This window comes from Thalia democratica, chromosome 2 (assembly GCF_965202585.1).
Source record: "Thalia democratica chromosome 2, ktThaDemo2.hap1.1, whole genome shotgun sequence".
NCBI lineage: Eukaryota > Metazoa > Chordata > Thaliacea > Salpida > Salpidae > Thalia > Thalia democratica.
This window is the reverse complement of record NC_139166.1, coordinates 54,143,399-54,204,346: the sequence shown is the minus strand read 5'-3', so window position 1 is coordinate 54,204,346 and position 60,948 is coordinate 54,143,399. Positions and strand designations below refer to the sequence as shown.

The following is a 60,948-nucleotide window of genomic DNA, read 5'->3' as shown; positions in this document are numbered from 1 at the left end:
ATTGTTTTTGCTTTTTCTACACGCCAATAAAAATTTAAAAGGTTACTATCGGATTTATCATTACATTAGTTTTCGGTACTTAGACTAAACTTTTAATTCCATACTACAATTTTTTCTTGAAATAGTAGCTTTAAAAACTTTAGAATACCTTTGTAAATTGTATTTTTAAATAAAAGTTATTCAACCTTTATATCAAAAAGTTTAACAAATCGTACATTTTTAAAATTTATAATTAAATTTGAAGTGGTTTTATTTTGGACTACTAAGGTGTTTTAAACTTTGACTCATTATTAAATTAAAATGTATTACGTTTTGTGTTGTCACTTTCCTTGTATATTAAAATTACCTCATATGCAAAATAAAAGTATTAGTAAGTTTAAATAAACAAAAATGTTGTTAAAAATCATTATTGATTAACAAATAAAGGTGGCATAAAAATTTTAAAAAGTTATATTTTACATTAAATAAATATATGAAAACTAAAATGCTTTAAACTTGGCATTTTTTAGTACTATAAAAATTGAAATTATAAAATGTGTACACTAGTTTATTTTTATATACTTATATCGCGAAACACTTCTCACTTAAAATACTTTTCAAATTAGTTATTACAATTCCAGATATTTAATAAAAAAGTAAAACATGGAACAACATTTGAATACGTCAAACCGTCTTATAACTATAAACTAGTTTGAAAAAGTTTCTAAAAATATTAGTCTAAATTAACAAAAAATAAAATAAAATAAACTATGTTATACTTATTTTTAAACTTTAAACAAATATGTTATGTTGTTCATGTCATTTTCAAAAAATGTTATCAAACAGTGGTTATTTCAAATGCACAAAGTTTTTTACAGTTTTTTGTTCTTTTTTTCTTATCACTTACACTCATTTAAAGTACAAAACTATTATTTTAAATACCTTAAAAAATATTTAAATAAATATATTAACTTTAAAACTATACATTATAAATAAGTATTTTGACTTGTATTTAAATAAAGCAACCAGTTTTAAGCGGATTAGATATATAAAAACTGTCTTGCCTATACATCAAATAACTTTTTTTAAATCTTTTTAAAGATAACCATTGAATGAACTACTGTTTTTGATTTATAAAATAATTTTATCGAAATTAAATTTAAACACTAGTTTGTTTTCTATAGAAAACACCTTTTTTTTGCTAAGTATTTATGTTGAATAAATCTACATTTTTGCAATTAAAAATTAAGCCATGTATTCTAAAAAATTGTTATTATTTACTTAAATTAATATTATTAACAAATTTTTCAATTTAGTTTACAGTTATCAGTTGTTTTTACGACTTTAAATATTATCTCATCTTTTATTTTTTCGCAAAATATATGAAATTTCAATAAATAAAGTTTTTCAGTAAGAAACTTTTAAACATGAAGCCTAAGTATATAAACAGATGTACATGACTAGTTTTATAAATTTCATTTTACAAAGTTCATACGACTAAAATAATATTAAGAGTAATTTTGTTTTTTAATAATTTTTTTTAAATATATATTATGCTACTTTTGTTTGTTAATTCATGAAACTAATAAGAATTATTATTGTTTATTTAAATTCACTGAAACTTTTATTTTGCCGATGATGTAATTTAACTGTATACTGAAAGTGACAAGACAAAATGTAACAAGTTTTGACTTATAGTGAGTCAAAGCTTGAAAGACTTTGAAAACTTAATTTTTGATGCATTAATTTGTTTTCACGTTTTAAAAATTAAGCCACATATTTTAATTAGTTGTATTTTAAAACTCAAAATGAAGAGGAAAGTTAAGTTGAGTAAGTATTAAAAAAAATTTACTTAAAGTTTCGCAACATTTTAAATTTTTTTCATCAAATAAAAGTACTTTTTTATGTTGAACACAAATTAAAAACAATTTATGAAAAAATAACACAGTATATCATAACAATTGAAAATATTGTAAAACTTTTCTAATAAGCGTTTTATTTTTAGATACTCTTTGTTTACTTTTTTGTTCTAAAAACAACGAACCTTTTTTGTTCATAACTTTCTTGTTTACAAAAAACCTTCTAAACTTCTACACGGAAAACGTCAAACTAAACTTTTCAAAGTTATATGAAATCTTAAACTTCTTTTTGTAAAAATTATTTTTTGTTCTAATTTCCTTGTTTAAATCACTGTGTAGTGAATCACACAAAGTTAAGGTACAAAAAAAAGTTTATCGCTCCTTTTTGGTAGAAGAAAATTAACACGGTATTGAGAATGAGCCCTAAAAATTCAAGTCGCCCGAATATTACGTCATAATCCGCTAGTCTGGAATACTCGTTTGAAACGTGACCCCGCGAATTAATCATTTTAATTACGTTCAACTGACACTTTTATTCGATTTGGTTAAAACCGCTTTCCATATAAAGGCACATGTTAAAGTTGTTAATTTGCATAAGATTGCTTGCTTTGGTTTTAACTAAGAATTTAGTAGGCTAAATAGTTTTGTTAAATAAAAACACAAAATAGTTAAGTAAAAACATTAGTACACAAACATTATAAAGTTTTTAAAATGTAATAAAACCTAGTTTATTAATATTGTTGTTAATTTGCATGATGGTTGGCTTAACCTGAATTAAGTTTTAAATAGGCTAAATAATTTTTGTTAAGTTGAAAATAAATAGTAAAGTTAGAATATTAATATACAAAACTTAATTATGACAAACTTTTTAACTTGAAATAAAAGTTAATATATAGTACATTACGAAATACTTATTGCATATATGTACTATAGTATTAAAAGATTACCTTATTAAGACATTTTGTTTTGATAATTATATTGCACACTAATATGGCAATTGTCTTTTGTATATAAACAAGTAGTTTTGATTTTTTAGGTATGTAAGTTTGATAACTTAAGATTTTAAAGCAAATAAAAATACCTTTAAAAAAAACTAACAAAAAATAATTTGGGATGTGTAAGTAAAAAGCAGAAAATAGTTTTATCATAAGTTTATTAAAACGTATCATAACAAATTGTTCACATTCTCAAAAGTTGTATATATTTAATTTATTGGATTTAAGATATAATTTAATTCGTTCATATATTGCTTCTCTTCAGGGCTATTTAAAGCAGTAAAGCAAAATTCGTGACTAACTTTTGTGGTATTTTCAATCGCACAAATCGTCAATCGGCAACAGCTTACAAACGAGAGAGCGAGCTGCTCGAGAAACGAGAGAAAAAAGAAGTAGGCAAAAAAAACCTAAAATTTCAATCTTGTGTGCGGTCAAGCGTGTAGAGCGGTGTATATAAACAACGCACGCCAGGATGGACGATTTCATTCAACAAGAACAACTAAACGACGAAGACATGCCGGCCACCGAGAGAGAGTTGGCGGCAGACGCCACATGGAAGAAGATCCAGAAGAACACTTTTACGAGGTGGTGCAACGAGCATTTGAAATGCGTGAACAAGCGCATCGGTTCACTTGAAACCGATTTGGCAGACGGTCTGAGGCTGATCGCCCTGTTGGAGGTTCTGAGCCAGAAGAGATGCGGAAGGTTCAACAAGAGGCCCAACTTCAGGCAGATGAAGATGGAGAACGTGACGGTTGCGCTGGATTTCATTGAAAGTGAAAGAATCAAGCTGGTCAGCATTGGTGAGTTGTTTTGTTACGTCATAATTATTTATTATTAACGTACTTATCATTACGTCTTATTTATTACTAATTAATTAAATTCTTTAATGGTTCAGAAATTAGGATAAAATGCTATTGGAATTTAATGGTCTTTGTAACAAACATTTTTTGATAAAACATAAAAAAGTATGGTAAATGACCTTATAAGGCTTTTTAGTTTGGTAAGGTGAAATGTACAGATTAAGTTTTCAATAACTATTTTCATAAGCAGTTTACGGTGCAGCAAACTAAAACGTTAACTAATTAGCTTCAAAAATTAAATGACAATACGCTTTCAATGTTCATAAGACAAACTTGCACAAATTTGTCTGTTGTTAACTTTTATTCAAAAGTGCGGTCAGAACTATTAACAATGCAAACACTAATCAAGCGTAGTGTGTGTGAAATCACTTTTGTTGCTTCACAATTGAAACACAAAACCAACAACACCGTTCAAACTCGCTCACTCATAATAAGCCTTACCCCAACATTCGCCCAGCAATCGCAATACATTCATTGTTTACAGAAAGGCCCTGCCTTATTGAGAGCCAACGCAAAAAGTTACACGCTAAACTAGCTTTAAATTTGCTAATCTTTGCTAGGTAAATTTTTGTTTTGACATGAATTACAAGTTAATTAGCTTAACTTTCCTCTAAGCTGAAATAATTAGCACACTGTATTTTAAGTAAAATTAAAACAGTTTTTAATTCAAAATTTGTTTAGTTTGCTAATATCTAAAACGTAATTAGAGATTTTATTGTTTTAGTTTAAGCCAAATTTCTAAAGTAAAATAGCAAATTTTAATTCAAAATTAAGCCTAGCTAGTACAATTTTAAATGAAAATCCGATTAAAAAATTAATTTATAAGTCAACGTGAGTTACATCGCCGCAGTATAAACAAAAACAATTAACCTTTGCGTAAAGAGTTTACTCGCTAAATTATTCAGGGCCGCTCTAACCGATCAAGCGTTTACTATGAAGATAAATTTAGTTGCAAAGTTTGTTTGCCTTTCAAACTAAAAAAAAATAATCAGCGTTACTACCGGTGTTTTTCGAAAGGCAGCAAAGAATAGAAACTTTAAACAATTAGGCTGACAAGCAAGAGCACACTTGACTGCTTGTATGATTGTGACGTAATTAAATACCAATGGATTTTTCTTTCAACGAAAATTTTAAATTTGCACTTGTGCAGTGTGTGATTTTCAAGCAAAAGTTTTAAAATAATCTATTTCCTGTGCGCAAACAAACTCTGATAACATTTTGTTTACTGTATTCAAAAGCTGCATGTTTTGACTAATTTGTCGTTTTTCCCAAAGCCAATTTTATGACTACTATTTTTTCTAGTAATTTTCAAATTAAATAACAAACCAGTTTATTATGTACTTTCATAAATTAAAAAAAAACAAGATAAAGTTAGTAGTAATAAGCTTTTAACAACATATTTTAGACTTTAAAACAGTTAACTTAAATTTTAGGTCAATGAAACTTAAATTTAACTTTTATTCAAATAATGTAATTTTTAGAACTAATTACTTTACTTAAAAATAAATAAATAAAAAACAAATAGTGCTTCACATTAAAAACAAATTTAAAAAATACTCAGTGTAAATCATGTTTTGTTTTGCTGAAACAAAATATTTTTATACATGTTTATTGTTTTTGTTAAAATAAACATTTTAAACGAACTTTGATTTCACAAAGTTCAAGTAAAACCTACGTCTTTTTAGACATGTGATTGTTTTTACAAACTTTTCACAAACATTAAACTTTAAACACTACAACCAGCTTCATAGCATTTTATTTAGGATTTTTTAAAATTTCAATGTTTAAAATTGTGCTTTCTTTACTTTCAATTGTTTTAATTACTTTTTTTTGAATCCAAAAAAAGAAATAGCACAAACCACTGGGACTAAATGATACTTTTAAATAAACCATTAATCTAGTGTTATAAATAAATACAATAAGTAATTAGTACTATCCAAATCAATAAAAAATCATTGATTTTGTATTACAACTAAAAAAAATATTTAATACTATCATAAATAACCAACAAACAAGGTATTTTCTCCTGACAGACAGCAAAGCCATAGTCGACGGCAACCTGAAGCTCATCCTGGGATTGATCTGGACCCTCATCCTCCACTACTCCATCTCCATGCCGATGTGGGACGATGAGGAGGAGAGCGAGGAGAAGGTGCAGGCCACTCCCAAGCAACGGTTGCTAGGGTGGATCCAGAACAAGATCCCCGAGATGCCCATCACCAACTTCAAGGGCAACTGGCAGGACGGGATCGCTCTGGGAGCGCTGGTCGACAACTGCGCCCCAGGTGAGCTTTTGTGACGTCATAATGAGTATTTTTGTTTAGTATATATACTCTTTTTCTCATTTTCCTTTAGTTTTTCTTTCTTTTTAGTTGCTGTAGCTTTAATTCTTTTTTATATCTATTTTTACACTTCTTAGATTATTTATTCTTTTTCTCTTAAAAAGTAAATTTCGACTTTTTTCTTTTTTTTCTCACGACGAAAAGGTCTTTGTCCGCAATGGAAGAGCTGGAACCCCGACAACGCCCTGGAAAATACCACAGAAGCCATGGACCTGGCCGACGAACATCTCGGAGTGGCCCAGGTACTTTCCCTACTTCAAAATTCACCCATTTCTCACTTTTCGTTTCCTTTCAAAGTCTTTTACAGCATGTTTTTGTACTTTCACATTTCAAAATAACTTTCTTTTGTGTAATATCTGTATACGTATAGTTGTAATTGTAAACACACTATTATAAATATCAACTTGTTTAAACTTAATACAAACTTATTTTTGAACTTTTAGGTTTGTTTTTTTATATTAAATTTTTATTTAACAAAAACTAATTTGAATTAATTTTTTTCATTGTTACATCATTGTGTGCTGACGTCATCGTGTTTGTCACGTTTTCAACTTGTGCTCACTCATCCGTACAAAACATGACGTGTGCGAACCGAAAAGGCTTGTGCCCCGACTGGGAGGACTGGGACAAGGAAAAGGGAGTGGACAACACCAAGGAGGCGATGAGGCTTGCAGACGAGTTTCTCGGCGTTCCGCAGGTATTGTTGCGTCATAATGCCGCCATTGTTCTGTCGATGCCAACAGCTGCGTATTAGTTAATTTAGGAATTTGTAGGGCGCGCTGCAGCATTTAAGACAATTTTTGTATGAAACGGTTATTACTAGGTTTTGTTCGGATAATAAAGTTGTAATTGTATACATAAGGCTTTGATGTTTTATTTTTAATGAAAAACTCATTTAAAGGTGTTTTAATCTACACATATTTGTTCTAAAATCCTGTAAAAAAATATTTTTAAACTTTTTTAGAGCATGCAATAACACACATAAGATTTTTCACGTTTGTCTTTGTTCGTTTGTGTGTAATTCACAAGTTTTAAAGATACATTTAATAAACTTAAAAAAAAAAGGCTGTGCCTTTTATACCGTTTATAACAATCTAAGGTTATTGCTCCTGAAGAAATCACAGATCCGAATGTTGACGAGCTGTCTGTAATGACATATCTTTCTCAATTTCCCAAGTCACAACTCAAAGCAGGAGCACCACTCCGGCCTAAAACTAACCCCAAAAAAGCAAGAGCATACGGAAAAGGTTTGTACAAATGTTATGAACAATTTTATAAGTGTTATTAAATAAGAAATATACTTAAAAATTTATGAGTCACAAACAACTGTACAGAAACATAATTGATACTAAAAAGTTAAAAATGTTAACTACACTTACTTTTTATATCAAACTACTCGAATATACATGTCAAAAAAAAAATATATAGGTGTCGACCCTAGTGGTTGCAAAGTCGGATTCGATTGCCCGTTCACGGTCGAGACAATTGCCGCGGGCAAGGGTGATATCGGGGTGACCCTGGTCGACCCCGAAGGGAACAGGCAGCCCATACAGCCCGTTGACAACAACGACAAGTTGAAGACCTACTCATGCAATTACGTACCCACTATACCTGGACAATACCAGGTTTGTTGTTTGTGGTCTTTGGGATTTGTTTTAATAACCATATAATAGCTTTTATTATGCTAATTTGTGAAGCAACTCTTAATACACGTGAACATATTTTAAGCGAGATGCTTGTATAAACAACTTATTTGATTTTTAACTGTTCATATCTATTACAGAATTTAAAAAAAGTTTTGTTGGCGTATTACATTATTGAAGGAGTTTTATTTATTTTCTTGAAATTGCTTAAACCCAAAAAAAAACGTTATGACTTAGGATTATTTTTTGAAAGCAATATTTAGCGAGTAAAAAACAAGTTTCTTAATTTTTTACGAACTCTTATTTCAATATTTGGTACGCGGATTAAAGTTTCTAAAAATAAAGAACTTTAAAAAAAATTATAAAATAATTTTTTTTCATAACGTGAAAAAGAATTTGTGTACTTTTATATAAAACACTTAAAATTATAATAAGCCAGGTTTTAGTGAACATAAACAAACAAGTTAGCTATACTTTAAGTTTCATAATACCAAAAAAGGCTTGATATTCAAGTTGTTTAACATGAAATTCTTATCAATACTGCTGTTTGGATTTCAAAGAATGTACAGAAACATTTTATGACGTATGAATGTAAGGTTTTCATGCTTACTTCCTTGTAAATGTTTCTAAACTTCAAAATTTATATTTAATTGTTTAGAAATTTTTTTATGTGACATGTTTCCTTATAAATTAAAAAAAAAACATTTGTTTAAACTTTTATAAAAGTTTTTAAACTGAATGAGTACGAATAACTTTATCGAAAAATAATCATCATTCTTCTGCAATTCGTCATAAAATATCGTCATGATGCATTGAACCATGATCAATCGAAAGTTAAGTGTTTGATCTTGCAGGCTTTGTTGCCACTTATAATGCAGCCCGCTTGTTATTGTTCATGTGTTTACGTGTTTCAAGGTTTTGAGTATTATAAGAAAAAAAAACTGTGTCTGTTTTGATTAGATGATATTATAACAAGCTGGTAGAAATAAGAGAACAAATCTTATAAACTTAAACACTATTTCAGTATACTTGTTCAAATGATATACACAAAACAATTAATCTAATTATTGGTTAAATTTGGGCTACTCTTTTCAAAAACTAAAAAGCAAATAATAAGATTAAAGTTAACAATTTATTTATTTTATTACAGTTCTTGAAAAGAATAAACAAAATATATTCAATAACTAATTTGAACAATACTGTGCACACTATTTAACAAACACATTACTTTGTTCTAAAATTATAATATGTGGTGAAGAAAAAAATAAAATTACACGAGCCAGAGCTTGTGAAGCAAACTCACACAAACAACCATAACGAATCGTTTTACAAAACCGTTTTAATAACGGCGTCTAATTTACTTTCAATTATCCACGTCGACTACAGACTTAAATTTCACGATAGCAAATAGTAATTTCGCAGCGGAGAAAGCGCCAATTGGAACTATTAGCGTGTCCGATAACATGTTATCAGTTGTGTATTAAGCCCGCTTTTAAAAGGTCGTTTTTTTCGCAGGTGGAAATATTTTTCGCCGGCGTAGAGCTGGTCAAGTCACCGTACAAGGTCAACGTCGAGGACTGCCCGGCCGACCCGTCCAAGGTTACCGCCAAGGGTCCAGGACTCCAGCCGGGCAACGTGGTGGGAAAGGAAACCCACTTTGACGTTTTCACTCAAGGTACTTTTTTTTTAAACACTTCACACTTACAAACATATATACAAAAATTTTTTTTTTTATTGTAACAAAGTATAATTAGGTAATTTAGTAATGTATAACTAAGTTTGCACGGTTATTTTAGTTTTTTTTTAAATATTACATTTACATATCTATATGTTTACTTGAATACTTAAGACATTTGTTTGATAACTTTAAAAAACATAGTGTAACAAGAACTAACAAAGCGTGGTTTTTAGTATTTATTTAATACAACAAGGAACTTTTTGCAGATGCCGGGCACGGAGAGCTTCAACTGGCCCTGGTCGACCCAGACGGCAAAGAGGTTCCGTACCAGATTGAAGAGAACGCGCGCGGGGAGTTCAGGGTGACCTACACCCCGGTTGCCAACGGCGAACATAGGGTCTACATCAAGTTTGGCGGGGACAACATCCCCTCCAGCCCCTACGTTGTTACCATTCAATTGCGTTAGTTGAACATTTTTCTTTGAATGTTGTAAAACAAATAAGCTAAGCTTCTTTTTTCTTTGTGAAAAGTAAGTATTGTATAAGTTAGAAATAGCAGTAAAAATTAAACGACATTAGCTTTGTGTTCAGATAGTATAGCTATTTTGAAAATGTTTGCGATTTACTAAAATTATAATGCGATAATAAGCTGTGTAAACCAATTTTGAAATTGATTATTTAAGTATTTCTAAAAGCTTCTTGAAATTTAAGTACTCACGTTTTAGTTATTATATGGTAAGTTAGTATTATTTTTAACTTATTGTTTCATAAAAATGCTTAAAAAAACAGATTTATAAAAAACATTTATGGTTTAATTAAATTAATTTAAACCGTTTCTGTATTTCTACAAACGTTGTTAGTTTTTATTTATTTCAATACTTAACTTTTAATTTTTACATATCTTTCAGCATACAACCCTTCAAAAGTGTACTGCACTGGCCGAGGCGTGGAAAAGGACAGCGGATTGATCACGGGAGAAAAGGCCGAGTTCACGGTCCACACTGAAAATGCGGGAGAAGGAAAAGTGGATGTGAGATGCATCGGACCAAGTTGGTATTTGGTTATAAATGTATTTGGTTATAGGTAAAAAAAAATAAGTTGAACTAACAGAAAAAAAGCTTAAACTCAAGGCAGTAATTGACTTTTGATCTTGAGAATGCAATCAGTTTTTCTATAAAAATATTTACATAAATTTGTAACACAAATAAAATCTGATTGATAAGAAAATAAAAAAAAACAAGTTGACTGATCAAAACTTAAGTCACGTAGCTTCAAGCTTAACACTTGTTTATGACGTCACAGAGGGTGCTAACGAGAGGGTCAGCGTCAATGACAACGGCGACGGAACCTACTCGTGCTACTACACCCCAACGAAACCAGGTGATTACGTCATAGCTGTGACGTACAGTGGTCGCGACGCCGGTGCGAGTCCTTACAGGGTAAGTTGCTTGCATCATAAAAATAAAACAAGACACTTATAAAGTTTTAAATATTTTGTTTCTTGCTACTTTTTGAATATTTTATAACAAATGTTTAAACTAAAAACTCATATTTGACAAATATTTTTATTTGAATACCACTAATTTTGTAATAACTGGATATTTAATGACTAATTTTAATAACACTAGAAAATAGTTTTTAGACTAAAAACTCACACTTGTGACAATCTGCTTTTAAAGTTTTAAATTAAATAGCTGATTACATCATTTAAACAATATAAACAACATCAATTTTTCAGTGTCGTTATATACATTAGTAAAACAAATGTCATCAGACTGCAGCTTTTTATTATATACTAATAAGGTTATGCAAAAGTTTTACAGCTTTTGCTGAGCTGGTTTTGAGAGCCCGCGGCGATTCATCGTAGTTTTCAGACGAAAACACTCGACAAAGTACAAAAAACCACAAAACTTTGCCATAACAATTTTTCTAATTAAAATAAATTTTAGCCCGAGTTTTGTAAACAGCTTGAAATTTTGAGGTACGAGAGTAAATTAAAATTTAAAACCAAATGTTAACAAGTAATAGCCGACAACTAAAAAAATTAAAAAATAAAAATTAATAAATACTAATAATAAAAAATTAATAAAAAATTAATAAATAATAAATACTAAAAAAATTAAAGCAATAAAAATTTATATACTTCTCTGGATACTTTTAATTTTTTATATTTGTTTTATAATAAACTGTTACTAATGATTTTTAGGTAAAAGTTGATCCAGCAGCCGAGCCAGGAAAGGTGACTGCATCAGGACCAGGTCTCGAAGATGGTAACCAAGCAGGAAAAGTAACCCATTTCGATGTCAACACTAAAGGTAAATTAGTACTAATTTTGTCCCGTGAAGCCATAAGTAAATTTTAATGTTTCGAACTTTATATTAAAAAAAGCAGTAACAAATCTAGCGACTTTTCTAACATTTTAATTAACTTTTTATCTTGTTTTAAGCTCGAAATGCAGTTTATACTGATTTTTAAAATGTTTTAGTAATCTTTAATTTTTTCAAACTGCATTAAATTTAAAAAGCGTTTAAATTGACAAAAATATATAATGTTGAAAGTACTATTATGCATGTTCTTATTATCAAAATGTTATTTTAAGCTTTCTTAACTCAAAAGTATAAAATATTAGTATTTAAATTAAGAACTTTTTGTAAAGTTTATAATTTACACTAACCAAATATTTACTTCAATTAAAACAACAATAAAATGTAAACAGATGCCGGCAAGGGAGTGCTGAAGGTTCAGGTGGCGAAGGCGGTCACCAGGAAGGGAGAGAAGAGACAGGAGGTAGGTTTGAAGCAGGAGGAACAGAGCAAGGGAGTGACGAGGTATTACTACAACCCGCAGGAGGCAGGCAAGTACGAAATAGAAATCACTTTCGCCGGAACCCAAATCAAAGAGAGCCCGTTCTTTGTCACTGTTATTCCAGGTTGGCGTTTAAGATCTAGAACAACTACTTTAAGTTTTACATATTGTGCTAATACGTTTTTATTGCTAGTTAAACCTTTTCTAATTAAAGTTCAGGAAAGTATAAGCTTTTATTTACACTCATCGTCGACTATCTACGCAAAACAAATTGCTTGTTTATGTAAAATTTAGCGATTATATGAGTTATTAACTTAAAGTTTTAAATTACTTTTACAATATTTTCTAAATGACCTTTGAAAGTTTAAATTTAATTTTTTGTAATACTATAGTGATTAGTTTGTTATAAGTTCTAGAATGTACTAACCTTATCAAAAAACCACTAACCTAGCTCGTAAAGACAAAACCTAAGAAATTTAAGTCTAAAATTTCTCTACAAACCTCAGTAACGCAGCAATTGCTGCTTTTTTACTTTAGATTAACACCAAAATAATGCAACTATTGGTGTACCTGAGAACACTTTTACCTCAATTTGAGCACCACTCATACAGACAAATATTTTTACGCTCATGTGTAACATTCTGTCGCTCGAGTAGTCTCCTTCAAAGAACTCGATTAAACCAAGATAAAAATGTTTTTGTTAGTCACGCTATGAAGCGGATTAAGCCCGTAATCTCTGACTTGGTTTAACGGCAGCCGCTTATTGAATTAAACCAGCCACAATGTCATATGCCTTAGATATTTCTTTAAACTTTGCCGTTTGAGTTCAAGTCCAGAAGGCTCTAAAAATACTTATTTAACCACTATTAAGTAATTGTTAGTGATTTTTATTTACATACTAACTACTCAATCTAGATTAAAGGCAAACTGATTGATACAGTGTATAAACATTTTCAGAATTTTAAGCAAAATGAATAACATTTTTACCCAACGAAACAGCATACAACGCGAGGAATGTGCAAGTCAGAGGCAGGGGAGTTCAAGCGAGAGGATTGAGGGTCGGAGAGGATGCCGATTTCACCGTGTTGACCGAAAACGCAGGAGAGGCAGAACTCGAAGTTAAAGTGACGGGACCTGGTTAGTCAATATGTGAGCTAAAAATAAACTACTATTTTGTAGTTTGTGTGTATGGTATAATTGAGATATTTTCTTTTTTTGTTGTTTTGAATGCAAAAATCTAACTTAAAATACGATTTTTTTATTAAACGCTTTACCTATCAAGACAGGTAATAAATGTTTAAGTGCCATTTGCAGTTAGGCTTTTTTTTTCAAAGTTTACTGGAAAAGTAGAAATTGTGTACAATTCAGCACTCATTAACTTTTACTACGCGCATTGCAACGAGAAAGTACTAGCCGTTTGCAATCAAACGTCATAAAGATAAAACAAACATTTTTGTACTTGGTAAATATTTACACAATACACATAATTTAACTCATTTTCGTAGCCCACCTTTTTGCTAAATATTTGAACTTGAAATGTCGAAAGTAACAGGCTAATTTTACGTGCTTGTCAGTTTTAAAATTAAAATTAATTTTCAAATGGTATTTTTAAGAATTTTTACATTTTTCCTTTAATCAATTTTAAACTTTACATACCTAATAAGTTTTAACTTATATAGGAAACAAGGAAATTCCAGTAAAACTCAAGAAGGTAGCAGACAACAAGTACGAGGGAAGTTACAAGCCGAAAGCAGCCGGAAACTACAAAGTTGAAGTCAAATGGGGCGGTGACCACGCTCAGAAATCTCCATTCAATGTAAATCTTAAACAAAAACAAACATGTACAACTTAGAAAAAAAACAACTTTATGTTTTTGATTGTTTCAAATGACGTGTGAAAAGGATTGACAAATTATAACTTTCAGGTGAGTGTAGCAAAGAAAGCGGGTAAGCAAAAGATCAGGGCTTACGGTCCGGGACTTGAAGGCGGAATTGTCAAGAGACCCGCTGCTTTTGTGGTGGAAACTATCGGAGAGGAAATTGGACAACTCGGTAGGAAATTGTTTTAACAACTTTTGTTTGCATGCAATGAACTCGAAACACGTTTTGATTTGTCTATATATTCAAGCGATAATAATAAATATGGTAACATTGAACAAATTCAAGTAGGTTTAAAGCTTATAATATTTTTATAATGGTTTATAATATTTAACTTTATTTACATCATGTATGTAAGTAAAAAAATTTGTAACTTAAAAAATGTAATAATTAATTTTAAAAGAGTCTTAAAAGTGTTACTGTCAAACATAAAAATATAAACCTTGATTCACTAAAATGTAAATACCTTTAGACAAATATTTACAAATAATGTAAATATTAACACTCGGTTTCCGCAGGTTTTTCGATCGAGGGCCCGTCGAAGGCGGAGATCAAATGCGAGGACAAGGCGGACGGCAGTTGTGACGTCACATACGTGCCCACTCAAGTGGGAGAATACGCCGTCCACGTGCTCTGCGACGACGAAGACATCGAGGGATCGCCGTTCATGGCACAGATCAGACCCGACCTCGGAAACACTTTCCCCGACAAGGTTCGTTTGTTTTTGTGTTTTTTTTTAGTTTTGTGTGTGAATAGCATATTTGAAATAGGTTTAATTTTTTATAAACTAAAATTAATATTTTTATAGGTTCAGTGTTTTAGTTATTTTTAGATAAATGAAGTTTGTATGTATATATAATATTTTGTTTCGCATAAAGTTTTTAGTCTTAAGAAGTTTATTTGTTATGCACCTTTGGCACAATGAAATAGTAGTGATTTGTTCATAAATGTATGGTAAAAACAAACTTTCTCCCAGACAATACACACTGTAGGCAGTATAACATAAATCATGTTTAAAGCCGCAATTTTTGCGAGAAATTATCTCCTTATTTGGCTAATTTGAAAAATACTAAACCTTACCACTGAGACAATTGCTTTTGTTTTAAATGTTGTTATGTGAACTTTAGTTTTACATGAACAAATAAACAATTTTCTAAAAATAAACAGTTTTAAAATAACAAAATACCTAAAATACTTTTAAACAAATACAATGTTTTAAAGTTTAAATTAAGTGTTGCATTTTTAATAACACTTTATAAACTACTTATTTTTGTTAGCAACCTATACAACACATACTAAATTCAAAACCAAAAAAGGATACTTTAGTTTTGTTTTCCGGTTCATAGCTTTATCAAATCATTAAACAACAAGCATTCCAATTTAAAATTTATTGAATACTTTCAACCAAGACTTATCAAAGTAGTATATTAGCAAGAAAAACTGAGCTAAAATACCAATTTACCTCCCGCAGTTTACCTTTTTGTTCTTTCAATTTATTAGCAACCCGTGTAATGCATACTTAAATCAAAATCAAAAAAATAAATGATAATAATCTTCAACTTACCCTCCTTCAGGTGAAAGCGTACGGCGAAGGACTCGAAAGCGGCAAACCCATCGCCGGCCATCCGGTCGAGTTCACGGTTGACTGCAGGGATGCGGGGGACGAGGCCCCGTTGGAAATCGTGTGTCAGTCCGCGGACGGGGAGGAGGTGCCGGTGGACGTCAAGGACAACGGCGACGGAACTTACACGGTGCAGTACACTCCCAGGGAGCCGATCAAGCACACGATAATTCCGCATTACGACGGAGTGGCTATAAAGGATGCCCCGTTCAGAGTAAACCGATTTGAATATATTAGTTTAAAAAAATCAAAATTTAATTAAGTGTTCAAAAAAAAAAATCCTACTTTAAAAAATAAAGTAAGAAAACGTTTTATTATACACAAATATTCAAAGTTATTTATCCCTTCAGAGTAAGACAATTTGAAACTTTAATCTGATTAAAAAACAGTTCAAGCAATAAAGATAATGTTTTTTTTTTGACAATTCAATGTTATTGCATAAAGAAACAAGAGTATAAAAAATCAATTTAAATATATTATTGTGTTAAACTTTTTTCTTCCCACAGATCGCCATTCAGGAAGACTCTTTCCCCGAAAACGTCCGCGTCTACGGACCGGGTGTGGAGGAGGGTCTCATCAGGGGAAAACCCACCACGTTCACGGTCGACTGCAGCGAGGCCGGGCAAGGAAACGTGAGCGTTGGAATCAAGTGCAGCACGGACGCCCTCGAGACGGACGTCAAGTTCCTGATAAACAAGAACGAGGGCAAGGACACCTTCACCGTCGACTACACCCCCGAAATTGCTGGTGAGCTCTTGCTTGTGTTTCGTGATAACAATAAATTTTACACATAAATAAACTGATGTCGTGTTAACATACTACACCATATAACAAAATTATTTTTGAGGTGTTTTCATCATGTTCTGTAAACTATTTTAAATTTTTAAACTTAATTTTTCTGGCCTTGGGAACCAGTACTTTTTTTTGGTCGTATGGTTAAGCTCATTATTTATTGTTTTTTTAAGTAAAAATATAAATATGTTTAATCTGTTACGGTGTGCTAATTTTTAAAGTTTCTGACAAAGAAAAATAGTTAATCTTCACAGGTTATTACACCATAATGGTGCTGTTCAACGACGAGGAAGTACCTCAATCTCCGATCAGCATCAAGGTGCTACCTTCCCACGACGCATCTAAATGCAAGGTGTACGGACCCGGACTCAAAGGTGAGCGTTTAATTCAAAAGTTGCTAAACTAGTAATCTAAATTAAATGCAAGCTGTGCATGTTAAGATGAATATTTCGTTGAACAGACGCGCAAGCAGGAGAGACTTCCACATTCACGATCGACGCGAGGGACGCTGGAGACGCTGAACCCACTGTCGAGTTCAAACCAGCTGGAGAGAGCTTCAGGGCTCCGTGCAGAGCTCCGGAAATCACCGACAACAAGGTTTTTTGTTAATACATTAATACTATTTGTTAGCAAAGTTTTTGTTAATTCTACAGTTTGTATATGGCCAGTTTGTGTATTGAGGTTTTAACCGAAACCGGTATGCTAGTTCTTTTCCTTAAAAACTTTGCTAAACTAATGTTTAAAAAAAAATAGCAAAAACCATTTTGACCACAAGCAAACTAAAGTTTACGTTTTCGTCACACAGCGGCTTAAGCACTAAATCCCTGGCGTGCGAACTTTTCGCGGCAAAGTCACGGGCAGTTTCAGGCAGCAAACTTGCAACGGTGCAAATACGCGTGTGCACTGAGGCGTGACATTCCATATTAAGCCGTGTAGCAGGCTAGCCGATGATGATAGTCAATGAGAAAGGCGAATGCAAACACGGTTCGCAACGCCGCCGCCCGCTTTTTTGCTGTGAATTCAAAGAAAATTTTTTATAGCTCGAAGCCTCGGTGATATTTGAGTTTGTAGCTATTTTAAGTGGTCGCTTTAAGTTAAGCTGAACCGCAATTTTTCTTGTTTAACTTCTTAATGGGTACGTTTGATTAAACAGTAATACTAAGTAATAAACTGTAAAGGTTTCTCTGCTCAATTAAAATATTTAAACTTAAAAAGTTAAAAAAATTATATAAAACCATAATAAAAAACAACTTCAATAAAATAAAAATAAAAAAACAAGATTATTGAAAGTAAAATAATTTTAGGATGGAACGTACACTGTTGAGTACACTCCACACAGGAAGGGTGAAATGGACATTGAAGTCAAGTTCGGCGGCGATGAAGTTCCGAAGTCACCGTTCTACGTGAATGTGTACCCGGCACTTAAGCTGGATAAAGTAAAAGTAAAGGGACTGGAAGGAAGTTAGTTTTTTGTCGATTTTAACAGTTAAACTTTGTTATATTTAAAGTAACAATATGTTTACTATTTTTTTTTTCAGCTCTGACAGTTGGAAAACCGAAAGAGTTCGAGGTTGACGTGGGAGATGCGGGTGGCAAGAGCGACTTGAAGGTGACAGTGACCTCACCGAGCGGTAAAAAGGTGCCTTTGGAGGAAGACGGGGTTCTGCCCAAGTGCAGGAAACTCAAATTCACTCCGGAAGAAGAAGGTTTTTAATGAGTTTTTACATATTTTTTGTGAAAAGTGTACGCCAAATATAAGCTAATAAACTCGAGAAAAAGAAGGTTTATAATGAGTTCTAAGATATTTTCGAAAAAATAAGTATATTCAAGTAAAGGTTTTAAATCAAGAGCTTATATAAACATTTTACTTTTCATGAACTTTTACAAACTAATTTTCAAAAAAAGCAAAGGCTTTATTATTTTTGTTACTTTACTTTTCTAAACTTCAAAGGACCTTACACGATCGACGCTACTTATGACGACGAGCAAGTGCCAGATTGCCCAATCACCTGCGAGGCCCTGCTGCCAGCAGACCCCACCAAAGTCAGGGCTTACGGTCCAGGACTGAGCGAAGGTGTGGTCGATCAACCCGCCCCATTCAGCATAGAAACTAAGGGAGCAGGTTCGTACTTTACATAGTTTTTTTTCGTAAGTTTTGTCTTTTACCATTTTCAAAGAGATATTAACTTTTACAGTTTTATGTTTAAAATTTGCAGAATTTTTTGTTTAGTGTTTGACAAGTAAAAACACCATTAAGCCTGTAATGCGTTGGTCATGGTTAGTTTAAAAAACACTCTAAATGTCTTTGGTTTATTTTTAGTCATATGTATTTTTTACCTAACTTCAAATGCACTTCAGAAAAATAAATCAAAAGTACAAAACATCTATGAAAAACACTTTATAAAACGTATCCTTGCCCAATTTTAGTTTTTACAAAATAAATTGAAAAGTCCAAACTTTCTTTTCAAAATAATATTACTAATTTTCATCGAGGATATTCAGTCACAACGCTACAATAAAACACAAAATATATGTAAAACAAAAATGTAAAACTTAATCAATTAATTTAACACAGGTATATTCATTAAAAGTTGATTTTAAATTAACACAAAACGGTTTTAATTAAACATGGCTATAGTGTAATCAAATACTTTTTATTTAGTTAAAATCATTTTGTGTTAGTTTTAAACTTATTTTTGTTGGTTAGTTAATTAAGTTGTATAAAAGTTTTGTGTTTTTTATTGTATCGTTTCAACTGTATTTTCCTTGAAGAATATTTAAGAAATACATAAAAAAAAAAATTAGTTTTTCATTTGGATATGTATATAGAAGAAAAAATATGATGTTTAAACTATTAACAAATTTTGGTTGTTAGTCCCACTTGTTTTTGTAAAGTTTTTACTCAAAAAACTATTTATTACAGTATAGTTAAGACAGTGTTTTAAAATTCAGTTTGGCTGACAGTTTATAAAAATAAGTGTCAGTAATTACAAAAAATTCACCAACTTGTTAACAATGTTATAAAAAATAACAGCTAGTTATGTTTTGAGTAGTTAAGAATACTTACAGCTACTTTATAAACCGCTCTGCCCTATTATATCCAATTTCAGCTTACAACCGAAAGTTTTCAAAGTCAACGAAGCGTCTAATTAGCTTAAATGTTTTGTAAACTTTGAAAATATGCAAAGCGAACTGAATAAGAATGAAAGTATTTCTCAAACATTATTGAAAACCCTTGAAAGAGTAAAAATTTCTTAAGAACTTTTATTTTTGATTAATGAACTATCAGTTCAATGAATAGTTATTGTAAAAGTAAAATCTATTGAAGCCAAGAGATCATGATACTTTTTAACGTTTTTACTTTAAATGAAATTTTTTTCTTTAACGTTGAGAGTTTATCAGTCAAGTTTGTGTCACCGTGAAATCAATTTATTTTATCAGCATTCAACACATAATTACAATGTGTTGAAAGCTTTAAGGTCTTGGTGTTTTCTGCTCATAACTTGTCTTATAGTTTTTTATACCTAACTAAAAAAGCCTTGAACTATCTGGATTGATTTCGAAGACATAAATTCTATTTCAGTCCTAAAACTTTGTCTATACTTTTGGCGTGTTTTCAGTTTTAAGTACAGAATAAAAAAAAGTTTTGAAAAACGTATTTTAAGCTATTTTTGTTACTATGTTTTTTTGTGCAAAAAAAAAAGATTTTTAATGTTATTGTTTTCTTTTTAACTACATATGATGAAAACCTCATTATCATTATAGTTATTTTTCTAAATATTTTATTAACTCATCAGGCGAAGGAGGCATAGCGCTGACAGTGGAAGGACCCTGCGAGGCGAAGATAGAATGCAACGACAACGGGGACGGCAGCTGCGACGTGGTCTACTTCCCGACCAAGCAGGGCGACTACCAGGTCAACGTACTGTTTGCCGGTCAACACATCCCGGGAAGTCCCTTCACAGGTTAGAAATTGTCGAGTTTGAAATACCAGAGTGTGGTTTTTTAATTTAAAGTAAAACGTATAGTGCGTACAACGGTGAAGAATAATTAAAGCAAAAATTAGATAAGAAAAAAATAAAATAAAATGTATGCAGCAAGTATTATGCGCAAGATAAATTTAATAAGGTAGTCTTAAATAAAATAATTACTTTAAACGTTGATGTACGGGAAAACTGAATAACATTATATATAAATTGAAAAAATTAAATATAATACTTTTTACAGCCAAAGTCAAGCCGAACTACGACGTTTCAAAGATCAAACTGGACGGGGACGGTCTGGAGAAGGCCAAGGTGGGAGTGCCGGCCCGGTTCACCGTGGACCACAGCGAAACAGGGGACGCCCCGCTAGTACCCAAGATCATAAACGCCGACGGAACGGAAGTTCCCAACGTCGATGTCAAGGACCACGGCGATGGAACTAAAACGTGAGTTGCTTCTAGATTAATAGTATTTGTTTGAAAAAAATGTTACTTAGGGAGAAAAATTTATATATTAGTTGAAGTTTCAGTCACGTAGTTTTGGAACTAAAAGCATACTTTATGCCATTTGTAGCATATATATATTGTGACGTCACAAACTATTCAAAACAGCGTTTCAGTCAGGTTGAATAGAATAAAAAGCTTTGCCGCTTCCTGGCATTGTAAAATTTGTATGTATTCAAAAATTGCAGCGCTCAATTGAAACTGAAATAAATATATATTTATTTATTTCAGATTTTGCAGCAACTGATATCTTTATAAATTTATCACCAATATTTTCACAGTGTTACTTACGTTCCTGATAAACCCGGCAAGTGTTTTGTTGATTTGGTGTACGGAGACGACAAGATAAATGACGAACCTCTGCAGGTCGAAGTCAAACCTGATTACGACACCAGCGGTTGCAAATGTCACGGACCTGGTTTCGAACCGGAAGGTAAAATTATTTCTCTAATTTTGTTTATTAAAGCAACAAGTAGTTAAGTTAACAAATAAAAATGTAGTGATCTTCATGTGCTTGTACCTTAAACTTTTAGAAGTTTCTTTGTTTAACCTAACAGGTAATTAAGTAAACAATTGATATGAAATCAAACATTCTTTTTGTGTTTGAAATTTAATTGTATGTTGTTGTTTCCAAAGGAAACTTGGCCGAGGTGGAAACGGATTTCACCATCGATGTGGCCCCGTTGGCGCCAAACGGTGGCGATCACGTAAACGCGAAAATAATCGGACCGTCAGGCAAGAACGTGCCAGTCGAACTTGTGGACAATGAGGACGGAACGTACCAAGCAAAATATGTGCCGTACGAAAAAGGTAATCTAAGACTAATAATTAATTGTTAATGTAATGAACGAAATATTTTAATTTACTATCAGTAACACTTTAATAACTTTGTAAAGCCATCAGTATAGTATGAATACATGTGAATTTAAAAAAACAAAAGTTTATATTTGCATTATACTATAACTTTTTATTTTTGTTTTTTACATTATTTAAATTGATTGATAAAACAGACTGTAAAAATAACCCTTAGGACCCCACACCATCATGGTCGACTTTGAAGAAGAACCCCTTCCGGACTGCCCCAAGGAAATCGAAGTCGAAGAAGGTTGCGACCCGACCCGCGTCAAAGCTTACGGACCGGGACTCGAGAAGGGAACTACTAACCAGACTGCCAAGTTTACCGTGGACACGAGAGGTGCCGGAAGCGGCGGTCTCGGTCTTTCGATCGAGGGACCGTCCGACGCGCAAATAACATGCACAGTTAGTTTAATAAATATAAATGTTTTACTTTTGATAAAAACTTGTAACTAAAGGTCTTATTGTGTTGAATTTTTTTTTCTTCTGTTAATAAAAACTAATTAGCTTACCAAAAGTAGTGTTTGTTGTTTTAAAAACTAGTAACATCAATTCTAATAAATTATTTATTTTTCAAACTAGACACTTAATTAAACAGTTTCGACCGTAGTTATTATTATTCAGGACACCGCCGACGGAACATGCAACGTCGAGTATTTCCCGACCGCCGCCGGAGACTATGACGTCACAATCACGTACGGGGGCGAGCACATCGTCGGAAGCCCGTTCACAGTGAACGTCGCCGACAAGGTCGACCCGAGCAAGGTAAGAAAAGTAATTGCTATTCTGCGTTAGGGGGTTACCAAAAGTTGTTTTTTTTGCTATCTGCGGACAATAAATAGTGAGGTAGCAAACATATAAATGGATAATTTAGTAGCAAACGAGCAATATCTAACAAAGTTTTTTTTTAATTATGTTAAATGGGCAATTATGAAAATTGTTTTGGGAAATCCTGTCCCAAGAAGAGAGATACAGTAATTCTCTTTGTCAGTAGAGCTTTGATTTAATGTTGTTTGCCCAAAATCCTTTTACCGCAATTTTAAGTTGCTTGTTTATGCTTGGCAACTTCTTCATGCACGCTAAGGTAAATTTAATGGCGGCTTAACGAGCGTGCAATAAGCATTCAGAGCGTGAGAAGGAGATAAAACATTTGAACTCTTTTAAACCGGTCACATAAAAACTATAAAGTCGCTACTGTGTGTTGAAAAGAGATAAATGTTGTGAATTATCCTAAAACTTCTATTAAAAGTTTTAAGTGTGCCTATTTGCTGTAAAAAAATACTTTGTTTATAATTCTGTAACGTTTTTTAGTTGTATTTATTATATTATTATTAGGTTGAGTGCAGTGGACCGGGTATTAGCAATGGAGTAAGAGCTCAAGTTCCACAGGAATTTACTATTGACTGCTCCAAAGCAGGAATCGCACCATTGGATGTAGCCGTTAAGGGACCAAGAGGTAAAATTGTTTCTTTTAAGGAAATTATTAAAAAAAAATAATAACGAACGAGCTTAATGTAGATAGTTGATTTAAAATAAGCCTAAGTTGTGTTTGAATTTTTTTCGACTGTTTAGATGCTTAAAAATGATTAGATCAAAACGATATTGTTGTTTGTTCATGAACACAATAAATTTTTAAGTTTCAACTGTTGTGTTTTTAATTCAGGAATTGAGGAAGACGTTGAGTTGGTTGACAACGGAGACGGAACCCACAAGGCCAAGTGGACTCCCACGAAAGAAGGAAACTACCAGGTGGTGGTCAAATACGCCAACGAGGAAGTGCCGAGGTGCCCCTTCAGGTTGAGAGTGTTGCCGACTTACGATGCCAGCAAGGTAAGAAAAATCATTTGATAATTATAAAATAAATTAAATTTCTGTTCTAAGGCAAGCAAATTTTTTCAGGTAAAGTGCAGCGGAAAAGGGGTTGGAAAGACCACCTTGCCCGCAACCCTGCCTGTCGAGTTCGAAATTGACACCCGCGACGCTGGTGATGCGACTCTTAGCGTTCAAATCACCGTACGTTTGCTTACAGATTTTTAAAAGCTTTTGTTTTGAAATATATTTTTGCATAAAAATTCAACAACATATGTGTTTTTTAGCTTCCCGATAACTTTATAAAACTTAAAAATCATGTGTTTTATCACTAATTCACCTACAGTTGTTTTGTTTTTGTGTTCACGCTTGTATTGACTTTAAACTAGGATCCTAAACGCGAAAAGACAAGTGTTGAGATTGACTCCAAGCAGAAGCCTAAAAGCAGCAAGAAGACTAAACCTCTCAGTAATGGTGTTCTTCCAAAAGAAAGAAATAAGAAAGATTTTGTTGTAAGTATTATAAAACTAACCTTAAAAAATTTAACATATTTTAACCTATTTTTGAATATTTATTATTATAAGCAAAACTATTTAACAAAATACTAAACAAACTTTAAGTAAGATACTTTCAATTGTAACAACACCTGTCAGCTTTAAACCGAAAGCGTTTAATGAGTGCTTTCATTCGTGCTTTCTGAATTACTCAGCAATGTAACACAACCCCAATCATTATTTACTTTATTGTGACGTCACTTTCAAAATATTCAACCACCTGCTTACATCCGAACGTGCCTATTTACAATAATTTACGACGTGCTTTTGTGAGCACTGTTTACTGCCAGAACAATTTACAACGGCTTGACAAGATTAAACTTTTGTACTGTTTTCCCTGCGCATTCAGTGTTGCTTGTGTGTTTGCTAAGCTTGTTTTCGTGTCGTAAATAAGTACAAATTGGCAGTGAAATATTCTACTTTTTACATAAGTTACATTTAATTCCATTCTCATAATTACTGCAACGAAAAGTGAAACATATTTCAGTGGAAGAATAATGTTATAACTTTTTTCAAAAGTTGAATAACGTACAAACTTAATATTTAGTTATAATTTTTTAAATCAAAAACTATTTTAGACTATACTTTAATAAAAAAAATATATTATAAAGTTGCTTTAAACTTGCAACTAAATATTAAAATGGAAAGGGCTGATTTAAACAACCTAGAAATACTAGTTCTTTCCTCTTTTTTAAAACAGTGACAAATTAGCATATTAGTGTTCAATAATAATAAGTGTTAGAAACTTTTTATCTGTTTGACTAAGCTTTCAAAAAATTTCTAATTTCTGAATTATTGAGAAACAAATGTAACTTAATTATAAAATAATACAAATCAACGTGGTTTATTTTCAGACTGTTTGTTCAACTAATACTTATTTCTCATTACTAAGAAATGGTGTAAGTACTATACTGTAATGTTTCTAGTAAAAGTAAGTTAGCTTTTTATCACCAAACTAAATTTATTTTCTCTAAACATCCACACATAACTCAGGACGAGTCGGGCAATTAAATGCACGATTTTAAACATTTAATAACTCTGTTCTGTAAAGTTGTTTTACTAATAAATAACTTTAACCACAGGACGAGTCGGGCAAGCCAGTGAAGGCGAGCATCAAGGACAACGACGACGGCACGTTCACGGTGTCTTACACCCCTGAGGATATCGGAAGGTACAATGTGTCGGTCAAGTACGGTATCGACGAGGTCCCGTACTCGCCATACAGGATGCGGTCGCAACCTAGCGGAGACGCCAAAAAGTGCATTGTGTCAGGTTTGTCAAAAGTTTAATTGTTAAAAATCAAAATTCTCTGAATATATATTTATTTGTAATATTTGTTCTGAATTAATCTAAAAACCTGTTAAATTTAATATAGGACTGAAAGTCAATTTTTTCATTTTGTTTAGTTTAAGAAAAAAAAAACATCATTTTCTTTTAACTATCACGATAAAATTTTTAAAACGTAGTTTCAGTCTATGTTTGTTTTAATTACGTCGTGTAAAAAAAAAACTTTTTTTTTCCAGGAGACGGCATCGACGAGCCCATCCTGCTCGGACAGGACGGCTGCCTGAACGTGGACACGTCGAAGGCGGGCAAGGGTCGCCTCCACGGCAAGATAGAGGCACCTAGCGGCGAGATGCTCGACTGCGAGGTCGCGGAGAACCCGGACGGCGACTGCCAGATCTTCTTCACTCCCAAGGAGTGCGGGGACCACAAGGCTTCAGTTTACTTCGGAGGCGAGGAACTTCCCGGATCACCGTTCATCATTCATGTTTGTTGCATTTCAACTAATTTAATAATTCAAAATAGTTTAATTTTTTTTAACTAGTTTCCATGTAAATTTAAAACTTTATTGGTGTATTAAGTTGTAAATATTTTTTACAATACGTACTCAAATGATGTAGGCTGCAAAAGCGAAATCGAGACAGAAAAAACCATCGAAAAGACTTAGGCGCAGAAATAACGTAAGATTAGCAAAAATCACAGCAGATTATTTGTTACCACAGATTAATTAAGACATATAATTCAATATAATTATTTGTTTATTTGCATGTAATAATAGTAATTCTGTTTTTTTTGTTTATATTTAAGTTAATTTAGTTTGTGTATTTTTTACTTTGATTCTGCGACTAGCATTTATAATTAAAAAAAGTTGTTAATCCTTTTAGGTTACTCATTACTTTTGTTTATAAATAATCACGTTATAATTTTTTTTACTGCACTTACTTCATACGTTTTTTTTTTTAATTTATAACAACTTTACAAATAAAAGTCGTTTCACAATTAATTTTTATTACAGTTATGTTTTGATTTGATGAAATACAAAAATAAATCTTTTGAAAGTGAGCAAATTTGACTTGAAGATAAAAAGTTTTAACTTTTCAAATTTATGTTTTAACTTTAAGTGAAACTAAAGTATTGATTTGTTTTATTTACTTAGGAGATTAAGATATATGAGTCATATATTTTTCTCTTTTTAATCTAGTCAGCTCAGAAACAGCCTTAGTTTGCACACAATTTTTTTTGGTTAAGTAATTTTAGATAAAAGTCAGCTCACATTATTACATCACAATAGTCTGGATCGTCATCGTCAAGCTCATCGTCATCTTCATCGGAAAGCGATGATGAAGACAAGGTTAGAAAAAATTATTAAAAAAAAAACCAGATAACTAACACATATCACGTATATGCTATATAAGAAAAAAAAAAGTAAAAAAATGAAGCAGTTTTACATTCAAGTTGTTAAATTTTTCTAAAGGTTGCAAAGTACAAGGAAGAAGAGCTGCCGCAGGAAGAGGAAATTGTTCAGAAGCAAGCAGCAGTCGCAGCTCAAGCTCCTCTGCAGGATGTGAGTCGAATCGTTATTTAAAAAACAAAGATACTATAGGTACCGTAAAAGCACATGATAAATTCTGTTTGAAATTTAATTTTTAGTTTTATGTTGTTTTAGCACAAAAATACTTTAGAAAAAGTAAACAGTTAACTAAAATTTACCAATAATAAAATTTTAGTAAAGGTTCAAAACTTTTCAAACAAAACAATCTACACAGCTGCCTGACGACTCCCTCAGACCGTTCGACCTCAAGTTCGAGATTCCCCACTCGGCGGGCGAACTTACCTCCCAGGTTACCACCCCGTCGGGCAAGAGGGAAACCCCCGTCATAGTGGACAACGACGACGGGACAATCAGCGTGCAGTACCAGCCGCACGAGACCGGAAACCACGAGATGGCTATATTCCACAACGGAGAACACATCGCCGGTATTTGTGACGTAACAATTAACAAAATTTAAATTCTCCCTTAGCGTTTAATTTCAAGCTCGTTATAACTTTAAAAAACTCTTTTATATTAAAACACAAGTCTGTTTAAATTAACACTATGGTGTATCAATGATATATGTAATATTAATACTTATTTTTTTAATTATCAGGCAGTCCAATTACGTTCTACGCTGACGCGATTGCGCCAGGACACGTGACCGCTTACGGACCGGGTCTGGTGACCGGAGTCGTCAACAAACCTGCGGAATTCACCGTCGTCACAAAGGACGCGGGTGCAGGTATGTTTGTACTTTTAATTTGTTAAAAACTATTTTTTTGTTTTTTGGTACTGGTACATTATAAATTTAAAAAAAAATAAATTACTGTTTACTCTAATCAACTTAGTTTTCTACTACAAACTGAGTACACTTTCAGCCAAGAATTAACCTAAACAATATGGAATTATAGAACATTCTTATTTAAAACTTCGAAAAAATAATAACGTTTTACTCAACCAAACAAAAAGCAAATCAATTGTATTTAATAACTTTGAAACTATTATTTTATAAATCTTTAGTTTTTAAAAAACGCGTCATTCTTCCACGCAGGAGGACTGTCACTCGCGGTCGAGGGACCATCGAAGACCGAGATCGAGTGTGTCGAGACGAGCGACGGAACACTGGCGGTGTCGTACTTGCCAGTTGAACCGGGTGCATACGTCATCTTCGTCAAGTTTGACGACAAAGACATCGCCGGATCGCCCTTCACTGCCAACATCACCGGTATGTAAATAAAAAACTTTACTTTTTTATAATTTCTAGTTAAAAATGAATAAAAATTTTATTAAAAAAGTTGCATGCATAAGAAGTATTTTATTTCTATTGGTTTATTTAAAAAAAAACTTAGTTTTCTACAATTTTCAATTTAAGATGTTTAAAAGATTCTTTAAAAAATTGCATATTTAAGAAGCGTAAAAAACAGTAAATCTAACAAATATGATGTTTCATAATTTCTGTGTTTTAATTCATTTTTATCATTTCCTTACTTTATTATTACGTCACAAAAGCTGCTAGCGACACTGTCAAATCCAAGTACACTTACGGAACGACGAGCGATGTCGAGCTCAACTTGAAGGAAACTGATCTGAGCCTGCTAAGTGCCAGCATCAAGGCTCCGTCTGGAAGAGAGGAAAACGTTCAACTAAAGAAACTAGCCACCGGAAATATCGGTTTGTTATTAATTTTTTTTGATTTAGATAAGTTGTTTAAATATAAACATTTTTATAATGTAACTTTTTATAATTATAATTTGGTTAAACCCTTGTGCGCTAGTTAAAAGGAAGAAAATTACTAACTAAAATTGAAAAAAAAAAAATTTAAGTACAATAGCTGATATACGATAAAAATAAAAAATGTTTACCAAACACTTCAATTTAGAGTCAAGAGTTTAAAACTTTTTAAAGGTAGTCGTAAATGATCGTGCAGCTTATTTTACACGACATGAATGTTTTATAAAATAAATTAAGAGAAATAGTTTGCTTCATAACAATTTCGACTAAATTATTAATGCAGAGACAATTGAAAGCCTTATAGTACATTCGCATTTAATTCGTTTTAAAATTAATTTGGCGATAAAAATAGTGATGTCACAATTAAAGTGCACGTTCGTATGTTTGCTTAGTGTTTGATTTGATTTTAAAGACGATTGTAGTTAAGCGTTTTGGATTATTTCCTATTTATATACCGATAAGGTAATGTTTTAATTTTAGGTTTTAGTCTGTGTAAAAGTTCATGTGAAGCTTGTAACGAAATTTTAATGCTTTAATTAACGTTCATTTAACATGGTTTATAATTTTCTGAACTTTATCAGAACAAAGCAATTATGCCTACTAAAATGTAACTTTGCAACAATATAAATGTGCGACTAAAACACTTACAATTGCCACTAACTTTCTTATGATCAAGATTAAATATTTGGTGTCTCAAATTTTAAACCGATAAGCTTTTAAGTGATAAACAACATAACTTTATATCAAATTTTTCAAGTAAAACATTTTACCTTGAGGTGTTAAAAAAAGTAAAATTCACCGAATTTCGTTCACAGTTAAACAGAATAATTAAGCTACTTAAATTATTAAAAGCTCTTTTTTATAGAACATTTAAAAATTTAAACACTAAAACTTACACTAATTCTATAGATTTTAAAAAACAATATTTTCACAGGAATTTCGTTCACGCCGAAAGAGATAGGCGAGCACTGGGTGTCGGTGAAAAAACGGGGCCGCCACGTCCGGAAATCCCCGTTCAGGATCATGGTCGACCGCTCGGAGATTGGCGACGCGTCCAAGGTCAAGGTGTACGGCGAGGGAGTTGAGAAAATCTACGCCGAGAAGGCCACCAGTTTCATGGTGGACACGCGGAAGGCCGGGTACGGCGGTCTCGGACTGTCCATCGAGGGCCCGTCCAAGGTGGACATCAGCTGCGATGATCTGGACAACGGGATCTGCCAGGTCAACTACACGCCGCAACTGACGGGCACTTACGTGGTCAACGTCAAGTTCGCCGACCAGCACGTGCCCAGCAGCCCCTTCCACGTCGAGTGCACTTCTTGTCAGTTTTTTTTTTATATATTATTCAATCACGGTATTCTAAGTTTTTGCACTAAGAGCTGCTAAGTATTTTGCTATTGTACAAATAATATTTTAACTTTTAATATTGTAGCTACTTAGTGTGGTGTTACTGTGTACAACAAGCTTAATTCGGTCTAATTGAATTGTTTCTTATTTTTTCAGCCGAAGCAACGGAGGTTGTCAAGGAACAGAAAGCGGCCCAGGTCGCCACGGTCGGAAGCACCTGCGACCTCAACCTCAAAATACCAGGTTTGCTTAATTAAACAAAATCACTTGTTTGAATAATGCTCGTTTCTTTATAATGTTTTGTTGTGCCTTATACAATTTAAAATGCTTTTATTGAATATACATTTTAATTTCTTTAAGAGCGCTATTTTTTGTTATTTATTTTTATCCGCGTGGTGTCACTGTAGAGCAATGGAAGCAAGTGGTTTCAGGCACGCAGGTGCGAACCTCGTCGCGCTCGTTCAGCCGGTGCGAGGAGTTCGTATCGGGCAGGAGGTCGGTGTCCAGCAGGCAGGACGGCCAGTACCAGGTGCTGTCCACTTCGAGCTTCGGTCCGGGAAGTTACAGCAGCCAGGAGTACCAGAGCTTCGAGCAGTCCATAAAGCACGAAGGTTGTGTTGTGGGGTGGTTTCGTGTGGGGGTTTTTTCGGGTGTTTTCGGTCACATTTTCACAAAGTTTTCACTGAATTTAAAAAAATTTAATATTTTAATTATAAATGTTTGAGTTTTTATACCCTTTCAGTGGTTTTTTTTTGCTGTTTAAAAGTTTTTGAATCTTTTCTTTTAAACAGCTTCACGGAGTTTTCAATGAATTTTAAAGTTATTTTAAATTTTTTAACTGTCTTGATTATAATATTTCTTTTTACTGTATTAAAGTTTTTGGATCATCTCCTTTCTTTTCACGGTGTTTCTTCATTGCCTTGTTCACGTTTTTACTCAACACTTTGAATTTTTAAAAGCTTTTATTGTTTAGTATGAAATATTTTATCAAGTATATCTTTCATAGAAACTCTATGTCACATGGTATTTCAAACACACGACTTTTTGTGATATTTTCTTTCAGTTTTGGAAATTTTATGTTTATGATGCTACATTTGTTAAACATTGATTTCAAAATTAATATTTCATGTGTGTGAAAAAAATAGAAGTTTGTTTTAACAAAGTTTCTTTTTTTTTTAACGTTTTTACTCTGCTGAATTTAAAAAGAGTAAACTACAAAATTTGCTGATAACTATTCAATTTATAATTAAAATAATTGCTAGATATAAAACTTGTCAAAAATGTTTTACACTTCTAAAACGTTAAAGTTTTAAACATAGTGTTTGCATGCCTTTGTTTCAAACGATATCTTTTCTCTATTACACTTTTTATCTCTTATAACTTTATCTTAATCTGTGAAACAGTCATACACATTACTATTGCAACTATTTTTATACTAATCACGTTCAAACGGTAAAGGTTAATTTAAAAGAAAAATCTTCTTATAAGTATAAAATAAAATCAATCGCTTTGGACTGTTTTTAGAAATGTTTTATTTTTTTATTGCAAATGCTACCTATAAGAGGTACTTACTACTTTTTTAAGCACTTTAGAAATGAAATGCATGAACTAAATGAAGTACAATATTTTATAACTAATTTTTGATTGTTTTTTTTTTCCACTTGTTTATGTTCCAATATACAGGCACAACTGTTATGACTTGTACTTTGTTTAAGGTATTTAAAACAAAATGTTTAATAAATTAATAACAAAACAGATGCAGATTTAAGTCACTTGGTAGCGGAAGTAGAAGGACCGTCTAAAGTGAAGATTCCAGCTGAAATAGTCGAATGTAGCGGAGAAGAAAGCACCTACAGTGTCAGATTCGTGCCTAAGGTTGGTTTGCTGTGTTCAAACTAGCTATTATGCTTTTATATATTTGATAACTTACGTAATGCAGAGCAATATAGTTTGTAGAGTAACTATTTTTAGCTTTTATGATTTGTTCACTTTGTACGTGTTTGAACTTTTTTATCAGCTGATACAATGATAATTTAAAAAGATGGCAATGACACTTGAAATATATTTTAACTTAGTTTTGAAGAATTTATAAAACAGTTACTGTTGAAGCTAAATTATTAAAGATTTTACGGTCGTTATTTTTTGGAAAAAAAAACATCAACAGTTTGCCAGACGCATATCCAGCCCTGTTGTTTTTTTACATGTAATACTGCAACTACTGATGTTACTTACTATTAATAACATCGCATATAATCGCACTTGTAACTGTTAAAGTTCAATTTATCAGCAAAACTTCATATTAAAACCGCTGTACTGCTGCAGTCGTTCGATCAACCTTGAGAATAAAGAGAACAAAGTCAACGCTCTCGCTCGAGTGTTCTCACTTCTGTAATTGAAATAAGTAATGACTAAGAAGCTGTTTTGGCTCACAATTTGCATTACAGCACACATCGCGATAAGCCGCGCCGTTTTTATCGTTCAATATTCATGAGCTGGATATTGAAATAACGGTGTTTTCATAAAAAAACTTTTACCGTTATTCAATATTTAACATAGACTAATAATAACAGTTTTTTTTGATGTGTAATCACAAAGTTATGCCAATACTTTGACATTTTATTTATAGTACTTCAAAATTTGTACATTTTAATACTCACTAAACCCAATACTTTTTTCAGGAAATGGGCGTTCACCACGTTTCGGTCAAGTACTTCGACCAGCACGTCCCCGGCTCCCCCTTCCTGTTCACCGTCGGACCCCTTGTGGAGGGCGGCGCCCACCGCGTCACCGCCACCGGTCCCGGCCTCCAGTCCGCCCTGGTCGGCATTCCCGCCGAGTTCAGCATCTGCACGCGCGAGGCAGGCGCCGGGGGACTTTCCCTGGCCGTCGAGGGCCCGAGCAAGGCTGAGATCAACTTTGACGACCGCAAGGACGGCAACTGCGGCGTCTCGTACGTTGTCACCGAGCCCGGTGAGTTTCATTGTGACGTCATAGTTCCTTTTTGCTCAAATGCACTTGACATTGCAAACTTATCATATAAGTTATTTTTTTAATGTTAATTAGTTTATCTAAAATATGTAAAAAAAACTGTGTTTAATTATATAATCAATTAAATATTTAGCTCTAATTTTATTTGTCGAGCACTATTGAACAAAATTTTTAAACAAAATTTTTAGTTTTTAATATATATATAACGCATATATAATAAAACATATAAAATACTTGCGTCATCTTTCAGGCGATTATGAAGTTTGCGTCAAGTTCAACGACGAGCACATTCCGGGAAGTCCCTTCCCAGTGACCGCCACCGGCAAGGGCACCAAGATCAAGGAGCAGCCTTCGGACGCGTCCAAGGTCAGGCCGTTCGGACCCGGAATTAGGCGGGGACAGTTAGGCGCCAACCAGTTCACAGTAGATTGCACGCAAGCTGGTTTGTTTCGATTTTTATTACAGATTATTGAAAACAATGCAATGTTTCACTCCTACATTACAGTTATCTATAAGAGATCTTCAGTTGTTAATTAATTCTGAGAAAACTGTTTGAACAAAAATTGGAGAGATCATAAATGCAAGTTATAAAATGTATTTATAACATTCAAAATTAATTTTAAAAATATTAATAGTTGTAAAATTAGAGGCAACGGTAAATGATAAATCGAACTAAATTAATAAGCTTTAAATCTCAAAAATTTAACAAGCTGACCAACATAACAAATTTTCTTATTATACAGGAAACAACATGTTATTAGTCGGGGTGCACGGGCCTGAGATCCCCATCGAGGAGGTGCACGTCAAACACCAGGGCAACAGCAAGTACTCGGTCACCTACGTTGCCAGGGAAAGCGGCAAGTACGTCCTCATCGTCAAGTGGGGCGAGGACCACATACCGGGATCCCCCTTCCACGTTACCGTCCCCTGATTTCTTTAACCCTCGTTTCTACCTTCTCTTTTGATTTTTACCGCGCGGTGTCGCCGTTGAAAGCCCGATAATTTTCCGCCACATTTATTTTTTGTCATGGGATTATTTTCAAGATTATTTTCAAAGTTAAAGTTTCAAGTTATTGCCCGCGTTTTTCAGCACCACTGATTTTTCTTGTGTACTTGTTTTGTGTACTTTGTACAAATCTTTACGTAGTGACAGGTTCTCTGTACTTTCAAGTGATCATCAGAATTATTTTTGTGATAATTTTGAAAATTTTTTCGATAATTGTGTAAGAGGTGTTTTAAGTTTTTTTTCTGTTGTAGACGTTTTATGTGATCAAGCAGTAACGGTTATTGATAATATTATTTCAATTTAAATATTTTACTCAAGCTTACTCTTTAAAACTATTTTTATTTAAACAACTCGTTGCTTTTTAATGTTTTAATTTATACAGAAGCTCGTTCTATTGTGTAATAACTTGGCTTTCGAATTTATGTAATACTATTTTCTACTATAGAATAAAATTTATAAAAATTGTAGATTGTTTTATTTGTTATTATACTACAGAATATAAGTTTGTTTCATTATTCAAAATAAACTTTTTTCCTAAATTACTACTTATTCTTAATAGTTTTAAAAAGTTTAAACTACGGTATATTCAACGTATTTGTATAATATTTTTATGAATATGGATACATACAATTTTATCAAGAAAACAAACTTCTAAGTTTGTGCAACTGTTTCTGTGCTTTAGCAAGTCATTTTAAAAGTTTTTTTATTAAAAAGTTTATAATAAGTTCTAACCTGTTTTGCTATGTATAAATTAATATGATAAGTTTTCAAAGACGACAATATGTATGAAGATAAAACATATAGACAACCGGATTTTTTTTAACTTTCCACAAATTGCTAAAAATTTATAATACTATAGACGAGAACAACTTGTTTTAAACTTCAAGATATTTCTTTTAAATAGTTTATTGTTTATAACTGAAACTATGCTTACTTTTACATTCTTTTAAATAGTTCAAAATAATCAATTACGAAAAAGAACTTAAAAAAACGTTATAATGCTAAACAATATTTAGCTCGACATAAGTTGGTATTAGAGACATCACATCATTAATATATAAAAAGTCTTCAAGTATAAAGTTAAAAGTTCAAATATACAAGGTGGTCATTTAGACTTAATGACATAAAAATCAATACTTTGAAGCCACAAAATAAAATATTTCTGACTAATTTTATCGAAATTAGCATTGAACATATTGCTTCTGAAATACCAAACTACTTAACGTTTAACAGGTCTAACCTCAAACTTAAGTATGAAATATTCCTTCATAAAAACTCATAGCAAGCAAGTTTAGACTAGTAGTTAAATATATTTTCTAAATAAATCAGTATTATTCATAGAAGCTTTTCAAACTTATGTGGCTAAGTCTATAAAATAGACCTTACATGTGAAAAGTTATACTAAATTAAAAAAATAAGAAGCATTTTGTTTATAAAAGCTTAGAAAAATCGGAAAGTAAATATAATTTGTTTGTTTAGATGCACAAAAAAAATAAAAGGTTGAATAAGTCTGTGGTTCTTGATAAATCAGTAGTAAGATTACAAGTGTTTAGGAAAACAAATTTTAAAAGTTTAAAAAGTTGTTTTGTTTTCATTTTCGGAAAATTAAATAAGTTCATTATTACTAGTACTATTCTTAATTTAAATAAATAAAATTTTACAATTCAAATTACTGATTTTAATTGTTATCAAAACAAAAACTATCTAAACTTATTTTTTTCAATAGAAAATATGTAACTATATATCATATATTTATTCGACGGATCCATCTTTAATATCAGTATTGAACCAATTAAGTTGTTTAAAATTCTGTTAAAACTATTTTTAACATTTTTGCAATTTTAAACCTGGATACTATATAAAAGTTTAAAATAAAAACTACTTATGAGAATATTTCAAAAAAGTAGTGATCTACCGGATCCTAAGGTTCGGATCCGGTCTTTTTGGATTCAGATTTGGATCCGGCCGGATCTAAAACGTTTGGATTCGGTAGATCACTTTAAGCTTTTTTAGTTATACACTACTATTTGTAAAAAGTTAAATGTAATGTAAAACTATTTTGAAAAATATTTAAAATAAAATTGAATAAGACGTAAAACATACAAGGTCATAAAAACAATCAGTTTGAAGTTTTAAATCAACGTAGATTAGTATAATGTCAATAAAGCTATCTTTCCATTTACCACACTGACCCAAACATTTGTAGTTACATTTAGGATATGCTTAATAATTGGAAGATTAACTTGGTTCGTGTTCACGTTTTTTTGCTAAACAATGCACGCAACATTAGGCTGGAAATATCATTGTTAATGTCTTCGTCAGTACCCTGTTTTATCCATACGCTTCAGCTAGTCATTAAAGATTAATTGTTTGTGGACGATCGTACAAGTTTGCTTTTATCATATGCACAAAAAACTGTTTGCCACTTTAGCAATTATTCTAAAGTGTGCGAAATGCTAAAAAAAATCCAGATAGGTTTTGACCATGCACTAATAAAAGAAAAAACCTTGTTTCTTGTTCAAGATGTGGATACAAGTTACCTTATGCTAAAAGAGTGGAAAATCTAAAATAGACTTTTCAGTGTTTAGCATTATGTGGCTAACTATAAATTCGATTCCGATTTGATTATTACAGCTAAAGAATGGCAACTGGTTGATCACATTATTCTACTGCTCGAACCTTTTTTCATTGTAACAGAGGAAAGTAGTAAAAAAAAAACGCATCCCAATCACTGACGAAGTTTGTTAAATTTTATGAAAACTTAGAAGAATTATCAAATGTTTGTAAAACTTTAGCCAAATAGGAGAGGCTTGCAAAAGAAGGTTTTATAACAACAACTTAGACCTGAATGATAACAAATTACTTTTAGTCACAACAACTGTTCATCAACGATATCGACTTTTCGCTTTCCCTTTTTATCTCAAAAATATTTTTAATTGTTAAAAAGCATATATATTGTGAGACTGATCAAAGTGGTGATTCATCTACACTGCTGTCAGAGAAACCAAAGCCACGCCCCTCTGGAAATTTTGAATCGAAGTAGTTTTCAACTTACTATTCTTTGTTCTCACCTACACATGAGAACGAGCAACAAGATTCTATTGATAAAGACGTTGAAGCAGAAGTTAAGAGCTTTTTTGCTACATTATATTTGGCTGCAGAAATCGAAGAGGCTGAAGACTTAAATTGGTGGAACTTGAACAAAACACCCATATCTTGCAAACTTTGCAAGAAAATATCTTTTTGCACCATCATCTTCTGTGTATTCTGAAAAATTATTTTTAGGAGTTGGTAATTTTTACGAGCAAAAGCGTAATCGATTGCTTCAAAAGACTTGGGAAAAGCTTTATATCTCAACCACAACTTGAAAAACTAGAATAGTTTTTTTTTATAGAATGAGAGATGTCTTTTGCAATTGACGGAGAGACGTCTTTTGTAATTGTAGTTCGTTTTATATTTCTAAACAGTTGCTTAAGTTAATTTATATTTCTTTTTTGTATAGTAAATTTTAAATCGAACTTAAGATTTTTTATTACTAATTGCTATTCTTTTGAGGCCTTTATTATAGATAATACTATATTTAAATTTATTACGGCTCTATGTTATTTTCAGTTCTACTTTGTTTTGTATTTATAAACAGTTGCGAAAGTTAGTGTTCTAATTCGTTTATGGTAATAGTAAAAACTTAATCTTACGCTAACGTAAAATAGTTTAACTTTGATTGTGATTTGTTTTAAAAGTTTATTAAAGTCGGTTAGTTATTTATTTTACATAACTTAAACAAAAAATACTAGTTAATTGTTATTGTTGTTGCATGCATACCAAAATATAAAAACTAATTTCTTGTGTATGTAACTTGATTTTTTGTTCATTTTAGCAAGATGTTCGTTTTTTTGTTTGCTTTTAAAACAAACTATTCTTAAAATTAAAATAAATTTGTTTATTAACACGTTAAAAGTACTAAATAACTAAGTTCAGAATACTTGAAATAAGTTCAGAATACTTACAAACTTTTTTTTTTATTTTTTATCATTAATTTTTTTTTTTTGCGTGCAAATGTAAAATTATAGTTGTAGATGTTTATACTTTAGCAGAAAATAAAGTATTTAAAAAATAAGCTGAGATAACTGTTTCAAGCAATCTTATGTTAAAAATCACTTTTTTTTTAGGAAATCAAAGAAAAAATTCTTCTTTTTTATGTTTGCAAACGTTGTTTGCTTTATATTATTACAGTTTAAGATTTAGACAAATATTGGAAAAAAAAAACAACTATTTTTTAAATGGAAGGAAATTTGTTGTTATTATTATCATTATTGTTCTTTTGTAATTTTTTTATTAAAAGCACAAGTTAAACAGTACTTATCTTCATAATTTCATTTATAAAAGTTAAGTTCAGTTATTGCAAAAATCACTTCTTTAAAATTCTTAAAAAATTTTAAAATAGTTTATTTAACTATTCAAATGTAAAATATTTTTACTTTTCGAGTTAAATTATTAAATAAAATAGAAATTACTTTTTTACCACAAAATGCTTAAAAAAATATTTGTAAAAATCATTTAGCGTATAATATTTTACTTTCTTTAAAAAGGTTGTAACCTATAATTCAATTCAAACATCCACACGTTTGCTATTAGTGTTGTTTATCACCTTTTAAAAGTTAATTTAAAGTTGTATATATTTTTTAGTTGTTATGTTACTAAACAAGATTCATAGTATATTGTTAAACACAAAACTCAGTTAATTTTCGTTCAGTTTTATTTTCTTTAATTTTTCAACTTGATTAATTGATTGTTGTATTAGTAAAGATTTAAATATTTAAATGATAAAAAATCTATGTGTAGTAGCTCGTAAGAAACTTTTAAGCATGTGATGTACGACTCAATAACCAAAAGGTTCCTTTGTAGACCAGGTCTTTAGACCAAACTTTTTGAGCGCTTTTTTATCGTTCAATAAATAATAATAATAAATAAGTGATGATAATACATAAATATTAATTTTTAAATTTGTATTGTGTTTATATTACAATCAACTTAAATCTTTAGGACTCCAATTATTAATATATCGGATTCGGAACCGGCCGGATCCTAATTTCAAAATAAGATTTGGATTCAGACCCGGTCAGATCCAAAATTTTTGGAGTCGGTTGATCACTACAATTTACTGTAACTAAAATTAGTTAATTTAAATATTTCTACTCAAAGTTTAAGTCAGCTTTATTTTAAGCTTTAAACTCTAATTATAAAACAGTCGTTAGTTTTTTACATAATTTAAAACACTTGCAACAACTTTTAATTAAAAAATACCTGGTTAGTGGTAACTGTGTTATGATGGCTTTTGAAAATAAAAATTCAAACAAAATAATATTTTTTTTTAATAATATACAGTTAAAACGATACAAAAATTATACATAGAGAGCTTAGTGTAAAATTGAAACTAAGTCCTGCTCTAAAAAAAAGTTTCACAGGTTTCAAACTTTAGGTATGACATTCTCATAAGATGTAGAAAATTTTTATAACGAATTATAACCTAAGTTTTAGGATTAATTTTAAGACTCAAGCTGTTGAGAGCCGTGTAAATAATAGTTGCTAATATGTAGAGGGCATATAAGCACATAACTCAAACATGTTTAGAAATTACTATCAACAAACTCTTATGCTTTGTTATGGTAAAAAATAAATTATGAAAAACGTATATATTTAAACTGGTAAAAGTAGTTAAGCTTTAATAAAATAAGTTTTGAAAAATGTTTTAGATTAAATAATTGGTTATTAAAAACACTTCGGATTTCAAATTTTATCACTTATTAGTTATTAAATAGTAAAAGAATGCTTAATTAACTACACTGCTCTTTATTTGTTGATACTAAAAAACATTTACATATAAAACCAGTTTTAGTAAGTACTTATATTAAGCATTTTGTGAAATCTTAATAGTAGCAATCAATGTTTAATTTATTTAAGTTATTATTTTAGTTGATTATACTTAGAGATTTTGTATAGAATTAATCATTAGTATGTTTTAATTTTGGTTTTACTTCAAACTTACTATAAAAAATCTAATTTAAAACAACTTAAACAAATGCTTATATTTTTATTATTCTTAAAAGAAATAACATCATTAAGTTAATAAAAACAAGACTTAATTTATACTCATAACCATTTTGTTTGTCTCCTAGTAATTGTTTTCAGTTAGAAACTTGTAACGCTTGTAGCAACAACCAATTTTTCAAGTAAGAACCTTCGACAAATGAAAGTACCAATGAAAAGTGAGAACGACAATGTAAGTTCAAATACTAGGTCAAAACAAGATGCTGCACCCTCGAGAAAAAGGTACAAAAGAGACTCAGAAACTAGAAAGAGCTCTGCAAAAGTGGACCGGAGGCGTCTTATTCCTCACGCAGACATAACAAAAGACGACGTGGCAGCTTCGGTCAACGCCATAAGGAACAAAACCTACCCGGACCACATTCTGGGTGACAGGGTGCCGTGTTTCGAGCAGTTGCGTGCCCGCGAAAGCAAACTGCACTGCGACTTCTGCATGGTGGTCAACTGGTCGGAGGAGAACGAGTGGTTCAAGCACTTCAGCAGGTGCAAGGACCACGTCGACGGGTGGTCCTACTGCGCGCTGTGCGACAAGAGCTGGAAGAGCGACATGTGCTTCGAGCTGCATTGGGACGTTCACCACAGCGAGTTGCCGTTGCCGAGGACCAAGCACTACTTGGTGGATGGTGACCCTGTTGACCCTACGTTGAAAAGACTGTATTGACCGTAATTTTGTTTAAAACGTTGTGTGTTGTTTGTTTGTAAGTTAAGACTGTTAGCATTTATCAAGTTGGATAGTTTCATTAGACTTTAGTGGTTAAACCGTTTTGTACGTTTTTCTAGCTTTGTATATAAAAAAATTAAAATAAAATAAGTACTGTAATCATAGGTATCAAGTTGCTAATTTGAAATTGTGTGTAATTTTTATAAAATATAATACTTAACTAACAAAAATATATAAAATGAATACAAGCTTTTTTTTTTGAAGATTGTTTACACTAAATAATTTCTAATATTAACTCCAAACAAACATAAACATTGTAATTATTATTAATTAGCATGTATCATTATCCAAAAAATTTGAAATGGTTATTTTATCGATTTATTCTAGCAAATAACTTCAAAAAGTTTAAAAATAATTTACTATAACACTTGATAATTCATCAATATTTTTTACTTAATTGTGTTAGAATCATGTATGAGTAGTTGGTACTAATATATTTCTAAAAATTTGTAACAACTTAAACAGTATTAATAAAACTTTTAAAAGATAATCTAGTTATACAATAGTTTTAACAAAATATATTTATCAAATAGCTTTAAAAAACTATATAAAAAAATATGGAGATAATATTTTGAAGGTTATGAAGTTAAAGGTAAAATTTTTGTGGAAGAATATTGAGCAATGAAAAAATTAAAATTTTAAAGTTAAGCTTAAAAAAAAACTCAAGAAAATCAGAACTTTTTATAGGTTTTAAAACAAGAAGCAGTGAAATTTATTTAAAAATCTATTGTCGGCTATAAATAGTTAAACTTTTTTATTTTCTTCAGATTTAAAAACTGTTAAAGCCAAAAAATGCTTTCTACCAGTTTTTTGTAAAGAGGGCGATGTTGCCCTTATGGTTGATTTTCAAATAAAGTTGGGGCAAAAGGAGGCTTGCCCGTCAATACAGGACTCTGAGATAAGATTTAAACAAACAAGTCCATTTTCCCCACTAAAAAATATATATTGTCACTAAAATATATAAAATAATTAAAGGCTGAAAACAAAGTTTCCCAAAGAGGGCGATATCGCCCCTTAGAAAAAAACTAAGCTGTAAGGAATTGTAAGGTGGTAAAAAATGAGTGGACAATTAATTGGTATAAGGCATATGTGTTTTGTAGAGAAGATAGGTCAAGTAATTTAAATTTCTGCTAAGGGACGAATATGAAAATGAGTTTTGGTAACACCGGTTTAAAATAAGTACTCAGTTTCTATATTGTTTTTATTTTGCTAAGACACAGTTAGAGAAGTTTATTAAAGTCGTTATTTGAAAAAAAAATCAAATAGTTATGAAATATGCATATTTAAATTAAGTTAAATGAAACTGCAAATTTATTAGTTAGCAAATATTTTGTACCGAGTTTTTTTTTACTTAAAAAAAATAATGTAGTAACTGTTTTTTACAAACATTTATATCAACTTTAAGGAGACTAAAATTTATGATAAATGTTTTAATTTAATCTTTTGCACCAATAAGCATAACTATAATCTCTCATCTTGTTTTATGCAGAAGTACAAGCTCTTATAAACTAATTCACAATACGGCTTTCAACATTTTGATTCGGATGAAAAAAACACTGAAGCAAGTAACTATACGTACTTTTTAACAAAAAACCTTCTTAATTAAAAATCTGTTTGTGCACGACGTTTATTAATAATTAATAATATTTCAAAAATACTGGTTTATATACATATCGGCGGTATTTAGAGATTTTTTGTCGTTTGTTATGAAGTTTTAAAACTATTTTTTTACTTTTATACATTTATATGCTAAGTGAATAGATTTATCTTAGAAACGAGATTATTAATTGATTTTAATTTGATCTTAAATTTACAACTTTTAAATTAATACAAAACAGTGTGTAATAATCAATTTATCAACTTTGTAATGAACAAAAACTGCCATCAATAAAAAATTCATAGTTGACAATCATTAGTTGAATTTTTATTATAGCAGTTTGATTTATTTTTTGGATGTCTTTACAGTTTGAGTAGTAAAAAATAAAAAAAGTTATTTTTTGCTACCATTTTTGAAATAAACCATACACTTTTGCTTAGGTTCAAGAATACTTAAGGTGAAAATATATTTAACAAAATATCACAACTTAATTCCAACTTTAATTCTCGTTAACTAATATAACTACATCAAACAAATAATTCATTTTATTAAATTTAACTACAAACAAGATGAAAAACTTGCAAACAATGAAGTTTATTTAATGTACGCGTAAAAAAAAGTACAGAACTAAAAGTTGTGAAAAACTGAAAGGCAGCACCATTTAAAAGTTGCATTCGACATAAAAAAACTAATAAAATATTCCAGTGCAATTTTATATGATTGCAGTAACTCACAGAAAAGGCTTTTGTAAAGAGACTCTTGCCCATTTAATTCCAGGCAAGACGTAATTACGTATTCACAATTTTCCATGTCATCAATGAAAAATTAGTTTTCTAAAAACGCTTTGAGCTAGCTAATAAGCAAGCAAATTTAAAACTGTTTTAATTAATTTTGAAATTATATTGTTTTATAACAACAGTAAACTACCTTTAAAATTAAAAAAAAAACAAAGTCTAACAAGCTACAACTTTAAGTAATAGTTATTTAACAAATGTTTACAAGTTGTTTAATTTTAGTATTTAATTAAATGATGAGTAAATTAAAATTTACAGAAACTTACTGATAGTACATATTTAGAAAAGTTTAAAAACTAAAAAATATTCTACTTCAAACTATAAATATTCTTTGATATTAAAAATAGAACGAGATAAAAAAACTATAACAATAACAGAACTAAATAATATGAATAATAGAACATCCGTTTTAGGATAGTATGCTAAAATAAGTCATTTTTTATCTAGTTTAAGTATTTAAAAGCATCATAATAACTTAGCAGCTATTTCTTTTAAAACATTATAAAATTATTTTGGATATTAAATGATATATTAATTACTGTCGCTTATTATACTAAAAACATCTAAATATACCATTTTGTTACTTGACAATTCAACGTCTAATACAAAAATTTTTAATGGCATGTTATTGATTAAAACATTACAATTTTTTTTTATACTATCAATTACAATACACCATACGTATTAAAACTGTATATTATTTTTTTTTTGTCTCTATTAAGTTAAAACTATTAATTGCCAGAAAGTAACTTTATAAAAAAGATAAAATTTACCTCTTACAAATAAACTAAAGTTAATAAACTTTATGTGTTTTCAAAACAAAATAATGATAATTTACTGATTGACGAGTTTAAATTTTAACTGATTACAAAAACATATTGCAATAACAGGCGTCAATAAAGCACCATCTATTTTATAAACAGAGCAGCAGCAAAGTTTAAACATTTCACATATAAAATTTTCATACAATTCTTTATCGCAAGAACCAATTAATATTTGTATTTAAAAGGAACAAAAAATACATGCTGATTCCAGAAAACTACAAAATGCCTGCAAATTAGATAAAAGTCTAACTTACCATGTAGCAAAAAATTTGCTTTGAAACAAAACTTGCCTGGTGTATAGAGAAGATAAACAAGCTGTGTACTCTGCAGGAAACTTTTGTTCAACCCAAGTTGTAGCCAACCTTAATTATTAATAATACACAACAATAAATAAGGTGGGTCATGACAAGCTTGAAACTTCTTCTCAACCTGAATGCATGCAAACATCTGAATCGGACTTTGAAAGCTTAAGGTTCCTCAAATCCACACTTTCAGCTCGAAGGTCGGGAAAACTGCGCCTCCTTCCGGATAAAAAATTCGATTCTTCCGCAACTCCTGCGGAAACCTTCGGGCACTGGGAAGACTTCTTCTTCCTGCTAAACCACTTCTTCACCTTTTCTCTCACCTTCTCCTTCCTGCCGCTCCCGCCCTCGCAGTCCTCCAGCTTGGAGCGGATGAACCTGCGAAAATGTCGCAGCTTCAAATTTTTTTGTTACAGTTTCATCTTGGCATAAAAGTACAATTACTAACAAGCTAAACAAAACAACACGAAAATATCAATACCTATATTTGATAACCTCTAAAAGTAACACATGTAACAGTAGCATGTACAAAATTAATAAACACTGCCACTACCTAGATTGCACCAAACTCAATCAACACCACAGAAAAAAATTCAATGCAAACCTGGCCACGTCGGCGGAATCCCAGTAGGTCACGTGGGACATTATGAACCCGGTCCCCGTCAGCTGGTCCATCGTGGACTTCTGCAGGACAAAGTCCAATCTCTTATCAAGTTTCATCTCGCCCTCTGTCAGGTCGTCCTCTCTCCTTCTCCCGTGCTGGTCCAGCACCAGGTGGCAGTCGTGAGAGGAATCTTCGTTTAATCGGGATTCCTGGGAGCTGGTTTGCGGTTTGCCGCCGAAAAGCTTGTTGCCCAGCTTGTACGTCATCTTGTAAGTCATCGAGCTGTAGGTTGTCTTGCTGGAAAAAATTGTGCAAAAAAAAGTTAATGGTGAACAGATTTGTTATATACAGGGTTGCCAAATGTTTTTTTTTTCATTTTTCCGGATTTTCTAGTTTCTTTCAGGTTTTACTATAAAACAAAATTTTAGGTAAAAAACTGTGTAAAATAGTATAACAACATTAAAAAGTAAAGCTACTTTAAATGAATTTCTAATTAAATAAAATTTAATGATAACTTTTTTCTTCAATATGATAGATTTTCGTATATATTCATAATTTCATTACTGTAATTATATGTAATAATTTTTTAAAATTCCACGTTTTTCGAGGTTCTTTAGTGATTTTTCCAAGATTCCAGGTTTTTTGGCAACCCAGATAAAAGTTAGTTAATAATTAATGTTAATGAGATCCTCAGTTATATTATAATAAACATCTGAAATTCTAAACAAACATACATGAAGATATTAAGGCTTAACTTAAGCTTACAAACATTATTTAAACACATTTAAAAAGTAATTAAAACTGATAAAAGAGCTCAAGCGTACTATGAAAAGTATTATTCATAGTATTGAAAATAAATTTGATATTTAATATAAAAAAAGTTTGAAATCAAAATTACAATTAAATAATCATTATACTAGAGCCAATGCTGATTCACAATCAAACAAAGATCATATTTGTAAAGTTAATTTTTTCAATAAGCTAAATTTTATTTTTGTCTATTTTTTAGTAAATAAAAAACACGTTGACTCAGTAAACATGTTCAAGCTGTTTTAATCAGTCATATATTTAGCTAACATTAGATGATATTTTTTTAATTCTAATAAAGTAATGATAAGAGTAATGAAAGGAGGAAAAGTAATTACAACTTCAGAAAATTTAAGTCTTCTTTTTTAAACAGGGTTGCCACTAGCTTTTGAGAAATTTCTTCCAGGTTTTTTGGATCTATTTTTAGTTTAAAGTAAAGTTTAAAATACTCTGTGTGAAATAGTATAAAAACATTAATGAAATACTGTAAAGCTACCTTCAATATATCTAAAAAAAACTAACGATGACAATTTTTTTTCTATAATCAATAATGATGGAGTTTTCGTGTCAAATCAAAATTGTACTACTTAACATGTAAAAATTGTTCAAGTTCAAGGTTTTTTTGCCTAAATTATTAAATTCTAGGGTTTTCAAGTGACAACCCTGTTTTAACAATACAATGTTTCAGAAATTCCATTAGCAGTTTTTTTCTTGCAAACCTTGTAATGAGCGACTATAAGATTATTACATTGTTTTATAACAAATTTGTCATACTTTTTTTTAATATAATCAAACATTTCCTACCAAAAACTAGTTAGTAAATAAAAGACATACAATTAGTCACTTTTTAAGTTTAACAACAATACAATCAAATTCTTTTTTAGCAAATCTAACTAAATGAAATTATTTGTGCTTTTAATTTGTTTGTATAGTATACATATTTTTTATCGAAAGTTTTTTCGAACATAAAGCTTCATTTAATGAGCTCGTCAGTGCATTAAATAGAAAATCTGAAAAACATTTAAAATCCATAGAAAGTAAATTGTTCAATTAGTTAATTGTTAAATAGTAAGGTAGACAATACAAATCAAATTATTATTTTTTAAAACACAAGTTAAATAACTGTTAGTTAAACTATTATTTCTAAAAAAGAATGTAAAGTAAAAGTGTAGAATCAAAATTAATTAATATTTAAATATATTTAGGTCTGCGTGTACATACTTTTAAATCATCTCTAGCAAGACAAACACACAGTATATGAGTTTATAACCATTTAGATAAAATGTGCTCTTATTCTCAAAAGTCCAATTTATTTGAATGAACTTAAATTTTTTCAAGTGTAAAAAATTGAGTTAGTGTAAACATTCTAATTAAAGCTTACAAAGCTGCCTTCTAACGCGAGGCAGAGTGGCTCGAGGCGTTACTACGCCGACTGCTAAGCGCGGCATACATGCAGTCATGAGTTCGAATCCCGCCAGTACCGTGTTTACTGATTGGGCCCAAACACCTTACAAGGATATTGCGTAGGACTCGGGTGAGATAGCAAGTCTAACTAGGCAGGGTACACTACTAAGCACAATTGCTAAGTATGCTACTAATTGCCCTGATTGGTTACCTGTAAACGTGTCTCACCTCTGACCATTTACAAAATGACTATGTTATCAAAATCCAGGAGGATAACAAATTCGAGCTACATTAGACTGGTATGCCGTTTTTTTTATTAATTAGAAATTCAATTCGAAGCAGTAGCACAGGGTTACGAAATATTTTTTGTAAATTTCTTCCAGGTTTTGACAACACGAGTTTTTTGGTATATTTTTTGTATAAACTTATTTTTAGTTAAAAATTGTTAATAATATTATAACAGCTTTGAAAAGATACTGTAAAGCTACTTGAAATATTTTTTTCAATGAAAAAAACAATACAACATTTTTATTTATTTTTATGATAGATTTTTCCCACCTAATCGAAACTTCTTTATTTTAAATGTAAAAATAGTTTAAAATTCTAGGATTTTTAAATTTAGATGAATTGGCTTATTAGTAATTTTTGTACGAAGTTCCCAACTTTTTCATTTTATTTTTTACTAAATTTCTCAAATTCTAGTTTTTTTTTTGCCTTAATTGTCAAACTCCAGGATTTGTGGCAATCCTGTTTATAACATGTTTTAGTAGAGGTCACTGCAATTCATTAACTTTTTCGGTCTTAGTGTTTATGCTAAAAACTTAGTTTGTTAGCTTTTTCCTTAACTAAATAATAAACAAGTATTAAGCAGCTACAACATAGCAAAATAGTATCAATGAAATATAGTTAAGGAAAAAAATGTCATTTTTTATTTTACAGAAATTTCACAAAGCAAACTTTTGTAGAGAACGCAATTGACTTCTTCTATTTTAGCGGTTGCATTAAAAATTTAACTCATTATCTCTGCTTGCCAAGCTTCTATAGTAAATATATAAACAGCTACAAAACAAGCGAAACATACCAACCCGACTTGTGTTTCTTTTTGTTCTTGTTCCTGTGGGGAGCTGGCTCCTGGCGAAACTGTTTGCGGCTTCTTCCTACTTTTCACCGGCTCAATCTGAAAAATAAAAATCTGCCTTAAGCCTGGGTCAGTCTGGTTCGAAAGACAACAAAAAAATTATTAATTACATTCCTGACATTCACTTGTTTGAGCATAATAAAAACTCTGGTGTGTAAAAAGACACAATGAAACTTTGTTATTTTTTTTTACAATTATGAACAAAACTTAGTGCACACTGAATTTATTTTAATAATTAAATTTTAACAGGGTTGCCACTCATTTTTTCCAAATTTTTCTAAAAATCTTCCAGGTTTTAAAAAGTACACATTTTTGGGTCTATTTTTAGTTTTAAATTAATTTCTATATAAGAAATAGTATAAAAACATTGAAAAGATACTGTAAAGCTGCATTAAATGTGTTATTTAATAATAAAAATTAATATTTATTTGAAAGATTTTTTGAGTCAAATAAAATTTTACTACTGAACATTAAAAAATTGTTAAAATTTCAGGTTTTTCTAGTGATTTTTGTTCAAAATTCCATTTTTTCCAGGTTTTTTTTTTGCCTAAATTGTCAAATTCCAGGTTTTTACAGATTTTTCCAGGATTCCAGGTAAAGTGGCAATCCTATTTTAATGAAAAAAGCGTAAAAAATAGTAAGTTATTAACTGACTTTTCTTAAGTGAATAAAAAATAACTATTAAAATAACTGTTTAACAAAAAATAATTTTCTTATTTTTGAATTTTATAAGTCAGAAAACATACGTGCTAGTAATTTTAGACTTATAAAGTCATAGTAATTTTTTATTTTAATTCTCTTCTTCTAAATAAAATATTGTAAAACATACATGAAAATTAATTTGTAAATTTTTAGAGTTTTAAATTCGTTCAAAACAAAAAGACTGGTACATTTTTTTATTTTAATACTTTAATTTAAAAAAATCAACTAAAATAAGATTAAGTCTGAATCTATTTCAACATAAGTTATGGGTTAAAAGCTTATGCAAAGATAGTGTTTCATAATTAACCATATTTTTTAAATCAGTAGTACTTATAATGTGTTATAAAATTCGAAAATATAAGGACTTTATTTAAACTAAAAGCACAAATAAAAAACAAATAAAAGTCTTAGTTTTAAACAAATGATTGTATGTAACAAACCTTAACAGGTGCAACTTGTGAATAGTGTTCGTACACGAGGGGTTCTAACCTATATACAACCGGGTCAGTAGGATGGTATATATTGTATATCCTTCTGTTAATTTATTGTATTTTGTTATTTTGGAATATTATAAAAACAAAGTTGTAAAAAAGCTAGATTTTGTTAAAAGGTTTAAAATTTTTTTTTCGTAATTAGAAAACCCAACTAACTTTTAAAATGTTTTTTAAATACTATTTAGTTTATAGTTAAAAGTTTTATATGCTGTACATAACAAAACAAATATTTTGTACAAATAAACTGAATCAGCCATATGATGAAAACGGTTTTTACTTTTCTCATTTAATTTTTACTGAGTAATTTATCTTTCAAACCAACTTGCAATTGTTGGGCAGTATTTTACCGACAGAACCGTCTGCAACGTGCCCTCTGATGGCAAGAAATATGGCCAATGGCGACCCCATTGAAAACCACGTGTCCACTTTGAACGCTAGAGAGTCTTTCTGTAAATTTCTAATAATTTTATATGAAAATTTTGTTTGAGGTTTATCATCAAAAACAATTTAAAAAAATCTATAACAGTAAATATGTATTAAAACATAATTATATACATTAATCCATTAATCTTTAAATAGTTTACAATTTTTAAATAAAAATGTTATACAATGCTGGCAAGCTAGTGAAGACATAATCATCATTTAAAATCTTTGCAGCATGTCTATTCTGAATTACTTACACAAAGTGATAAAAATATTTGGTTCACAAGCTTTTAAAAGCTAGAATTAAAGTTTTTTTTTTCGGAATGATACTTCATTTCTTTAAGTTTAAGTAACCCTAATCAAAACTAAGCAAAAAAAAGTTAAAAACTTTGAAACTTTCTGCTTTTATTATGCTGTAAAAAAACTCATTGATTTATTATGAATTGGTCAATTGATTTTTAATCATAGCACAAATCAATTTGTTTTTGAAAAACTGATAACAATATTAATATCTTTTTGTACTGTGAAAATGAAGTACAACAACTATTGTAGTAATTTTTGTCATAACCAAACTAAAAATTCACATGTTAAAAAATTGAACAAAGAGCTAGATTAAATTAAGGGAAAATCACCATCAACTATAAAATAACTTTCACATACAATACAATAAAAAAATAAGATTTAGTTACAAAATGTTAGGACTTCGTGACACTTACGTCCTTTTAAACGTTTATAATATTTTGATAGACTTAGAAATGCATAAAAATTAAATATTGAATCCATTATGTCTAGACAAGTTTTTTTTGTTAGATTAAAATTTATCAAAAGTTTAAATAGATTTTTTTAATCAACATAGTTTTAATTTAATTTAAAAAGTATACTTTGATATTTATATACTTCATAAAGCTACAAAATAGGTTTTTCCAGGTTTTTTTCAAAATTTCTCAAATTCCAGATTTTTCCAGGTTATTTTTGCCTAAATTGACGAATTCCAGGTTTTTCCAGGTAAAGTGGCAACCTTGAAACTAAAATATAATTGAAAATTTATATTTATTAAAAACGTGTTAAAGTAATTTAATTAATTTTAGAAACTTATAAACAAAAATTAAAGTGTTTTCAACTTTAAATCTTAAAGAAACAACATTACATTAACTTAATAGTAAAACAACAAACCTGATTTTCACCACAGCCGGAACATTCGTTGTTTTCAAATTTCCAATTCGTCAAAACGTCGTGCAAAATAATATTTCCCAGCGAGTGAGCTATCACATGCACCTATTGTATTTGTTAACTTTACACACCTGACTACCATTTTTATCTACGTGGGGAATATTTTAATACAGTGTTGTTTAATGTCTGAAAATATTATTTTTGTTATTTTATTGCTTGTTTTGCAATATTACAAACCAAATAAAAAACAAAAAAAAAAACTTATTCAAAACTATTAAGTCAGATTTTTAAGTATATATTTATCTAACTTACTGTGTACTGAAATTGTTCAAACAATTCTATTAGAAGCAGATCATAAAACTAAACTACTATAAAAAAAAACGAAAAAATGTACAAACTTTTCCGTTGAAACTAGGGTTGTCCAGTTTAAAGAGGTTGTAAACATTGTTCAACTTCTCCTTTAAACTGTTCACTAGCTGGTTGCAGTACCTTGGACTGGTGTAGTACAAAATATCGAGACCCGTGCTGTTCGCCCATTTGCGTAAAAATGCCACCTGAGTAACAAAAAGAATAAAACTTTAAAAATAAAAACTCTAGTTGGTTTTTGAAATGATAAAAATATTATCTTCAAGAAAACTATTGACAGTAATTTCAAACTCATTTCAATAACTTGACAACAACGAAATTAACTACATTTAAAACAATCAAAACACAAAGCTTGTTTGAGAAAGATTTTAAAGTAGTTTTTCTAAGATTTCTGAAAAAACTATCATCATAATTATCATTAAGCTAAAAATGAAGCATGTTTTACCAACCTCTGGAAGAGTGATGCTTTCAACAAGTTTTTCATTCAACTTCAAACTGCTCCTCCACTCAATGGGTAGGAAGAGTATCCTTCCGTTGTCTTCACTCTTGTGTTTCTGACTCAACCTCCTCAGCTTGTTTGTGTTTCGAACTATTTTGTTCCTTGTAGTTTATAAAACAGATTAAAAGACAAAGCTAAAGTATTTTGAACAACAGTTTTTGACGAATCACAGTTTAGCCTTAGAAGTATGTACAAGCTTGGTTTTAAAGCATTCATTGTTTATGAATTGTAGTTTTTATAAACAAAACTTTGAAGAATTCTTTTTGGTTATCTAGTTTTACTTTTATAAAAGCAACTTGTTTAAGACCCTTTAAATAACAACCTAAAAAAAAACATAAATAAATTTTACGTACTAATAAAACCATTTACCACTACTACACATAACTTACAGTAAGAAATTACAAACGTAGAATCCAAATCAAACCACAACCTACTCAAAACTACCAAACTTTGAAATGTCCATCAAAAATAAAAAGTACAATATAAACCTGTCAGCCCTAGCCCCAATGCCATGAATAACAAGTACAACTTGTGTGATTGGTGAATATTCCTCACTTATGTCTGCGTTTGTTTTGTATCCTCGGTGTATTTTCGAACCACCGGCCGTTTCCTGAGCGAACGAAAAATATTATACACAAGCTAATTAAAACTTTTTGATATATATAAGTATATGAAAAATATATTATTAAGGACCACTCTAGCTATGTAGTTGTAAGATTTACAAAATATGTTTTAATCAAAATGATAGACTTATTTAAAATAAAAGCTTTTCCCTTTAATTTTTGCACCTATATTATAACGTAAAATATTTCATTGGTGTATTAAGAATGTGCATCATTTAGATATTCAAACAAAAATTATTCTTAAATATTTAACTTTTAATTTTCTAAAATACGACCAAGCAGATTTAAAAAAGTCTTACTGCCTATGACCTCTAACAATGAACTTTTATATTGAACCATTTATTTTATTATTAACAATTTTTATTAAAACAAAACTAAACATTACAACAACAACCCTCATACCTTAGAAACGCCGAACTTTCTACCAACGGTCCTGATAGCGATGCTGTACGCGGCGTCGCCGTACAAGAGCACGTTGGTCACCGACATCCATTCGACGTGGCACCCGTCCAATTTAACACTGTGCATCACTCGCCTCTTGCCTTCCTCCTAAAATAATTAGTTTGTTAAGTTATTTCATTTTCATTTATATAGTTTGATTTCAACATGTAAAACGTTAAAATTCAATATTTTAGTTTTCGGTTATCTATATTTTATATTTTTTTGTTGTGAATTGACAATGTACTGCATGTGCACCGATCAAATAATATCCTAGAAGTAAATAAAAATTCTATAAACACTACTTTGCAATTATTTTTTTAAATAGTTTTGTAAAAGAACAATTGTAAAAAACATTATTTGTCAGCTTAAGTAAATTTGTTTAGTAAACAGAACTAAGTTAAATAAAATTTGATAATAATAAATACCACTTTACTAAGATCTTATTTTTATAATTAAATATGTTCTAGAAATTAGTCTATTTTATACATTTTTTATTAATTATTCTTTTAATATAATTTAAATTATATAATTTTTTCATAGGTAGCTGTTCAGTAATTCATTTTTAATCAAATCTGTCTTTTTCTTTAATTGGCGTAAATTGCTGTTGTTAGCGTATTTACATATAGTTCTTTTTTAATATTTGTTTATAAAAAACAAATTCTATTCCATGTTAAACTGTTACAACATAATTCTTGGATGTAAAACGCCTACTGAAACAATTTATTATAACAAAATAAAAACAGCATAAGTAAAGTGTTTCTACAAAAATAGTTAAGTATGCACAGACATGTGTAATGAAAACTATTATGTGTAAAAACTTTTTTTCAATTAAAAACATTAAGTTGTTGTATATAATTTTAACATATTCAAAAAAAAGAAACTTATTAACTCTTGTAATCAATTTAATAAATTAAAAAAGAGAACCATTTATCTGCATTACTTAATTCTAAAATACTTACTTATACTAATTTAGTAATACTTAAAAAAGAAAAAAGAAAGTTCATTTTAAGACTAATTAACATGAGATCGCCACTATTTTATGCTGAAATATTTAACATTTTTTAACCAGAAATTTTATTATTTAGAAGTTTTTAAAGCTTTAATCTTGAACCAAACCGTATAGTTTTGTATCTATTGCAGTGTTACATCTTTGTTAATTTTTTTTCAAACAACTAGAAAATTAAATTTGTATATTCACAAACTTCCAGTAATTCTATACCAAGTCATTTATTACAGCTAATAATAACTCAAATATCAAAAACTACCCAGACTAAATAGAAAAAAAAAAGAATATAAGCCTGATTATTTACAATTCCTACAGAGCTTAAAGGATCTAAAAAATCAACTCAGTATTTAGAAAAAAAATATTTTACAGCTGTTTAAACACTAAAAATATCATTATTTAAATGATAAAATATAGACGACTAGAATTTTCAATGAATTGAAACACAAAAAAGCTTTTGTTTTTTTTGTTTACAATGTATATTCAATTTAAATATATATGTTCCTAAAACACCAAAAAAAAATAGATACTTATGTATATATTGTTTTAAAAATTGTCATGACAAATAACCAGTATGATTATAATAATTTACTAAAGTTATTAATATTTATTTTCTAACACATATTCTAAATACTTTATCTGTCTTTATCAAGTAACTAACTTTTTTTTATGTATAAGCTAATTTTTTCACATATATATTTTTACATCAATAAAAAAATTATTAAATAAAAAATTCTAATAATGTTAAGCTTTAAAAAAATAGTATTTAAAAACATTTTGATGTACTTTATTTTACTTATGCAATAATTTTTAATTAACTTATTTATTTAACCTATTTTGATATATAAAAAAATGATTCTACCTATATTACTTGAAAACTCTTTTAACTTTGTTCAAAACTAATTCCATAAGAAAATATTAAAAGACAAACTATCTACTACAGCATATAACTACAAATTAATCCAAAAAAACTAAAAGAAAAACTACTACAGTAACACTATGTAATAAGAAATTATGTATTTAATAAAACCTTGATAAAAAAGACAAACTTATCAGTACAACAACTCTTAACCGTAATATAAAAATAAAACCTTGAGAAGGTTGATGTTGAAAACAAATTTAAGTTAATTAAAAGAAAAACTATTACAATAAGTAATAACTCAATCACTCAGCCCTTAAAACTAATAAACAAATCAATCTTGATAAGGTTGTTGATGAAAATTAGTAAAAAACAACAGTAATAACTAACAACTCGTAACAAACAAAACCTTGATTAAGTTAATTAGAAGAAAATAATATTACAATAACTTATAACTCGTAAACAAACAAACCTTGATAAGGTTGATGTTGCACCCCTTCCACCTGGCCCTGTGTTCCTTCTCAATCACCATGGAATGCTTCTCGCTAATCGGCATCCACCCCCCGTCGAACCACGTTCCCCTGACAACCGAAGATTCCTTGGGGTACGCGCTGCTGGTTGCCAACCAGCTAACCGGATAGCACACCATCTCGCGAACGTTCACCTGATGTTTGTTTCAAAAGTTGTTAAAATTGTTCGCTGATACATTGGTGCAGTTTAAATGACAATCTATGTATTTTCGGAAGATGACTATTTCATACTTTACTTTTGGACGATAATTTAATTATCAAGTTCATTTCAGTTCTGAAATTGTCAACTAAGCTGTTAGATTTTTGCTATAAATATACTATACTTTCTTTTGAAGTAGTAACTACATAATTATTTTTTATGTTCATAAAACATTTATTTTGAAACTATTAATTTAACCCCTTTTTTTATTCTATAAACACTCTATAATGCCAACCCATACCATTCCCTTTTGACAGAAACTTGTTGTAAAAAGTGTGTAAAATAATTAAAAGATAGTAATAAGAAGTTAATGAAATTTAAGATATTCTTAATACAATGAAAACTATAAAAAACTTTGAGCTTTACAAACTAAATAAAATTTGCTAACGGCAAAACATCAAACCTCGAACAGGCCACCTCTGATGAGGAGCCTCTCCGTGGGAGAGTGATCTCCATGCAAGAGATTCCGGTGAGCTCTTTCAACCCTCAGCGAATCATATCCCACCATCGGTTTCAGCTTGGTAACCTTGCCCTTGTTGTCCTTCGATTCGTAGAACCACCTCACTTCATTCTCTTGTAATGGTTCTACCTTTGTAAAATAAATTTTAAAAACAACTGCAATGTATAACACTACTTTTACAGTCTTGATAGTAGCTGATGAATTTATTTTCTGTGAATTTTACAAAAATGCTAAAGCTCTTAGACATATCTGAATTCAGATTTCATAAAAACTATTTGGTTATATTTAGTTTTAAGTATGGAAACATAGGGTATACTCAAAAAACTCGATAAAATAAATTCCACATTTTAGATCAACCACATTCTAGATAACCACATTACTTTGACTTCTATGGGTAAGGATCAAACCAGACTCTACATATTTTAAACTTTTTGCTTTTTCATAAGTAAAAAGTACTTTAGTTTTACTTCCTAAACCAGGGGTCGGCAGGTTGGAAGTACTCGGGGGCTAAATTTCGAATTTGAAACATGTTTGGGGGTACAGTTTTAGTCAAACATTTAAAACTATTTAGTTTTATTCAGTCTAATTCTTGAGTCTAATAGTTATATATACATATAAGGCTTATTATTAAAAACTAAAATTGCGATTTTTGTCTAAATGAACTCACTATCTGTTTAATTAACTATTAATTTCATACTAACTAATTTAACTACTTAACTATCACCTACTAGCACGAAACAAACGAGCTTAGGTAGTAGTTTTAGGTAATTTTTTTCAATAGTCCTTATCAATCTCTTTTTAAATTTGTATAAAAAAAATTTTATAAAAAAGAGTGCACCTCAATTTTTTTTTTAATAATTTAGTTTTGAGTTAATTTGAATAATAATAATAATTAGAAAAAAAATAATTAAGAATAATAATATTATTTTTCATTGATCTTAAGTTTCTTTTTTAATGTTTTAGTTAAAACATGTTATAAAATGTATGGTGTGAGGCTTGATGACCAAAAGGTCTTTCTCCACACCAATCCATTGACCATAGTTGTGAGCGTTCACATTTTTTCTTTCTTTATAACTTAAATATACTCCTTACTTATTGTTTAAAAACTTGATAAAACTTGAGTCATTCAAATCAAAAACTAAAATAAATAAACAAAAAAACTTCACTTGTATTTTAAAAAATTACATTAGCTTTAACAATTAATGTTTAATCTTTTCAAAACGCTGTTTAATTTTCAAACAGGGCCACATTTTGAGTCAAGGAATTTAACCTAAGTAATCTAATTTAAATACTTTAAAATTAAAATACATAAAGACTAATTAAATGAATAATACTAATAAGTATTATTACCATTACTATTATTGTGATTACATAAGTACTTAACTATTTGGCTAGAAGGTTTTAAATTCTTAAACTTTGTTTAATTTGTGGCTAATATCTTGAATTACCTTTTGCGGGCCGCATCCTATTAAAAATGAAAAAATGCTCGCAAGCCGCAGATTTACTCTTCGAGGGCCGCATGCGGCCCTCAGGTCACGTGTTGCCGACCTCTGTGCTAAACTCTAAAACTTGTATTTATTTGAATTTATTCGTACGTCATAAATTAAACTTATTTTTTAAACTATTTTACTAACCATTTTTTTTTCTTAAATCATTTAACATTTACACTTGACAAAGAAACTCGTATAGTTTCGAAAAGCTTTGTGAAATAAAACATAAAATAAAATGAGTAACATTTATATAATAAGTTGCAAATGGTTTGTAAATAAATAGTATAATTTTTACAAATAAAAAAAAAAAAAATTTAAAACTAAAACCTTTTAAACTTTGACCGAGCTGAAATATTAAGAAGATACTCCCACTAGCAATACGTAAGTAATGAAAATTTATTTAAACTAATTTAGTTTAATACCGATTTAATAGGAAAACAAAGTCAGTAAAACAAATGTGAAAAAATTATTAATTCAGCAAACAAATCTATTTTTACATAACAACATACTTCTTTGTAGTCCTTCAGCTCTATATCATTGGAAGAAGATTGTGACTCTTCCTTTTTGAGCTGCTCCAGCCCATCCTCGAGATCTGAATAATCTTCGACATCTCTACTCTCAACATCTCTACTTTCCACATCACTACCTTCACTTTTTTCTAGCAAGTTCTTACTGTCGTCCATAGTCTTCTTACTAATTAAAACTAATAAGGTTTATACAACACTGCAAATAATTTTTTTTTTAATCACAACAAATATAATTTGATACTATTTAAATTAAATAAACTACGCTTTTTGTTTAAGTTCTAAAGTTTGTTTTTTTATTTTAATATCAATTTAAAATGCTTTCAAGTTATGCTTGAAAACCTCAGAACTTCTGCTAATACTCTGTTTTTAAAAAAACATTGAGTCATCAGTGCATGATCAAATACAAAACCAAATTCGAAAACTCAAAGTTAAACCATAACTATGATAGAAAAGTTCGGTATGGTTTATGTTTCATATTATATGTAAGTTTTCATAATATTTATTTATTAAGTTGAAATAAAAATAAAAACATTTCACAAATAAAGTAGTAATAGAAGGTCCTAATTTCTGACAATTTTTGCGTCATTTAGTAAAATAATTTTAAAAAAGTTATCTTAAGTCATGTATGTATAAAATTAAATCCAACAGATTTTTCGTTTAGTGTACACAGCTTTCAAAAAATTTGATAACCAGTTATACAGTGCTAAGAAACTTTAAACAAGCTTAAAGCCATGTGGAAGGAGCATGAAGCTTATTGCAATTTTGTTTGAAAAAGTATAGTAAAATTTTATTTATTATTACTATCAAATATGTTCAATTAAGTTTATACAGGGTGGCCACCGGTTTTTGAGAAATTTCCTCCAGGTTTTTAAAAGTACATGTTTTTAGGTCTACTTTTAGTTTAAAATTAAGTTTAAGGTAAAAAACTGTGTTAAATAGTATAACAACATTGAAAACATACTGTAAAGCTACTTTAAGTTTGTTTTTTAATAAAATTAATGTTTGATGATGACAAAACTTTTAATTTATATGATAGATTTTAGTGCCAAATCAAAAATTTACTACTTAACATGTAAAAATAACATGGAAAAATTCCAGGTTTTTTAGTAATTTTTGTTCAAAATTCCAATTTTTTTTTAATTGCTCAAAATCCAGGATTACTTAGCCTAAATTCCTCAATTTCCAGATTTTTCCAGGGTTCCAGGTTGATTGGCCACCATGTTTATTAAATCAATGTTATGTTTTTACCCTAAATGTTTATGATATTTATTTTTTAATTTCTTTAAAATTTAATATACTGAAGTTTGATATATTTTGGTTGTTTATAAAAAAATTATAATTTTGTTTTGATGTAGGAATTTTGAGTGATCTGTTTTAAATTTAAAAATAATCTAACTAAAAAACTATACATTTAGTTTTACAAAATGTAGTAAATCAAATAGTAAAACCTTATCTATATACTCTAAATTCCCTTATCAAACTTTTTTACAAACTCGTGATACACATAAACTTATTAAACGTTTATTTAACCGTTGCAAAACTTTTAAAAGCAGTAAACGACAATAAACCAAAATAATATAAACTATGCCGACAGCAACATACTTTTTAAACTTAAGCCATTTGAAAATTTTACTTGCATTTAAGTCAAATGTTTTAATTGAGACTAATATTTGGTACATTTAATTCTGATACCAAAGCTAAATACTGATTTTAATTGTTCATTAATGCTTTTCATAAAACAGTTACTTAGATTTACCTTTTAGAAACTTCACTTAATTTTTACATCAATATTTTAGTAATATGCTAAATTTAGACAATAAAGACAAATTAACAAACTAAAATTGTATTATTACTTTAAAACACCAAAACGACTTTACAAATTATATTTTTATTTTATTATTAGTATTCAAAACGAACTAAACATACCTACTTCATACATTTAATTGAAATTTAACATCAAATAAACTAACTAACAAACAATTTTATATAAGAACAGTTTAGTGTCCTAAACTAACTTAAGTAATAAAAAAATATTTTTTTATAAAAAGTTAAAACAACTTATAAATACTTTTCTTTAAATTTTTTTTTTTGAATATTATATATACAAATTTTATTCACTAAAGTTTAATTAAACTTTTCAATTTATAAATTATAAATTTTGGAAATTTAAATTTATTTTGTAGTAGCCTTTTACAAACAACTAATATCAATAAGTTTTTTTTATATAAAACATAACAGTTAAAATATAATATATATATATACATAAACTTTAACTAAAATTAAAAATGTTATCTCAGAATTTTTTATTTAAGTTACTCGTAAGGTTATAACACAAATAATTACTATAACTTAATTTTTTATCAATTTATACAGATAAAAACAAATAGCATAATAAAACTTAACAACTCTTTTAATCAGAAAAGTATTAAAAATTAGTTGTTCTAATTTCAACTTTAAAAATTCATTTGTTCTGGAGCATAGTGGTAATCGCTATCCCACGGTAAAACAACACTGCTTGTGTCATTCTTCAGCTTTTTATTTTCCCTGTAAGCTTTCTCATACTTTTCCCTTGCCTCTTCCAGGCGCTTCTCAACGTCCTCACCGTCCTTCAAGCCTGACTTTTCAAGGCTGGCCTTCTTGGCCTCCCTCAGCCTGGACAGCTCGTTTTCAAGCTGCTTGTGCTCCCTCTCCTTGGACAGGTACTCGTCAACCAGATACTTCTGCGTCTTCCTCGACCTCTTCTGGCAGTCCTGGCTCTCTTCCTCATACATCTCATCAAAGGACTGCAAGCAGTGCTGAGCTACATCATCTAAATCAGT

At 30.1% G+C, this 60,948-nt stretch overlaps 3 protein-coding genes across 7 annotated transcripts in view; 1 reads left to right on the top strand and 2 right to left on the bottom strand.

The window, feature by feature from the left end:
* Positions 1–3,102: 3,102 nt before the first annotated feature.
* LOC145829526 (filamin-C-like) lies at positions 3,103–34,514 on the top strand. Of its 5 annotated transcripts, none has more exons than XM_082937355.1 (48): positions 3,103–3,636; positions 5,730–5,981; positions 6,638–6,735; positions 7,138–7,285; positions 7,467–7,663; positions 9,197–9,356; positions 9,626–9,820; positions 10,267–10,407; positions 10,661–10,797; positions 11,565–11,673; positions 12,075–12,287; positions 13,163–13,300; positions 13,843–13,979; positions 14,088–14,214; positions 14,559–14,752; positions 15,615–15,875; positions 16,168–16,408; positions 16,708–16,827; positions 16,914–17,050; positions 17,758–17,914; positions 17,992–18,159; positions 18,405–18,575; positions 20,251–20,418; positions 20,681–20,882; positions 21,221–21,372; positions 21,576–21,749; positions 21,970–22,199; positions 22,419–22,559; positions 23,130–23,250; positions 23,458–23,624; positions 23,694–23,807; positions 23,993–24,115; positions 25,240–25,429; positions 25,681–25,928; positions 26,062–26,121; positions 26,733–26,792; positions 26,916–27,005; positions 27,208–27,418; positions 27,589–27,717; positions 28,027–28,200; positions 28,485–28,646; positions 29,641–30,027; positions 30,210–30,296; positions 30,461–30,664; positions 31,810–31,928; positions 32,732–33,023; positions 33,292–33,483; positions 33,785–34,514. In XM_082937355.1, the coding sequence occupies exons 1-48, from the start codon at positions 3,306–3,308 to the stop codon at positions 33,970–33,972; spliced, it is 8,217 nt and encodes a 2,738-aa protein (XP_082793481.1). In that variant the 5' UTR covers positions 3,103–3,305; the 3' UTR covers positions 33,973–34,514. The 5 variants fall into 5 exon arrangements, with proteins under 5 accessions (XP_082793481.1, XP_082793480.1, XP_082793483.1 ...); XM_082937354.1 differs by lacking the exon at positions 6,638–6,735 and adding an exon at positions 6,183–6,280; XM_082937357.1 differs by lacking the exons at positions 6,638–6,735; positions 23,993–24,115 and adding an exon at positions 6,183–6,280.
* Positions 34,515–43,980: 9,466 nt separating this feature from the next.
* On the bottom strand, positions 43,981–58,314 carry LOC145829338 (phospholipase DDHD1-like). Its single transcript, XM_082937104.1, has 13 exons — positions 58,112–58,314; positions 56,056–56,241; positions 55,396–55,587; positions 53,023–53,169; positions 52,486–52,607; positions 51,948–52,098; positions 51,531–51,686; positions 51,136–51,237; positions 49,862–49,986; positions 49,486–49,579; positions 48,291–48,382; positions 44,995–45,291; positions 43,981–44,768 (listed from the first exon to the last, which is right to left on the bottom strand). Exons 1-13 carry the CDS (start codon positions 58,283–58,285, stop codon positions 44,513–44,515), a joined length of 2,094 nt encoding a protein of 697 aa, XP_082793230.1. The 5' UTR covers positions 58,286–58,314; the 3' UTR covers positions 43,981–44,512.
* A 2,015-nt stretch (positions 58,315–60,329) lies between these two features.
* Positions 60,330–60,948, bottom strand: part of LOC145829499 (uncharacterized) — a 1,192-nt gene continuing 573 nt past the window's right edge. The window contains exon 1 of the mRNA XM_082937314.1: positions 60,330–60,948. This exon is cut by the window's right edge and continues 573 nt beyond it. Coding sequence (XP_082793440.1) covers positions 60,583–60,948 — 366 coding nt within the window. The 3' untranslated portion in view covers positions 60,330–60,582.

Coding starts and splice junctions, on each gene's coding strand:
- LOC145829526 (XM_082937355.1), top strand. CDS start 3,306: ATGGACGATTTCATTCAACAAGAACAACTAAACGACGAAGACATGCCG. Junction 15,876..16,167: donor TAAAGGATGCCCCGTTCAGA/GTAAACCGATTT, acceptor TTCTTCCCACAG/ATCGCCATTCAGGAAGACTC. Junction 16,409..16,707: donor CTACACCCCCGAAATTGCTG/GTGAGCTCTTGC, acceptor TAATCTTCACAG/GTTATTACACCATAATGGTG.
- LOC145829338 (XM_082937104.1), bottom strand. CDS start 58,285: ATGGACGACAGTAAGAACTTGCTAGAAAAAAGTGAAGGTAGTGATGTG. Junction 52,608..53,022: donor GAAAGTTCGGCGTTTCTAAG/GTATGAGGGTTG, acceptor TCGTTCGCTCAG/GAAACGGCCGGTGGTTCGAA. Junction 51,687..51,947: donor AAAGCATCACTCTTCCAGAG/GTTGGTAAAACA, acceptor TTTGTTACTCAG/GTGGCATTTTTACGCAAATG.